Below are 67639 nucleotides of genomic sequence, written 5' to 3'. Positions count from 1 at the left end.
TGCCTTCGGCTCAGGTCATGATCCCGGGGTCCTGGTCCTGGAATAGAGACCTGCATCGGGCTCCCTGCTCAGTGGGGAGCCTGCTTCTCCCTCTGCCTGCCACGCCCCCTGCTTGTGCTCGCTCTCTCTCTCTCTCTCTCTATATATATCGTCTCTCTCTGACAAATAAGTATATATGACAGAAAAATGGTTACTATACCTAATATAAAAAGAGTTTCTGCAAATCAATAAAAGAGGATGATAACCCAATAGAATAATTGGCAAAGGAGAAGAAGCAATTATAAAAAGAATGATTATGTTAATAAACATATGAAAAGATGCATAATTTCCCTGTTAAACAGTATTTCTCCAAATTCTCTAAATTAAACAGATTGGCAAACTTCAAAGAATAATTGTGTCATCAAGGGCCTGACAGGAAGCAGGATTTGTTAGACTGTACTGGTGGGACTATGTACAGAGAGGCATGCATGGAGTTAGGGGATTCAGTAAAGGATATTGAGGTATCAAGAAACTAACAAACCAGGAGCTGGGAGACACAAACCGCTCAGCATCTCCCTCTTCTCACCCTCAGAAGGCAAGAATGATACAGTCTGTAAAAGTCAGACTCCAAGAGGCACAGAGAAGACCAGAGAAGGGAATTGGGAACAATTGATGATACCCCATCTGAGAGAACGGAATAATAGCTAATAATTTTTAAGCACAAGGGTTGACGGAATGGTGGTAGTACCATCATCATCTCCATTTTATAGATAGGAAAACGGAGGCGCAGAAGTGTTACACTGTCCGAAGTTCACACAGGGGATCTGGGCTTTGAACCCAGGCAGTCTGGCCCGCTAGAACCCAGGCTGCATGCCCTGTCTCTCATTTGCCCTCTCCCCGGGTGGGGAAGTATATATTGATACAAGTGTTAAAGGGCAATTTGATCATTAAAAAAACAAAATAAAATAAAATAAAGTAAAATGTCTCTTATAAATATAAAGATATAAATATACTCTGAGACCCAGCAATTCCACTTCCAGACTTTCTTCTGAAACACAGAGGATGTGAGCATATGCGACAGCGGTTTTATGCAACCACAGGCTAAGGGGAGTAGACCCCACCCCCAGCCCTGGGGATAATTCCCAATTAGACTAAACCAATCACGGTGGTTGATCTCATTCACTTCTCGGTGATTGGTTTACAGTGGGCATGTGACAGTTGCAGCCAATGAGACAGGAGGGAAGGTCTCCTGGGAGGGGAGGGGAGGGGGGAGGGGAGGGACAGCAGGGATAGACTTCAACATTTTCTAATAAAAGAGCACCCTGACTTTCCTTGGACAATGTCCTGGCAGGTGATGCCATCTGGAATTCCATGGCCAACTTGAACCTCAGAGAGAATGAGCTGGAGGATGAGGCCAATGATGAGGACATCAGTCTGGAGAGGTGGAACCTGGAGCTCTGGAGTAACTGTCTGTTCCCTGGGTCCTCACCCTCCTTAGATCTCAGGTTGTGGGAGATGCAGCTTTTCTTATTGCTTAAGCCAGTTTGACTTGGGGTTTCCAGCCAAAGATGTCCTAACCAGTACAACTGGGCTGCCGTTTAAAAAAAAAAAAAAAAAATCAAGTACAATGTCTCTTGTGAAGTAGTCTTGCAGAAAAATAAACAAATCAAATCTGAATCCGATCAATTTTCTAGATCCACTACCAATTTACAGGACTTGCAAAGGGGGGAGGAACGAAGGAACACAGTAACACAGAATATAGTCAGCAAAACAGCAACTGGGTTCTTCAATGACCAAAAAAAATACATTTCTTTTTCAAGGAAAAAAATATGTAGGGGAATCTATAGATCAAAAGAGACTTAAAAGATACATCAACCAATCACAGTTGTGGCTATTCATCGGTTCCTGATTCAAACTCTTAAAGTTGAAGGCATTTATAAGATAGTTCGACATTGGAACGGTGAGTAGATAATCGATAATCTTAAGGAATTATGACTTCTTAAAGTGTGTAAATGATATGGTGGTTTTATGCTTAAAAAATAAACAAAAAAGCCCTTAGCCTTTAGAGAAACGTACTGAAATATTTACAGATGCAATGACATGATGAATGAGATTTACTTCAAAATCACGTGCAGAAGACACACATGGGAGAAGACATACTTGGGTTGTAGATGAAACAAGATTGATCTTGAGTTGATCACTGTTGAAGCTGGGTAATAGGTATAGGGGGTCCCCATTTTATCCCCCTTCACATGTTTAAAATGTTAAAAGGTGTTTAAAAAAAAAAAAAAGGTAGGGGCACCTGGGTGGCTCAGTTGTCAAGCAACAGCCTTCGGCTCAGGGCGTGATCCCCGCGTTATGGGATCGAGCCCCACACCGGGCTCCTCCGCTATGAGCCTGCTTCTTCCTCTCCCACTCCCCCTGCTTGTGTTCCCTCTCTCGCTGGCTGTCTCTATCTCTGTCAAATAAATAAATAAAATCTAAAAAAAAAAAAAAAAAGAAAAGGTAGCTCTGCACCGACGCCCGGCAGCGTCCAAGCTTTGTGATGGTGGGCAGTTAATTAACCTCTCTGTGGCTCAATGCGCTTAGCTCTAAAGAAGGATCAATAAATAATACAGCTTTTATGAGGATGAAATCAGTAAATAGATATAAAGCACTTAGAATGGTGTTTAGCACGTGTTAAGCACTCAACAAATGTTGACTATTATGATATCTCATGGGCAACTCGACCTTAACGTGCGTCAGGCAGAACTCTAGATTGTGGGACGCCTGGGTGGCCCCGTCGGTTAAGCATCTGCCTTCTGCCTGGGTCAGAGTCCTGGGGTTCTGGGATCCCAGGGTCCTGGGATCAAGTCCTGCATGGGGCTCCTTGCTCAGTGGGGAGCCTGCTTCTCCCCCTACCTGCAGCTGCCTCTCCCCCTGCGTGCTCTCTCTCTCTGACAAATAAATAAATAAAACCTTAAAAAAAATTTTAAAAAAAGAACTCTAGATTGTCCCTCCCTACTAGTACCTTGTGGGGGGGGAGTTCCTCGCCAGCTTTGCCCGCCTCAGTAAACAGCACAACTACCCGCCCAGCTGGTCTGTTCAGAAACCTAGGAATTGCCCTTGACTCCTTCCTTTCCCTCCCCATCTTCCTCTCTACCCATCCAATTCTTCATCAAATCCTGCTGATTCTAATTCCAAAACGTATCTGATATCTACCTTTCTCTACCGCCATGGCCACCTCCCAGCCAGAAGCTGATATCATGTCCTACCTGCACAACCACAGTAGTGTCCAAGCCGATTTTCCTTCCTCTCCTCCATGTGCCCCTCAGTCTGTCCCTCCATCTTCCCCTGTGCAGCCAAACAGTCCTATAAAATGCATGTCTAGGGGGTGCCTGGGGGGCTCAGTCGTTAAGCATCTGCCTTCGGCCCAGGGCGTGATCCCAGAGTCCTGGGATCAAGCCCCGCATCGGGCCCCATGCTCCGCTGGGAGCCTGCTTCTTCCTCTCCCACTACCCTTGCTTGTGTTCCCCTCTCGCTGGCTGTCTCTCTCTCTGTCAAATAAATAAATAAATAAAATCTTTAAAAAAAAAATGCATGTCTATCCCTCCTTAAACCCTTCACTGGCTCTCATTTTTCTTAGAATAAAGACCAAATCCCCTACCAGGCCCTGCTTGGACCAACCCCAGCCTACCTACCTCATGCCTTTCTCCCCTTGCTTCCTCTGTGCACCTCAGGGCCTTTGCATACACTATCACCTCTGCCTGGGACACTTTTCCCCTGGTGTTCATATGACTGCCTCCTTCTTATCCTTCACACGTCACCTTACTTGAAGTCTTTCCTTACCACCCTACTTAATATTGCCCACCCCAATTACTAGCAAGCACAACACCCTGCTCACTAAACTCATCACAGTTTATACTTACATATTTATTTCTTTGTTTATTTGTTTGCAGCCTGTCTCCCCCACTGGAGAATAGAAAACAGGGGATTTGGGGTTCTGGTTTTTTGTGTTGCTTGAGGAACAGGGCCATGTAATTGCCATATCCCTAGCTTTAAAATTCATATTTGGGGGTGCCTGAGTGGCACAGCGGTTAAGCGTCTGCCTTCGGCTCAGGGCATGATCCCAGCGTTGTGGGATCGAGCCCCACGTCAGGCTCCTCTGCTATGAGCCTGCTTCTTCCTCTCTCACTCCCCCTACTTGTGTTCCCTCTCTCGCTGGCTGTCTCTGTCTCTGTCAAATAAATAAATAAAATCTTTTTTAAAAAAATAAATAAATAATAAATAAATAAAAAATAAAATAAAATTCATATTTGGCATTAAAAAAAAATTCAGTGTGCCTGGGTGGCTCAGTCGGTTAAGCGTCTGATTCTTTTTTTTTTTTTAAAGATTTTATTTATTCATTCGACAGGATAGAGACAGCCAGCAAGAGAGGGAACACAAGCAGGGGGAGTGGGAGAGGAAGAAGCAGGCTCATAGCGGAGGAGCCTGATGTGGGGCTCGATCCCATAACGCCAGGATCACGCCCTGAGCCCAAGGCAGACGCTTAACCGCTGTGCCACCCAGGCGCCCCAAGCGTCTGATTCTTGATCAGGTCGTGATCTGGGGGGCGTGGGGTCGAGCCCCAAGTTGGGCTCTGCCCTCCCCCCTGCTCGCATTCTCTCTCTAAATAAATAAATAAATAAATCTTTTTAAAAAAAGATTCATACTTGGCATTAGCACGTGCTCAGTAAACATTTGTTGAATGAATTATTGGATTATTGATTGAAAAAGAAAGTCAGCTGTGGACGGATGTGCATGGCATTATGGCAGTTATGAAAGTCAGTCTCTAAACTTAGACACACAACGCCATGATTTCTGCGATGTTCTGGTCTGCCCCAGCAGTGGGAGATGAGTTGGATTTCAATCCCCCTGGGTGTGGGCCACCATTCCGGGATATTAGCAGGGCCAAATTTGCTTGGGGTGGGGGGGGGTGGGGGTGGTGGCTGAGAGAGGGACAGGTTGGATCATATCCAGCCCTCAGGCAACCATGGTCACTGCTGAGACATTGTCATCTTGATTCAATGGCCCCTTTGATCCTGGTATTGTGTCTGTTTTGGGCTTGGGATCAGGGAAAATATTCCAAGCTGCCTGTGGTCCTGCCTGCCTAGTAAACCCTGAGCTGTTTCCTCTTTGGGGAGCCTGCCGAGAAGCTGGTGGTAGATTCCCCTCCCGTTCTGGGCCAAGCTCTCGTCTCTGCGGAAGAATTCCCTTCCCCTAAGGGCTTCAGCTCTTGAAACACACAAACCAGCTTTTCTACTCTTGGGTCAGCCATATGCATCCCCAGGGGCAATGCGCACAGAAAAGTAGGAAAACGTAGGAAGGAACCAAGTAGATTCACCTAGAAATACTTTATATGCTTGGAAAAGATCATGGTGACCACCATGTGGGGAAGTGACTAGAAGGGCCAAAGTAGACAAGTCCACTGAGGAGTTGGCCACCCTGGGGAGGGATAGGATCATGGATTTGGACAGGAGAGAATGGATATCAGAGTTATTTGGAAGCTAAAAATCAATAGGAACTGGGTGAGGGATTGGGTGGGGGTGGGGGAGGTAAGGAAGAAGCATCTAGAACAACTCCTAAGATTCTGCCTCGGGAGAGGGGATGGCTCTGCCATTCTGCCATTGCACACGGTGTTCCCACTTCTGGAACACCTTTCTCCACTGTAAGCCCTTCACCTGCCCCCACTCCTACTCTTTCCAACCTCCATTCAAGCATCACTCCTGCGCAGCGGCCCCTACCGGACCCCAGGCCCAGCTGGATGCCCCCTTTCCATGTCCACCTTCCTTTGCATATTTACTGGGCCTGCGATTTACTGGGTGTCCTCCCCACCAGACTGTCAGGTCTGTGAGTGGGTCTAGGCTCATCCTTGGATCCCTAGTGCCTCGCACATAGTAGGTTCTCGATAAATAAAGGCTCTAAAATGCAGGCAGGATTATACACAACTAATGAATCATCGAGCCTTACATCGGAAACCGGGGATGTACTGTATGGTAACTAACATAATATAATAAAAAATCATTAAAAAAAAATAAATAAATAAAAATAAAAAAATAAAAATAAAATGCAGGCAGGGGAGGCTGGAGTGTATCCTGCAGGCTGGTGTTTTTTCCAGGGGAATGGAGCTGGCTGGGTTTCAGAATACATAGACCCCCTCCGCCACCTCGACTCCTCCCCCCCCACTTTAAGATCTGTGCTTGTGAGGAGACTGTGACTGGGGGTACAGTGTGCTCATGGGTCTGGGGGGTAGGAAAAATGTCGACAAGGTTGCAGCCAGCAGGACTTGTGGGCGTTTCTGGAGCCGAGGAGTGAGTGCAGCAAAGCAGGACATGAAGGTGTGTGGTCTGGTGGGAAGCTCAGAGGGGAGGGAATGTGGGGAGGGGGCCTGGAGGTGGCAGAGAGGGGCCCCAGGGGTGTTCTGGACACCAGAGCTACAAGATGATCCTGTGCACTCCCCGCCTTCTATTGAGCCCCAGGGGCCTCCCTGACCTGCTCAGAAGAAAATAAATATTCCACACAATACACTGTTGCGTGGTTCCTGAGTTTCTCGTTCTGTTCATGGCTGTGTCTAGAAAGGTATCTGTGTCTAGAAAGGTCCACAGGAGAGGCTCCGAAGTATCTGTTATTTTTGAAGGAATGAAGGACGGAGTGAATGTTCTGGAAGTGCTTGGTGAGTCTGGGGGAGGCACCGGGATTACCATGCCCCTGTGGGAAAGGCTGCAGTGGGGATTAAACAAGATAATTCATATAAAAGTCCTGGCAGCTTAAAAAACACTGGATCCAAATCTGAGAAGACTGAGTGGCCAGGACAGGGGGAGGACAGGCAGGGAATCACCTAGTGGCCCCCCTCGGGAAACCTCCAGGGGTCTCCTGGGAGCCCCGCCCAGGCACGACTGACACCCCGGCCCCACCCGGCCAGCAGGCAGGAATTTGCCCTGCTGACCTCCCCTGGCACACTCCTGTCACTATGGCGACCAACCTGGAAACAAGCGGCCCAATTGTCCCTGCTCAGCGGGGCAGGTGAAACCCTGGCCACGTGACCGATACTGAGCCAGGTGCGGTGACGGGACACCCGCCGCCTCCCCACCTTAACCCCTTCCGCGCCACCGCCCTCAGGGCGCAGTGTCCCTGCCGCTGCGGGCCGCACCCCTGCGGGGCCCCAGGTTCCCAGCAGAAGGGCGGTGACTACAGGGAGCACTGCACTAGGAGTCACATTCCCAGGAAGGAATTCGGGTTGGGCCACGCATGTGCTGAGTGACTGAAGCTGGGTTATTCGGGTCCTGCGTCTCCCTTTTCCCAGCAGTAAAATGAGGATGACAACAGCCTCCCACTTCACAGGGACTTGGGGACTGCTGGGAACAGGGATGCTGGGAACCAAGACTCCCAATGCGGTCTCATTCTGCACCCCTTTGCTCCCCCCTCCAACATGACCTCAGTATATCAAGGGCTCCAGAAGGCCTCCCCTCCCAATGGCTGGACACCCTCCCAAGAGGGAGACCCTCACCAACCAACCAGATAGGAGTTGGCCAGTTCCTAACAAGCTGGGGAAGGGTGGGCAGCCCCCAGGTTGACTCCTCCCCAACACACCAGCACCAGAGTCCTTCCCAGGTGGCAAAAATTCCTCTCGAGGCCCCACCGCTTGCTCTGGAGTGCTCAAGTGGAAACCTCAAGCCAACTGGTTTTTCCGCTTGCTCCCAGGCCCTAACCAGCCACGTGATGGGGCTTTGGCCCAGGTCTCAGGAATGTCTCCAGACTGCTTCTGCCACAGACCCAGAGCTCTGAGCAGATGGTCCAGGGTCGTGGGCCAGGCTCAGGTTCCCTGGCTAGACCGTAGGCTGGGATGGAGGTAGGGGGTGGTTTGAAAACACGTTTGAAATATTACCCTTCCAAATCACCAACATTATGTCCACCCCCTACCCCTTCATTGGCCAATTCTAGAAAAACACCCTGCTTGATGTCTTCTTCAAGGACCCCTCCCATGCCTTGGACCAGCCCCCATCCAGGGCTCAAATATCCTCATCACTCCCCTAATGACTGTGCTGGCAGCAAATCATCACACCACCTGGTGTGCTTAGCGTCCCCAGTGACCTCAAAGCCCTCCTCGCATTAGAACAAAACAACTGTCAGTCCCCAGGCTGACTCAAGGTGGGAGCCATTTCATTGGGCAAGGTATTTATTATACCTTGGAGTTCAGATGCACCCTACCGGTCTTGACTCCATCAGGCCTGCCCTGAAGAGGGAGAGGCCTGGCTGGTCCAGATGTCATCTCCCAGAAGGGTGACCCTTCACCTAAGCCTCAGCTAGTGCCTTGAATCTCTTCATGATCACTCAGTAAAATGATTACTATTGCACTTTGCACCAGATGAACAAAACATGTCTCCAGTCCGCCAGGAGCTCCCAGACTATGGTGGACACAGAGACAGCCAGCTGTATAATACTATACAGTAGACTCCTAACAAATGCTTTGAGAACATGGGGTAGAAGAGATCAGTTTCAACTGGGGAAATGTGGGAAGTCTTTTGAGGGGGTGGCAGTTACCCTGGACCTTTGAAGTTGTACAGGAGTTGGGCCACTGGCTATCTGGAAGGCAGCCACAGCAGCCAGCAGAGGGAGTCCTGGGGGTAAAAAAACCAAAAAGGGGGGCGCCTGGGTGGCACAGCGGTTAAGCGTCTGCCTTCGGCTCAGGGCGTGATCCCGGCGTTATGGGATCGAGCCCCACATCAGGCTCCTCCGCTAGGAGCCTGCTTCTTCCTCTCCCACTCCCCCTGCTTGTGTTCCCTCTCTCGCTGGCTGTCTCTATCTCTGTCAAATAAATAAATAAAATCTTAAAAAAAAAATTATAAAAAAAAAAAACAAACAAACAAAAAGGAGCTGTGCAAAGTAGTTCTCCGGTTGGGGAGTAAGAGTATAGGAAGCATGCGTGGAAAAGCAGGTAGGATGGCCAGGGGAGGGGGAAACACGGACCACGGAGGCAACTCCCAACTTTAGAGATGGGGAATCCCTTAAGGTCTCTGAGCAGAATGCTGTAAAAGGACCAGCTACTCCTGTAACCGCTAAAGGATGGACTGTGGTGGAAGCGGGTGGAGACCTGAGACAATGCCACCACTAACCCAGACTGGGGACAGAAATTGGCAGCCGGTCAGACTTCCAAACGGCGGCTAATTCTCGGCAGGAGGTGCTGAGTTCTGAGGGTGGGAGAATCCTTTATTTCTCTGCTCGTAAAGAGGAGTGAGCACATCTGATCCATTTTAGCTCAAAGCGGCAAAAAGCTTCTAGTACAAACATCTGGTCTCCCATCTTGACTCGAATCAAGAATGGCAGATTAAAAAAAAAAAAAAAAGGCAGATCAGACAGCGATTCTGGTTTTACCTCTTGTACAAGTCATGTGCCTCAGTTTCCCCACCTGTAAATGGCGGGCGTGGAGGGTGGTTGGAGATGAGCTCTCTAGAGTCGAGGACTTCGGGATGGGTAAGAGGGGCACCACCCGGCCTGCCTGGGCCCCCGGCTGTGGAGCACGGCGCCTCCAAGCTGGCGCCCTGACGACGGGAGCCACTCCTGGCGCCTCTCGGCGCCCGCCTGCGGCACTGAAAGTATGACACGCACCCAAGGCGGTACGTGAGGGCAGAGTGGAGCAGGCCAGGTGCGGGGACCTTGCCAAGGACCTGCCCCGCGGCCGCCCAAAGCTCGCGCCCCAAATCCAGGACGTTCCGAACGGCAGGGCTAGGGCTCCCACACCACATCACCCTAACTACCCAAGAGGATTCGACGCCGGAAGAGGCTGGGCAGAGCTTAGCGAGGGGCGTAACCAGGGACAGTCGGTGGCTCCGCCCGGGGCGTGGCCAGGGGCGGTACTACATCCTGCCGGTGCGGAGGCTGAGGGGATTTCGTAATGACGCAAGGGGCGGAGCTGGGGAGAACAGACTGTACTCTGGGATTACGTAAGGAAACGATGGAGAGGGCGGGGAATTCCGCACTAGTGGGCAGTGCAGAGGGCGGAGCTGCAATCGGAACTGGGCGGAGTCCTGAGCGAAGGCGGGAGGCGGAGCGAGGGGACAGGACGAGGTGAACGCCAGGTAGCTGCTACAGGGCATGCTTCGCTGGACCCGCGCCTGGAGGCTCCCCCTTAGGGGGCTCGGCCCCTACAGTCTCAGCTTCTCGAGGGTGCCCGTCGCACCCAGCAGCAGTGGCCGAAGCGGTGCCGAGCCGAGGTCAGTCAAGGGCGCCATGTGGGAAGCTGTCCATCGCTCTTCCCCGTTCAGTCGGGCCGCGACGGCCCCGCCTCCTCCGCTTGCGCCCACCCCCGCCCAGGCCCCTCCCCTAAACCCCTTCCCCAGCCACCTTAGGCCCCTCCTCCATCCTTGCTCCTCCCTCCAGGTCGGTGCTACTTTCCTATAAGCTTCTGGACGGAGAGGCGACCCGTCCGGCCCTAGTGTTTCTGCACGGGCTCTTCGGCTCCAAAACCAACTTCAACTCCATCGCCAAGGCCCTGGCCCAGCAGACTGGCCGAAGGGTGAGCTTCCGGGAGAGGCGGGGTCCTGCGGGAGGCGGGGCCTGGCTGGGCGGGGATAGGAGGAGGCCGAGGCGGGGCCCGCTTTCTCCGCCCTCAGTACGGGACACCTGCCGGGGAGTGGCCGGTCTCTCTAAGCAGAAATGAGGAAGAGATTGAGCCTCTAAGGATGGAGGCCACATGGCACACCGTGGCGCTAAGTGGACCCCGTTCATTCTCTCGTGCTTGCATCCGTCCAGTCCTTCATTCTTGTTATAGATGCCCATGTGTGTACTCCACACTGGCTGTCCAATGCCTAAGCGCCAACACCCTCCCCGTTAAGGGGGCCAGCTCCTGTTCGTTCACTAGGGATGACCACCATTTATAGTAGCCCATCCTTCTGTCCTCCAGCTGTTGGAAATTCTTGGCACCTGCTTTCTCTGGCTGGTCACCCAGCCAGGCCAAACCTTTAGAGACAGGGTCACTCTCCTTGGGCCTTCTCTTCTCTGGTAAGCGGCCCTAGGTTCTTCTTCTGGCCTCCTAGGTCTGAGAACTGGGCCCTGTCACCATCGAGGCCCTTTTTCCACTTCAGGATCTTTCTCTAGGCTCTCTACCCCCGTCAGCCTGCAGGAATGCCATGCCTTAGGCTGTCTATGCCCTGAATGTGGATGCCAGCTCTGCCCGCCCTCTCTCCACTCTGCAGGTGCTTACTGTGGATGCTCGGAATCATGGTGACAGCCCCCACAACCCAGACATGAGCTATGAGGCCATGAGCCAGGACCTGCAGGACCTCCTGCCCCAGCTGGGCCTCGTGCCCTGTGTCCTCATTGGCCACAGCATGGGAGGCAAGACAGCCATGCTGCTGGCACTCCAGAGGGTGAGCCGTCCTTATATGGGGCTTCCTCCCATCCATTGTGGACCCTGGGACTCATTCAAGCCTTGGATGGCCAAATTCAGGATCTGGGAACTCTGCCTGAGACCCAGTATGCCTGCCAAAAGGTCGGTCCCAAGCCTGGTTCTCTCACACAGCCAGAGCTGGTGGAACGCCTGATTGCTGTGGACATCAGCCCAGTGGAGACCACATCCAGCTCGAACTTCGCGTCCTACATGGCAGCCATGAGGGCTGTAGACATCCCAGATGAGATGCCCCGCTCCTCTGCCCGAAAACTGGCCGATGAGCAGCTCAGCACTGTTATCCAAGTAACACACCCGTGCTCGGATGGTGTTATGGGCTGGGACCTGTGAAGGGAAGAGGCAACCCCAGACCTCACATGGAGGCTCCCCTCCCCTAACGACTGGACCTCCCCCTCCCCACAGGACATGGCCGAGCGTCAGTTCCTGCTCACCAACCTGGTGGAGGTGGATGGGCGCCTCGTGTGGAGGGTGAACTTGGAAGCATTGGCCCAGCATGTGGACAAGATCTTGGCTTTCCCACCACGACAAGAATCTTACCCTGGGCCAACACTCTTCCTCCTGGGCGGAAATTCTCAATACGTGCGGTAAGCCAGTTTTACTGGTGGTGGTGGGAGGGGCCCCAGCCTGGGGATCCTGCCCTGGGGAGGGCTTGGGTGTGGGCGAGGGTGGGGGGGTGCCTGAGAATTCAGAAACACCACTGGGCATGTGGGCTTATGTAGCTCTCTTCTCCCTGCTCTGCTTCCACTTCTCTCTCTCCACATCCTCCCACTTTGACCCCTTCTGCGTGGCCTTCTCCTCGACGGACAGCCCCAGCCACCACGTGGAGATCAGGCGGCTCTTCCCTCGAGCCCAGATGCAGACTGTGCCCAATGCTGGCCACTGGATTCATGCTGACTGCCCCCAGGACTTTGTGGCTGCCATCCGAGGCTTTCTGGCCTAAGAGTTACTGGCATCAGGGGGCAGGAAACCCCAGGCTTCCAGGCCCTGGGGCCCGCTCCATGTTTCTGCACGAAAGGACTCAGGCGGGCACTGAGAGAGCATGAGGGTGCGGAGGTGGTCAGACCTCAAGCTTTAATGAATAAAGACACTGCTCCCAAGGTCCTGGGCTGAGCGCTTGTCACCACCAGCGTCCCCACCGACCCAGGGGGAATCGGACCCAGGGGGCCCTGGCACTTCCGGGGTCCATGGGGGCACCCAGAGTGCCCCTGGACTCTCTCTGCCGCTGACTCTCGACCCGCTGCCTCACCAGCTCCTGCATATCCTCCTGGGGGCAGGAGAGCAGGGTCAGGACCAACCCTGTGCCCTTCTCCTTCTCCCCATGCCTCCCCGGCCCAACTGGCATTCCCACGCTACCTCCCAGGCCTCCACCTCCTGCCTCAGCCTCAGTTTCTCCTCCAGGACCTCCAGCAGCTGGGCCTCCACAGCACGCAACTTGGCTTTGCATGTGTCCAGCTCGGCCTCCATTGCCTGCTTCCTGCAGGTGGCGGGGAGAGTAGCGCGAGGCTTGGACCCCGCACCTCTGCCGTGTGGCCACAGCCCTCCACCTTGTGACAGGGTGAGTGCTTATGTGGCTTTCCTTGCAGGAATACCTGACTTCTCACCTCCTCTCCTCTAGCAGGACAGAGCCCTGAGGGTCAGCCACCCACAGTCCTCCCAACCCCCGCAAGCATCTGCCTCTCACTTGGCAATGGCTTCATCCCGCTCCTGGAGGACTTGGTCCAGCGAGGGCTCTCTCTGGGCGTCCCCCAGTGCTCCAGCCACTTGGGATTCTGGGCTCTGTTGTAGGGTGACAGAGAAGGGAGGAGGGATCTAGAGCTGGTCTAGATGAGGTGTCCCACATCTGGGCCCTTCTGCTCTTCCCTTGGCTCTGATGCTAATGTCAGCAGGGGAGGGGTCTGGAAAGTTCTTTTCCTGCCCCCTCCACCCGTACCCATTTCCTGGACCTCTGAGAGTAAACCAGGGGGACTGTGCCATGCTGAGGGGTGGCAAGTGTGGCCTCTGCGTGGCACAAAGGTAAACAGAGGGGACAAGGCGTTTGGACCCTCAAGGAGAAAAGAAGTTCTCACCTAAGCCGCAGGAAAGAGACAAGGTGGGTTTCAGAAGGACACTTACCCCTCTAGGGCCCCGGACAGAGAGGGTGGCCTGGTGACTGGGACTCTTGTCAGTGGGGTGGGGCAGGCAGACAACATACAGAGCCCTTTGCCCTCCCTTCCGGCCTAGGCACTCCCTGTCAGGCTCCGCCCCCCACTGGCTGGCCAGGCCCCTGCCTCCCCTCCTGGATCCTGGAACCCTCCTACCCGGGCCCAGAGCTTCCCCAGCCCCTTCCTGCACCGTCACACATGTCCTTCACCCCGAGGGGGCGCTCTACCCACATCAGTAGATGAGAAGGGAGGCACAGAGCTGGGAGCGCTTGAGTGCTGACAGGCATAGGTACCCCAGCCCCCCATCCTGAAAAGTTGGCAACTTGGTAGCTTGAGTGGCATCATCCACGCATATGACCAATCTTAGCTCAGCAGAAAACAGAAGGAAAAAAGTTCAACCCTTCCTGACAGACTCTTAACATTTTGGGTGTCCATTCTTCCTAGCCATATTGCTCATTATTCCTCCAATATCCCCAGTGTTCTGATCCTTGAGCCTGGCGGGGTCCACTGTGCTGGGGGTGGGGGAGGGGTCGTCTAGGTAGCCCATGCCCCCCCCCCCACGTGCTCATTGAATCTTCCCCATTGAGAAGCCTCTTCAGCAAGGTCATGTCTAGGGGATTAGATCCTCAACCCTAAATCATAAATATTACTCCCAGAAAACTGGCAGACATGACTCCTGGTTGCCTGTAGGTGCCACTGAGACACGTACCTCCAACAGCCAGACTAATGATGTCTTTGGTGGAGCCCCAGGTGAAGAGGTGGGGTTGAACTGTACCCCGAAATGCACCCTTTTTTTGAAGAGATTGAGTCAGTGTGTTTTGAGAGGCTGATCTGTGCCATGATCAAGACAGGGCCCAGGGACCTGGTCTCAGGGACCTCTGAGGCCAGCAGGAATGAAGCATAGATATAAGCAGAAAAAAAGTGTCTGGGGGTCCAGGAACAGTGGGAGCACAAAGGAGGTCACAGGAGGTCACACCCAGTGACCGGCCCAGGAAGTTTCCTCAGAGCTTGTCCAAAATGAACCCTGTAGGCCAGCGGGAGTCAGTCAGGAGAAAGGCATTTCTTTTAACTTTTTATTTCGAAACAATTTCAAAACTGCTCTTCGGTGTCCAAAAAAATATCCTTTTAGGGTAAAAAAAAAAAAAAATCTAATATGGTATCAAAGATTGTACCCAGCCGTCACATCTCTCTGGTCCCCCTTGGTCTAGAACAATTTGCAGCCTTTCTTTGAATTCCATGGCCTTGACATTTTGAAGATTACAGGGAAGTTATTTTGTAGACCATCCTCCAATTTGGGCTTGTCCATGCCTTCCTTAGGATTAGACCACTGTTACCCATTTTGTGCAGAGACATCACAGAAAGGATGCTGTGTTCTCCTAGCCAATATCATTTGGAACCATCACAGGTGGGATCAATGCTGATCACTTGACCATGATTAATAAGCACTGGGGAAGGGAGGTATTTTGAGACTATGACACATCCTTTCCTTTACCCCACTTTCACCCATAGGATTCAGCATCCACTGATATGTCTTGCCCAGATTAATTATTACTACAGTGATTCGCAAATGGGGGCACCTGGGTGGCCCAGTTGGTTAAGCGTCTGACTCTTGATTTCAGTTCAGGTCATGATCTCAGGGTGCCGGCATTGAGCCCCATGTTGGGCTTGGGCTGAGTATGGAGCCTGCTTAAGATTCTCTCTCTCCCTCTCCCTCTCCCCCTCCTCCCCCACCCCATTCTCACTCGCTCTCTCTCAAAAAACTAAATAAAATATAAATCCTGTAAAATAAAAAAGACCTGTGTGTTAGGCATGTACATTGCAATTAATCTCTACTAGGCCCACTTTGTAGACACAGGTCTACACACACACACAAACATACACATTTATATTATGTTTATTTCTCTAACTGTGTGATGGTTAAATTTGTGACAACTGGGCCATGGGATGCTAAGCTATCTGGTTTAACATTTCTCAGTGTGTCTGTGCGGGTGTTTCTGGAGAGGTTAGCATTTGACTCCGCGGACAGAGTAAAGCAGATAGCACTCCCTGATGTGGGTGGGCATCGTCCGATTCATGGAGGGCTTGAATAAAACGAAAGGCAGAAGAAAGGTTGAATTCTGTCTCTCTTCCTGACTGCTCAAGCTGGGATATGGGTCTTCTCCTGCCCTCGAACTGGTGCTGACACCATCGGTGCTCCTGGGTCTCAGGCCTTCAGACTGGGACTGGGACCACACTATCAGCTTTCTGACCCTCCAGCTTGCAGACAGGATATTGTGGGGCTGCTCGGCCTCCATAATCACCCGAGTCAATTCTTGGTAATCAACCTCTTTCCCAGGGGGCGCCTGGGTGGCTTGGTCGGTTAAGCCACCCTCTCTTGCTTTCCGCTCAGGTCCTGATCTCATGAGTTGTGGGATTGAGGCCTGAAGTTGTCAGGCTCTGTGCTCAGTGGGGAATCTGCTTGAAAGACTCTCCCTCTACCCTTCCTCCCTTCCCTCCCCCCATCATGCTCTCTCTAAAAATTAAAATAATTAAAAATAAAAAAACCTCTTTCCCGGTGTTCATCCTAGTGGTTCTGGTTTTCTGGAGAACCCTAACTAATAAAATTTACACATATTAAGAAAAAGTTCACCATTAGACCTAAATTCCAGTCCACCATCACAGGCTCATCCCAGCTCTTCCCTGTTCCGTGTTTTACCTCCTTTCTCCAACTACCTTCAGTGCATTTCATAATTAGTTCAGTCTGCCTGGGTGCAGCGAACACCCTGAAACAACGGGGCTCCCCCTGACACGGATCCCTTTCTATGGGGGCTTGGCTCCTGCGGGGACTGCCTTCCCCCACCCTCAACTCCAATGCCGTCCTCGTGCGTGGCCCCGGCTGCCACTGGGTGTCAAATGTCTAAGAACTTTGCAGTCATTAAGCGATTCGTTCATTCCACAACTGTTTACTGAGCACCTACTATGTTCTAGGCATGTTTCCAGATGGTGGACATAAAACAGGAAGACACAATTCCCTGACATTCTAATGAAGGCAGATAGACCATAAACAAAGGAATGAGTATACCACGCGGTAAGAAATGCTGGAGAGAAAAAGAAAGCCGGAAAAGACAAGGAGGAGGACCGGGAGATTGCTATTTGATATTATTCTGTGCTACCTTACAGAGATCACAAATGTTAACCTACCACGTAGATGAAACACAACCCCTCTCTCATGACTTGGAATGATGTTTTCAGTGACAGCAAGTTCTGTAATTCCCAGCACAGTGGAGATGATGTGTTCGAGAAAACCCTGTTAGGGAACTCAAAGGGAGACGCTCAGGGTGACACCCGACGAAGAAAGTCAGAGATGCAAGTGAGGGGTTGAATGAATGTTCACAAGCCCCGTGAGTAGCAAATAATTGTTTTGAAATAAGCTTATTCTTAAAAACATGTGATTTAAGATAATGTAACTTAGATATTTTTAACTAAGTATAACCAGGAAGTCACTCATTTCACCTGCATCCCTAAATGTTTAAACTGGAATATTGGGCCAAATTTCTTTTAAATTTTCTCATTGGGAAAAGGAGGGAATAACCTTATATTCATATCCTCAGTGCTTTTCCCTACAGCCAATACCATTGCAAAGCCCTACCTCCAGCGCCACACACTGAGCGGTGAGGCTCACGCCCCAGCTGCCCACCGTCCAGTCTACCTCCTCCCCTGCTGCCCTAGGATGGCTGAGCTCAGGCCTCAGGGCTGAGCTGGAAGATGGACAACGTTGGTGGTGCACTGGGGTGGTGGAGCCTGGAAGTGGGAAGGAGAGCTGCCGGCTGGGCAGGGGGTGGGTTTTGTGGTCAAAACAGCTGGGATTTGCAGGGCTGGGGGCTTACAAACTATGTGACCTTGTTTGTGCTTACCTCCCTGAGCCTTATCGTCCTCATCTGTGAAATGGAACTAATGGGGAACCTCCCCAGTAGGGTCACAGGAAGGGTTAAGTAAGGTACCTCATGCAATGACCAGTGCTTTGCATAGTAATGGACTGGGCCAGACATCCCAGGAAAGGAGAGAAAGCCTGCCACAAAGCAACAGAAAAGAAAAATGGGAGAAGGTCAACAACAACGACAACACACACACACACTCCCTTTATGTCAGCTGCCCCTTTCTACTCTGCACCCCCCACGCACACTGCCCCAGGGGCACTTCTGTTCCTAAATTCTGCACGAGCTGCCTCATCCTCCTCCTCCAGACCCCTATGGCCCCTCCACTTCCCCATCATTGTCTTGTCACTTCAAGGTGTCTCTCCCACCAGCCTGAGGGCTTCTGGAGGACAGGTGGTGACCGTCATCGTTCCAACCTGGGCATGCAGGTGCTCAGCGGCCACGGTGCCAGCGAAGAAGCACCGGCCATGTCCAGCAGGTGGCAGCAGTTCCCAACCTCAAGGATCCTGTGGGCAAAGGGCCCACACCCCACCCTCCCAGCGGGTGGGATGGAAAACCCCAAACTCTCCCCAGGGGCTTTGGGAGCTCCCAAACACCCAGCTTTTCCCTCAGTGCTCCTTTATAGGAACACTGCTTATGCAAATGTGCAAAGATTTACCACTCATTCCACAAACCCACTTTCTGTGCCAGCCTTGGGAAATACACAAGAACGTGACCTGGTTCCTTCCCTTCAGATGTCCCCATCTAATGCGGGGACAGACACCTAACACAGACCATAGCCACACAGGACAATAAGTGTTACAACTGGGATAAATACAGATCTTTGTGGGAGCAGACAGGAGCCCGGCCCTCGTTGCTGGACAGTCAGGGATGAATTCTTGGACGAGGTGATGTCTACTAGGGAAGGAGGGAAAGTGAAGGGCCAGGTGCCTGGGGAGGAGGAAGGAAACAGGGAGGAGAAGATCCCAGGCCTGGGGAAATAAAGCAAAGGCAGTGTCCTAGAGGAGCGTGCAGAGTGCACATCGGGCATCACGGCTGCATCAAGGGGAGGTGGCCTCAAGAGGTGACACAGGGCTGGACCACAAAGGAAATAGAACTCTCTATTGGGGTATCAGGATTCTTCCCCCTGGGGCAATAGGGGAAACCTCACTGCCCTGAACAAGTAGATTGCAGAATGTCACAGAGATGTCCCTTTGACTAAAGTGGGGACGGGGCTTTACACGGCATTGGTCTGGACAGAATATCCATCAGTTATCCACATTAAAGAATGGGGTGGGGGAGCACCTGGGTAGCGCAGTCGTTAAGTGTCTGCCTTCGGCTCAGGGAGCGATCCCAGTGTTCCGGGATCGAGTCCCACGCACGGCTCCTCCGTTGGGAGCCTGCTTCTTCCTCTCCCACTCCCCCTGCTGTGTTCCCTCTCTCGCTGTGTCTCTCTCTGTCAAATAAATCAATAAAATATTAAAAAAAACAAAAGAATGGGGTGGAGCACCTGGGGGGCTCATTCAGTTAAGTGTCCGACTCTTGATCTCAGTTCAGGTCTTGATCTCAGGGTCATGAGTTCAAGCCCTGCATTGGGCTCCACGCCCAAGAATGGGGTAGGAGTGATGTGTATTATGGGGACAGCCTTGTTCCCACGGGGAATAAGCCCTACTCTGTCACTGTCCCTGTCCTTAGTCACACCCTTGGCCCAGAATGCCTTTCCCCCAATCTCCACCTGGCCACCTCCTACTCATCCCTTAAGCCCTGATTCAAATGCCCTGCCTCTGGGAAGTGGTCCCTGATCCCAAGGAGTTGGCTACTCTGGGGACCCGTAGCACCTTGTGCAGCGGTTTCTATTTTAGGCTCCTCTCACCTGCCCATCCCTCACCTCTCAGGGAGCATTCCATTCCAACTTCAACCCTTGTTTCTTAATCATAGCGTGTGCGCTCCCGGGACTGTGCCCACAACTTCATCTCCACCCCAGGCCAGACTGTTCCTGCCTCCTTAGTCTCCAGCTGGTGTAGTGCATGAACTCCCCACTGACCATCTGCATGTCTCCCCAGATATCCAGGCAGGCACTTTAAATGCTCACAGGTGTCTGGTCTGAACTCCTCCCCTGCCCCCCAGATCTGCTCCTCCTCCAGGAGCCAGCGCTGCTCTTATCTGCGCATGCTCAGTCATCAGCACCTGTTGCTTCTAGTTCATAATATTTCTCATTGTTTTAATGTCTTTTTACACCTTTTATTTTTTTAAGTCACCTCGACATCCAATGTGGGGCTTGAACTCAGAGAGCAAGATCAAGAGTCACATGCCCAGGGTGCCTGGGTGGCTCAGTACTTTAAGCATCCGACTCCTGATTTCGGCTCAGGTTGTGAGATCAAGCCCCACGTCAGGCTCTGGACTTAGCGGAGAGTCGGGTTAAGGATTCTCTCCCTCTCCCTCTGCTCCTCCCTCAGCTCTCTCTCTCTTCAAATAAATAAATCTTTAAAAAAAAGTCACATGCTCTGCCGACTGAACCAGCCAGCCTCCCCTAATTGTTTTAACGTTTTACAACAAACATTCTTTTTATAATTGAAACACAGTATAGTAATATGAAATAAGTCTCTTGAATATGACCATGTCACCACCATCACTGCTGTCACCTTTGTCCCAGCCACCGACACAACTGTGATCGCTTCCTAAATGGCATCCCGGCTTCCTCCCCAAAGCCCTTCACAGTCTACAGACACAGACTTGGGACGATGGTTCAGTTTATGATTTTTTTTGACATTACAATGGTGCGAAAGGGATATGCATTCAGTAGAAAGCATACTCTGAATTCTGAATTTGGATCTCTTCCCAGGCTAGCGGTATGAGGTGCAATCCTCTCTCGTGATGCTGGGTCACGGTACCAGCAACAGTCACGAGAGTGAGGGGCCCCTGTGCTGACAGCCCTCCCGTGCCCAGGAAGCCATTCTGCTTCTCACTTTCTGGCCAGCATTCAGTACATCCCAGGAGAGAGTCAACACCTTGTTACAACATAGGCTCCGTGTTCGATCATTTTGCCCAAGCGCAGGTTAACGTGAGTGTTCTGAGCACGTTTCGGACAGCTGGGCTAAGCTATGATGTTCGGGAGGTAAGGTGTATGACATGCATTTTCCACTTAGGATATTTTCAGTTTACAGTGGGTTTATCGGGACGTTACCCCCACTGTCCAGGAAGATCTGTATTCTCCACCCAGCAAACAGAGCAGTTCTGTGAAAGCCCAAGACGGATCTCGGCTCTCCTCGAGTCCCTCATCTGCGTCTGCGGCTTGCATCCCAGTCGGAGTAAAAGCCAAAGGAAGCGGTCACTTACAAGGCTCCTCCCCTCAACTCCTCCCCTTCTCTGACCTCACCTCCTTTAAGGTCTTCCTTACCCACTAGGCTCCAGGCATCCACGCCTCCTTGCTGTTTCTCTAAGTGCTAGGCATGCTCCCTGCTCATGGTCTCGTACTTGATGTTCCCTCTTCCCAGAATGCTCTCCCCCCAGAGACCTACATGACTCACTCTCTCCCCTCCTTCAGATATTCGCTCAAATGCCACCTTCTCGTGACGCCTGGCTGGCCTAGTCGGTGGGGTGTGCGGCTCTTGATCTCCAGGTTGTGGATTTGAGCCCCACGTTGGGTATAGAGATTAGTTGAAAAAAAAAATCTTAAAAAGAATGCCACCTTTTCAGCAACGCCCTCTTTGACCATCAAATTTAAAATTGGAAACCTATGGGTGCCTGGGTGGCTCAGGCGGTTTCATGCCAACTCTTGATTTCGGCTCAGGTCATGATCTCAGGGTCCTGGGACGGAGCCCCGGGTCGGGCTCCCTGTTCAGTGGGCAGTCTGCTTGAGGATTCTCTCTCTCCCTCTCTCTCTGCCCCTCCCCCTGCTCACACATGCTCACTTTCTCTCTCTAATAAATAAATAAATCTTTAAAAATAAAATTGGAAACCCACCTCAAACCCAGCACCCCCCACCCCTACTTCCCTACTTTGTCTTCTCCATATCATATTATCATCAGCATGGTTATTAGTTGTTTGTTTATCGTCTCTCTCCCCTCCTAGACATAGACTCCATGAAGGCAAGGACTTTTGTCTCTCTTGTTTGCTGCCACGTCTCCAAGATCTAGAAAGTCAGGGCACAGAAGATGACCAGTTAACTTTTTTTTTTTTTTAAGTAGGCTCTGTGCCTGGCATGGAGCCCAATGTGGGGTTTGAACTCACCAACCTGAGATTAAGACCTGAGCTGAGATTAAGAGTTGGACACTTAGGGGCGCCTGGGTGGCACAGCGGTTAAGCGTCTGCCTTCGGCTCAGGGCGTGATCCCGGCGTTGTGGGATCGAGCCCCACATCAGGCTCCTCTGCTATGAGCCTGCTTCTTCCTCTCCCACTCCCCCTGTTTGTGTTCCCCCTCTCGCTGGCTGTCTCTATCTCTGTCAAATAAATAAAATCTTTAAAAAAAAAAAAAAGAGTTGGACACTTAAACAACCGAGCCACTCAGGTGCCCCAGCTCAGTTAATTTTTGATTCTTGGAATGAAAGTCTGATCCTTGATTCCCTCCCCCTTGTCTGCACAGTAAAGTTCAACATTCAAGAGGGGCCTCCCTCTATGGCTTCATATCTTATCCATGCACACCTGCATGCCACCGCAAGCTCCGAGGTTCTCCAAACACCCAGCCTCACCCCACTGTCTGGCTATAGCTCCACCACTCCCTGCTGCAATCCCATCCTCTGGGAAGCCACCCAGAATCCCTCCCCTACTGAAACCATGTCTGTCTCTCCCACTACATCACATCTTAAGTGCAAAACACTGGCTCGAGCACGGTTTCCTAGGTTTCAATGTTTGATAATTGAATGAATGATCGAATGAGGGGAAGACCTCTAACAGAAAAGCAGAATATAAGGTGAAAGGCACACATCCATTCTTTATTCATTCTTCATGCTACCATTTAATATGTACGTTAATAAGTGATGCTTGGTGTGTGTGTCTCCCCCTCCTGCCCTCTTTCCACAGGGCCAGACACTGGGCTCTGGGGGGTGCACCCATGACCCACCCCACCATTCACCCTGCACACAGGAAAGCACTTTGGACCAAGAGTCAGGCAGCACCTTGCTGCCATCTGTTCCCTGTAACCCTGGGCAAGTCCCTCTAGCAGGTGATTCCTGGTTTTGCATCTGTCAAATAGGGGACACCACCAAAGCTTACTTTGTGGGATGCTCAAGGTTGAGGTCTGGACAGCTGGAAAGGGTGTGGCTGCCTCTGATGCCAGGCCACATCTAAGCTAGTCAGTCTCTGGCCAGATTTCCAAGGAAAGAGAGATGGCTGGAACAGTGTCTCTAGCCCGTCTGCCAGCCAGCGAACCTGTGCCCACAGTCTGGGAGAAGTGCCAAGCTCAGACACTCTGGGCAGCAGGGGGGTGGCCCAGCTCCAGAACAACACCTTGGCAGCCCTGGGGAAAGGAAGAGGGAGTGCTTGGCTTGAGGTCAAGAGGGTCTGGGCCAGGGCACAGAGGGGACAGCTGGGGGGTGGGGGGTTATGTGGCTGCTGTCTCAACAAGATGCTGGCAGGGATTAGAAAAGGAGCATCTGCTACTGACTAGCCCCTACCTACCACCCCTCTACATACCGTTAAGATCTTTCCATTAGTGCCACAGTGAGCTGGGCCCCAGGCTTAGCTGACCCCTGTATAGAGAAATATAGGATCTCAGGCCTGGGGCTGGGACTCGGTTGGGTTTGTAGAGAAAGGGGCAGGAGAGCAGCAGGCTTTAGCTTAGACTGCCCTTCCTCAAAGAGAGAAGGGTTCCTGCAGTCCGCTGGGAGTGGAAACTAAAGGAAAAGGGGTGGTCACCCAGCATCAGACCAGTGAACTGAGAAATCCCCGGGAAAGAGGGGCCAGAGTGTGAGTCTGGATGAGGTATTGGGGGAAAGTGGGAAGGGTAGGGGCTCAGAGGCTGGAACTCTGGAGGAGGTTTTTGGCTGGAGGAGGTTTTTGGAGGGGAGTGCCAGAGGTTCCAAGGCCATACAATCTAGGGGTTTCTGACCTGCAGCAAATCCCCAGGGACGTGAGGAGCTCTGGGGGTGAATAAAGGTCCAGGGTCCAGAACGAGGGCGGGGCTGCTGGGCGGCTGAAGGCAGGGAGGGAGCGGGGGCTCTGGGGCCCCATCCCAGGCAGGGATCACGCGGCGTGGGGCACGCGGGGGCACGGGGTCCCAAGGCTCCGACCCCACTCCGTCGGCCCCGGGCCGGCGGGGCGGGCGCGGGGGTCGGGGCGGGGCCGGGCTGGGGGCTGGGCCGGGGTCCCGGGGGCCGGGGCGGGGCCGGGCTGGCGCTGCGCAGCCGCGGGGCGGCCGCCGCGCATGCGGGGCTCACACGGCTGCAGCCGGCGCCGCTGCCACTCCCGGGAGCATGAAGGACCGAACCCAGGAGCTCCGTACGGTGAGTCCGGTCCCCGCGCGCCGCCGCTCGCCGCTCGCCGCCCGCCCCCCGCGCGCCGGCCGCTGCCCGCCCGGCCTCGGCGGTCACCCGGCAACAGCTCCTGCGTCCCCGGCCGGGCGGCAGGGAGAGGTGCGGAGCCCGGGACCCCGACCCGCCTCCGGGTCCCGCCCCTCGGACCTGCTCGGGGTCACGGGCTCGCGTGAGCTCGGCTGATGAGCTGGCGGGCTGGCACGCCCGGTCCTGGATAACTTTGCGCCCTTTGTTTGGGGGGTCGGAGGGCTATTATCGGATACCGGTGGCGGGACGGAAGGCTGACCTCTCCCGCGGCCCGGAGCAGGTCCCGTCTCTGTCCCCCCACTGTGCCTCATCACTGACCCTCCTGGCCCCCCCGCACGGGTGTGACAGACGGCGGGACCGCAGTGGGAAGGGGCCGGGGGCGGTCCCCTGCCCAGAGCCCAGCTGCGGGGCGCGTTGCGGAAACCGGGCCGCCGGGTGGGGCCGGGCTCCTCGGGCGGGCGCTGTCCCGTGGGGCACCCCGCCGCCTCCGTCACCTGTGGCTCCCATCACCTGTGGCTCCGCACCCCCGGCGCGCTCGGGGTCTGCTGCCCGCCCCGGTCCCAGAGGGGTCAGATTCGCCCCCAGTCCACCTTCCTGGCTTCCGGGCAGCCCCGGCCGGCGGCATTTTCAGACCCTTCCGGGTTCCTGCTCCGATTCCAACCTGAACCTATTTTTCCACCTGTGTCTTGGAGGTCCCCGGGGTGTGGCTCCTGGGGCGGGGTTTTGGGGGGAGTAAGAGGATGCGCAAAGGGTCTGACCACAGCCCACCCTCTCCTAGCCCTGACTGAGACCCCTGCCTCCTGCTCCTCATTTACCCCAACCCCCCCCCCACGCCGTCTCCCCTGGACTCTGACATTGACCAGGACATTCTCACCTCTGCCCTTGGAGATGGCAAACCTGGGGGCATGTGGAGGTAGTGAAGGAAATGAAGCCTGCCTGTGGGGAGGGGGCATCAGGGCTCTAGACGAGGATGACTCTTGTCCAGTCCCCTAGCTGACCACCTTGCTGTCTGGCAGGTGCCCTGCCCACAGTGCTGATCTGCCAGCTCACTGGCTCCTCAGAGCCCTCCCCTTGCTACCCCACTTGGAGCCAGAGACCGAGGTCCTCTTATATGGAAAGTTTCAAGTGTAGTTTGGCCTTTTGACCCCCTGGTTTGACCTGTCTGTCCAGAGGCTCCCTGCGTTTGTGCCCCGTCTCCCCCATTATACCAGTCTTGTCTCCTGGGCAGTCCGGAGCTGGGACCTGTACTCTCCTGTCTCCATCTCCCCCCTTCCTCTGGCTACCAGCCCCCACCTTCCCAACAGACCTTTTATTCCTGGCCAAATGCCCAGCCCCCAGGGTAAACCTCAGGAGGTTTCAGAGGAAGAAGATGGTCCCTCATGTCATATATGATGTCTAAACACTTCCCCCGCCAGCCTTTGCGGTTGCCCTCAAGCTTCCTGTGCTATGTTGAGTCAGAAAGAATGTTATCTCGGCATGAATGGCCGTGTGGTGCATTTACTGATGTTTGGGTGCCTGGTGGGTCAGACGAGAGTGTATAAGGGAACCAAGTGGTCAGGGGAACACAGTCCTTTACATGTGACAGGGTTTCTGGCACATCAGGCTTCATCCCCTCTGTTAAAGGGGAAACTGAGGCACAAGAGAGCAAATGGCATGCCTGGTAGCTCAAAAGGGATGGTAGAAAGGGGCTTTGTTCCAAAGACAGTCAGGCTGAGGCCTGGCTGGGACTGGGGGACCAAGTGGAGGGCTTGGGTTGTAGGGAGCTTGAACCCAAGTCTTTTGCTCTGTTGTGTGTCTCTGTGACCCCTCACCCCCACCCCCCCACACACATAACCACTAGCCATGGTGGTCCCTTAGATGGTGAGGCCTGGCTTCTCTGTGGATTCGCTGAGGCCTTCTCTCTAGACCCCACCCCGCAGGCATTCAGAACCCACAGAGGCTGCTGTGCTCATTGCTGGATGGCCCTGCCCACTGGGGGTTTCTTGCAGCCTGCAGGAGCCCACAGTGTTGGGGGGGGACAGATAGTCTTGCGGGGGGGCTGTCATTCCCACAACTCTCCCTCTGGGCCTTGGGTTCCCACCTATAAAAGTAGAGATAAGAAAACCTAGAGCCCAGTTTCTCAGGTCAAGGGGTGGTCACCTGAGTCTGACTCCATATTTAGGGGAGACCTTGAACCTCAGGAGTCAGAATTCTCAGAGATCAGAATCCCCAGGGACCAAGAGGCCAGTACTGGCTGGGCTGGACAGAGGTGGTGCTTGGGGCAGTGCCTTGCACCTCCCCCCTCCTTCCTCCCCCCTCCCCCCTCCCCCCTCCTTCCATTTCCACCCAGCGCCACCACATTTGGAAGGAAGGCAAAGGGAGCTTATTTATAAAAGTCACACTTGGGGAAGGAGCTGGCGCGTTTCCTCAGCGCTCTGCAGGCCAGGCTCGGCCCTCCAGCCTTCCCCAGCTCCCACTCCTCACGCCGCTGAGCCTCCAGGTGCACAGATGGAGTGAAGGGATCGTCCGGGGCCCTCGGAGCTCAGAAGCGCAACCCAGGGGCCTCAGAGGGGCGAAAACTGGCCCAGGGTCACAGAACCAGAGAGACTTAGGGCAAGGTGCCCCTGGGCAGCCCCACCTGGCATGTCACTGCCTCCTTCCCCCACCATTCAGAGGCCTCCCTGGTTTTCTTTCTGAGAACTTCTTGGAGCTGAACCTCCCTTCCCTGGGCCCAGGAGGGTGTTTATCTCTGTGCTGAGCCACAGGCAGGACAGGGGCCTGCTGCGGGAGCCAGAAAACAGAGAGGAGGGAGCGTTCAGGCCGCCGAACCCTGGAAGAAGGGAACCTGGGGTGGCCCAGAAGGGGTTGGATAGAAATGGGAGGAGGGAAGGTGGTCCAAAAGGAGGGACCCGCGTGAGTAAAGGCAGAGAGGTTGGAATGCCTAGCCAGGAGAGAATGGTGGGTGGTCTGATGGCTGCTCATTGGAGCAGCCGGGGCAGGTCTTGGTGGGGAAGCCCAGTGCGCCCCTGTGCCCCCCCATTCCCCTTTTCACTCCATTGCTGGGAAGAGGCTGGGTTCTTGCCTTAACCTCTCTGTGCCCATTTCATCCATACAGTGCAGCTGGCTGGATCCGCCTTACAGAGTAGAAGAATGGGGATATAAGAGTAGGCCTCCTTCCCTCCCCTTACCTCCTTGGGGTTTCCCAGAAGAAACAGTGGGTTTGGACACATTGTCACCTGGGGTGCAGCCGGAATGACCTTTAGGTACGATCTAGTCCAACCTCCTCTTTCACAAGTTGGAAAACTGAGGTCTGGAAAGGGCCAGGGGTTTATCTAAGGTCACGTGGTGTGTTGGGGTGGGGGAGTGCTGGGGCTGAAGCCTGCTGCTCTCCACAGGCTGAGGCTGCCTCCTGGAGCTGCCCTGGGGCTCTGGTCAGGGGCAGGGATCTGGAGGTGAAGGGCATACATCGGATGGGAAGAAGGTGAAGGGGTCAGATGAGGGTGGAGGGGAGGCCCTCTTTCCTGGAGACCCAGTTTGGCCTCACATACCCCTGACTCAGCTCTGGGTCTCTCTGCTCTAGTGGTATTGACTTTGATTCGTCATTAAAAACAAGAAGGGGGAAAAAATAGCCCTTGAGGCAGACAGCAGCCAATTCCTGCTCAGGAGGAATGAATCAACCCTGCTGGCTGGCCTCCTGCCATCCATCCCCAGGGGCCCGGCCTGGAGGCTGCCCGGCCTCCGAGCCTCTTGGAGGAATCACACTTCTGTTTCCAGGAAGATATCCTGGAATCCTGGAGCCTCTGCCAGGAGAGACCACCAGGGCTCTCTGGCCTCTTCTGGAAGCTTAGGGCTTCTGGCCAGGGCAGCCTTCATTCCGGATGGCTTGGGCCAGAGGCCTAATGAGGCCAGAGCCTGTAAGAGGAGTAAGATCAGACCACTGGTTCTCAACTGTGGGGTGGGAGCTTTGTATAAACTTAGCCTTACCAGCCCCAAACCCCTAAATTCGGATTTGGTCTCTCTGGGTTAGAACCCTGGAAGCGGGTTTTTGGGTTTTTTTTTTTTAAGCCTTCCAAGGGATCACAGTGCTGAAACAGGGCTAAAAACCACCGAAAGATGAGCAAGAAACACCACAAGTCAAATGTTGGATGGATGTGAGAGGAAGAGGAGGAAAGTAGATGCACCCTGGTTTCTGATTTGGGGGGCTTTTGGGAATGAGGGGTTTCAGAGGAGGGACTCAGGAGGACGAGGCAGAACCTAGTTTGGGCCAGGTGGCAGGTCAGGTGCTCACATGAGGCCTGAGTGGGCTTATCCTGAGGATGTTTGCCGCTTCCAGCTTGCAACCACCGCAGACTCTAGCTGCCACCTCAGGTCCCCAGACCAGTCCAGCCCTCTTTCTGGAGCTGCGATTCTCACTCTCAGAGTGACAGGTTGGCAGGTTTCCAAGGGAGCTGGGGCCCTCGTGATTCTAAACTATCTGGGTGCTCCCTTTGTGCATGTCGGTGATGCCCACCCTGACCATCCCGGGACACGAGGAGACACCAGCCTAGTTCCTACTTCCTTTTGGGTCAGGAGTGTGTCTGGGTTTGGGGCTTGTCATTTATTTAGTGTCCAGTGAAACCTGATTGGGGTCGTAGTTAACCTGGAGGATGTCTCTAGAAAGGTGCCACAGGGTTCTGGCCTAGATATGGATGAGGTTGCAGGGGGCCTCAGAGTCATGAGCAACCAGATTCCCACAAAGTGGAACAAGGATCAGAACAAACGAAGAAATTAGGCAAAAAAAAGTCCTTCACTTGAGCCTAAAATCCGATCAAGTAGACAGTGGTGGGGAAGGGCTTGGGGCTTTTCTGGGCAGGAAGTGCTATATGATCACTTATACTGATATCTGGTTGCATTAACAAAGGTAGACCACGTGAAAGGAGGGAGGGGATGGGTCAGCTCTTTGGTACCACTTAGACCACAATCAATAGCAGATTCAGTTTGTATCATGTGCCGCAGAAGAAGATAGAGGCTGAACCAGACAAGTCTGGGGCAGGGGTTGCATCTTAGAGCTCTGGGAGGGATCTGAGGGAAAGGGAATGGTCAACTTGAGGAGAAAAACCCAGGGAAGGTGTGGACGCTGCCTTCAGCTCTCTGGCAAGGCCAGCCCAGGGAAAGGGCACCAACAGGTTCTTTATGGCTTAGGGCCACAGGAAAGGGACAAGTGGGGGAGAGCTGCCTGTGAAAGCTAGTGAGCTCTCCATCACAGGAGATATGCAAGCTGAGGCTGGCAGCTGAGGCCAAGGTGACTTTTCGGGTCCCTTAGGGCCTGAGAGCGTGTGGCTGTGGTTCCAGTAGAGATGTGAATAGTGTGTGGGGGACCAAGGGGCAAGATACTGACGGGGGGGAAGGCTTCTGAAAGGAGGTAGCATCTGAGGATGAGGGGGATGTCCGCTTCGTGGAATCAGCATTCCAGGCTGAGGGCACTGCATGGGGCAAGGGAAGACAGCAGGTGGGTCGTGGAGGCAGGGAGGTGGCTTAGGTGGGGTGTGCCAGGGTCCAGTTTCAGGCTGCGGCAGTGAAGTGACAAGGGGCAGTGGGTGGAATGTCATGAGGAGGAAGAAGAGCCAGGACTCGGTAAGGAAGGGGTCCCCACGGAGAACGTCCTCAGGATTTTGCTTGGAATGACCCCTGATGTCACCGAGGCTGTGAAGTCAGGCCCTTAGCCCTCCAGTTGGCTTTGGGGCCAATCCGAGTGCCACCTTCGGGGTGGACCCCAGCCTGGGAGCCCCAGTCCGGCCCTGGCCCCAGGTGTCGCCTTCCTCAGCTCTGCCCTCATGGCCGGAGGGCCGGGAGGAGAGCGTGGACATCCTTCCCGCCAACCTTGTGTTGGAGAAACTCCCTGACTGCAGCCGTCAGTTTTCTGGGGAGGCTGTGGAGGGAGCAGGTCGGAGCTGCTGGACGCTGGAGAAGATACGTCCTTGTTTTACAGATGGGCAAGCTGAGGCCCAGGGAGAGCAGCAGCCCAGATCCCAGGGGTCTCTGGCAACAGCTTTTGTCTCTGGAAACTCTGATGCCCTTGACTTTGGCCCTAGCCGGTCATTACTCTTCCTTGGAGGGGAGCTGGAAAATTCTCCTTCCGTCCTTTCCTGTCCATCCCTCTCTTTCTCTAGATGCCAAAAAGTCAGATAGGCAGGCCGCTGAAGGGCAGGAGCTCCTGGGGCCACCTCCCAACCTGGCAGGCTGTCCTGGAGGGGGACCTAGGCTCCTCCAGACTGCACGCTGCCTCAGTTTCCCTAAGGAGTGCTCCTCTAGCTTAGCTCCTGTGCCTGGCAAGGTTCACCAGTATGGAAATGGCTCCTAGATTCTCTTTGTCTATAGGTGGGCTTGGCTGGGGGGAGGGGGCCACCTGGTAGCAGCCACAGGCACTTGTGGGAGCGAGGATTTATTTTAGCTGCTGGGGGAGGAGGTGTGATCTCTTGATGAGAGGGGCCTGTCAGAGCCGCCTCCATAAAGCTCCCAACCAACCCCCTCTGCTGTCTGGTCCCACTCTGGTAGGGCAGTGGGACCCCGAGAGCCCCAGGGGCACAGCCCCTTACAGAACACGCTGTGCCTTCCCACCCTTTCTCAGCCTTCTGTCCCTGTAGCCAGGCGTCACCGTCCCCACTGCACACAGGAGCAAACAGACCCAGAGGGCACGTCCCTCAGCCAGCCTGTGTCTGTGCTGGGCACAGAACCTGGGTCCCTCTCCAGCAGGCTAGCTGGGCCCAGCCTGCTGGGTCCCCTAGCTTCACCATCCCTTGACCTCCACCTGCCCCTGTCCTCAGCTCTGACCCTGATGTAAGAGAGATGAAGGTGAAGGCCGGTGCCGAGCCTGCCCACGCCTCCTCCCCGTGGGGTGCTGAGACCTGAAGGGGTGTCACCAAGCCTGATAACCCCAGTCTGAGGGGCCGGTCGCAGCCTCGGTGTCCTGGCCTTGGCCGTGGAGAGGGACTTGCCCTTGCCCTTGCCCTCAGCGTGGGCTGCCCCTGGCGCCTCGAAGTGTATGAGGCAGACAGTGATGAGTGCGGGCAGCACACTGGCAAGTCCGAGGCATAATTACTGCACCCTGTGATGGGGGTGGCTTTTGTCCAGCTGCTCCAGGGTGGCGGGGTGGGGCCTAGGGCGGGCCCCGGGCCAAGTGACATGACTGGCCTCTCAGGCTGGTTGGCCCAGCTCTGGGCCTGGAGGGAGAGAGGACCGAGGTCTGATGACGCGGGGAGAGCTGAATTTGCAGGGCTCCGCACTGGCAGCATCTCAGGCCTGCTGGAGGCGCTGGGGGACGGCTTGTGTCTGAGCCAGCCTACCTTTCCGGAGGCAGGTGTGGGTGGCGCCCAGGTCTCCCACTCCCGGACCCCTCTGCCCCCAGAAAGGGAGCTTGGGAACTTTGGGCCCCATCCTAATTAAAACCATAGGGATCAGAAAGTAGAGAATGCTGGCTTCCAGGCAGCCTGTCCCAGGCAAGGTCCGTGAGTTGGGGCCACTGGCCAGGGAACCAAGGCTTTCCAGCTGCTTCCTAGGGTGAGGGGAATGCTGGGCGGACCCTGGTCCTGTGGGGAAGTGGCAGGCAGCTGGGCAGGGGAAGGAGTACATGGCCTAGGGGTAGAGAGTTCGCCCTGTCCCCAACTCGACAGGCAAGGCCTCTCATCTTATGCTGGGTCCCCAGGGGTCCTCCAGGTCTGACTGTGGCTGGGAGCTGAGGGCACAGCCAGACCTCGTGTCTGCCAAGAGGAGAGAGGGCAGTGGTCAGGGCCCCGGAGCTGAGCCCACGAGCCTGCTGTATATGGATGCTGGGCAGTGGGCCTACCACAGGTCTGCTCACATGTACATACCCTTGCGCAGGCCAAGGACAGCGACGATGATGATGATGTCACTGTCACCGTGGACCGGGACGGCTTCATGGATGAGTTCTTTGAACAGGTGGGAGCCAGCGAACCCCACGTCCCCGAATACACGGGCAGACCTTAGGGGGGGACCCACATCACACCCCCACCCTCACCCCCACCCCCATCCGAAGCCTGGTCCAGCCTGTCCCTGAGCCTGACCGCCAGCCCCAGTCTGACCCAGCCCCGGGCCCATGAGCGCCCTCCCCGGTCCGCTCCCGACCGCCCGGCCTCGGTGCGCAGGTGGAGGAGATCCGCGGCTTCATTGACAAGATCTCGGAGAACGTGGAGGAGGTGAAACGGAAGCACAGCGCCATCCTGGCCTCCCCCAACCCTGACGAGAGTGAGTGTGTGCGCGATGGAGGGGCGGCCTCCAGGCCTCCTGGAAGGCGCTGCTGCCGAGGCGGGGCTCCTGGATCCCCAGCACCCTCACTGTGGGTCAGCTGAGGGGTGCCTGGGCCTGGCCAGGGTGGGAAGGGCTCCGTGGAAAGCTTTGGGGAACACAGCTGGCCCAGGCCTGGGTGGGGGTCAGTGCACCCGGCTCTCACGCAGGCTCGCGTGGAGTGGGGCACCGTCCTGGGCCCAGCCCCGCCCCCTCCAGGTAAGCTGGGTGGGTGGGTGCTGCCCGACTCCAAAGGAAGCCTCTCCGCCCAGCCCCTCCCTTTCCCGAGCCTCCCGGGGGAGCAGATGGCAGCGCTGAGCCTCAGCGCTGTGGGAGGGCAAGCCGGCCAAGCAGGAGGAGCTTCCGGAAAGAGCGAGCAGCCCTGGCACCTGGCCACTGGTACCCCGGAGCCGGGCCTTCTCAGGGCTCCAGGAAGTCACCCTCTCCCTCCGCGCAGGGAGCCTCTGTGTGTCTGCATTTCACTCCGTCTGCAGACAAGCCCCCCTGACCCTTCTGTCACCATTCCTGGCAAGGTGTTGATGACTGCCCTGCCCTGTGCCAGGCTGACAGCACACTGGCCTGAGATTCCTTCCCCTCAGCCCCGGGGAGTCAGTGCCAGCACGGGGGCCTGGGCCTGTGACCTGGGCATGCGCACACCGCTCCTGCTGGCTCACCTCCTTGCCCGCCTCTCCAGCCCCTTCGAAAGGCATCAGCCCAGGGGACCCCAAGATCGCATGGGTTTGCGTGTGGCCTCCAGCTGTGCCTCCCCGGCCCCCGGGCCCCGTCCACAGGCATCCTCAAGCCCCCAGAAGAAATCTCTCCACAGCCCCTACAGTGCGCTGGAACCCGAGGCCAGGGCCAGGCCGAACGAGCCCAGGGCCGGGCCCTTGGAACGCAAAACAAGTCTGCTGGGAGCCGGGAGACTGTCCCAGGAATGGGTGGGAAGGAGAGAGGGCTACCCAAGGCAGGGCCCACGTTCAGTGTGGCCACAGTGTGTGCCCCTCTCCCTAGAGATTGGTCTCGGGTAGCAGCATGTGACATCATAGGTCTTCACGCGCATGGGTGTCTGAGTCCATGTGTCTGCATGTGTGTCCCTCCTGCTGACGGTCAGAGGGGGCCGACTGGGCGAACAGTACTGGAAAGAGCTGAGGCACTCCCCTGCTGCCAGACGGGGCAAGCGTGGAGCAGCGGAGACACCAGTTCCTTTCTCTCGGCTCCGTTGTCCCACCTTCCACTCGAGGTCTCCCCATGTCGTAGAGTCAGTAGCGACCCATTCCGAATTGCCGAGAGCCAAGCAGTCAGGACCGGCCGGCGGTCACTGATGTGGGGAGGGAGCTCCTCAGTAAGGGTTCTAGAGCAGAGGGAGCAGTTTCCGAGGAGTCACTGGGAAAGATGGCAGCGAGCGGAGGGCTTTCCTGGGCCGAGGCCTCCTCTGCCTCCCCTGGGGGCTGCCATCCGGGCTGGGCTATTTTGGGTCTGAGCAAAAGAGGCAGAGACGTCAGAGCAGCTGGTAACCAAGTTTCCTTTGTTCGTATGAATGAGGCGCCCTCCTCCGCTCCTCGAAGCCCCCCACCTCACGATCCACTTAGTAGCCCCCCCCCACCATCAGCTGCTGGAAATGCCCCTCCCAGCCCCCTCTAGGAGAGGCCCAGCCCCAGAGGAAAGCAGACAGTGGGTAAGAAAGGCTCAGCCAGGAGCTCAGTCCTGGTTTCTGTAGGAAGTAGAGTCCGGGGGTTGCCCTGAGGCTGGGGCGCTGTCAGGAGCCACCGCTCCAACCAGTACCCTGCGGGAAGCGGCCACCATGCCCCACTTGGCCAGTCAACCCCTCGATGGGGGCGGAGCGAGCTGGGTACCCCCGTGGCCTCTGCTGGCATTAGAGAGATGGTTCCAGTTGGAACAAGGGCCAGAAACACTAGGCTGTGGCCTTCCCCCAGCCTCACCGTCACAGCACCAATCACCTGCTGGTCCGAGGCCAACTGTGTGCCGGGGGCACACCTCTCTGAACCTCTTCTCCATCAGCTCCCTTCCAGGCCAGGTGTCTCATGCCCCTGTGCACCCACGGGGCACGCAGCGGCTGGCCTCCGCGGAGCTCAGTACCTGGGAAGGGGGGCCTCCAGAGCACAAGGTCTCCCCCACCCATGGTGCTCTGTGGAGGGGGGCTGGCTTCAGCCTCCCTGGCCCCCGGCTCTGCCACCCCGTTGGCTGGATGTCTGTCCCCCCCAGGGCTACCAGGTGACTCTAGGTGAGCCCGCACCCCCCACATTCGACTCAGGCAAGCACCGAGTAAATGCTCCCTGGGGCCAAGTCCAGCGTTGCCGGCTGCTCGCAGCAATTTCTGCCTTAAATTTAGACCCATCTGTTATCTGCAGGGGGTGGGAGAGCCAGCGAGCAGGAAGGGAGGCTCCTTGCAAAGCAGCACCAGAGGGGGTGAGGCTGCAGCTGCTGTGGCCTGGCCCAGGACTGCGGGGGCAGGCCGAGCCTTAGCCAGGGGCAGGGGGAGCACTGGGGACCCCGCGACTGGGCCCTCTGGCACCAGAGGCTGACCCTGACTGTCAGGCAGTGGGCAGAGCCCTGGGTGTCTACCCTCTACCCCTTCTGCTTCACCAGAGACGAAGGAGGAGCTGGAGGAGCTCATGTCTGACATAAAGAAGACCGCAAACAAAGTTCGCTCCAAGTTGAAGAGTGAGTCTGGGCGCCATCCGGGCCTTGTCTGGGAGGTGGGGGGCACTTGGGCCCACTTCCTCCGCCTACCGTGGCTCTCACCAACGCTGAGGGGAACACTGGGTCTTGCTTTCCTCTATGAGGGTGCCGTCATGTGCCCGTTCTCTCAGCCACTAGCTGGCAAGGCTTGTTCGGGCCAGGCGTGGGGCTGGGCCTTGGGACAGCCGCCTGAGGCTTCGGTGAGGGGGTGCTCCACCCTGGGAATTGTCCCCTGCTTCAGCTAACGAGGGTTCAGGGGCTGGCCAGCACCACCTGCTCCCACACACAAAGCCCGGTGTGTCTGCGTGAGTGCAGGGGTGCACGGGCCTGGGCGCTATGGGCCCTCCTCCCCGGGGCATGGCCCCTTGTTGGGTGCACGGGCTTCCTGAGCAGAAGGCAGGGGGGGCCTGAGCCGCTAGGCCTAGTACACAGTAGGTGCTCACACACACACAGCTTGGTGTGTGCCTGAGGCCTCGCAGGTGGGTGTGCGTCTGTGCGCACGCCGACCCGCATGGTGCCCGGATGGGCCCCTGTCGGCCCCTCTGTCAGTGCCTGGAGCACCTTCTTCCTCGGCTTCGTGTGTGACCGCCCCCCACAGTCCGCACTAGACCCTCCCGGGGGAGCTCCAGAGCCAGCTCCTGGGTGTGTGGGTCCAAGAGGGAGGGGACAGTGGTGAGGAGAACAGGTGGTGGCTCAGCAGCTCTCCGTTCCCCCAGGCATCGAGCAGAGCATTGAGCAGGAGGAAGGCCTCAACCGCTCCTCCGCGGACCTAAGGATCCGAAAGACACAGGTGCTGCTGACGGGCCTCTGGGGTGGGCTGGCGGGCGCTGGAGCCCTGGGGCTCTGGAGCTGGGCCTGACACCTGCACCCCGTCTCGCACCCCCAGCACTCCACGCTGTCCCGCAAGTTTGTGGAGGTCATGTCCGAGTACAATGCCACACAGACGGACTACCGTGAGCGCTGCAAGGGCCGCATCCAAAGGCAGCTGGAGATCAGTGAGCTGGGGGGGCCAGGGTGAGGGGTGGGAGTGGGGCTGAACCCCGCGCGAGGTGTGCAGGGCTCAGTGTGACCCCTGCTCGCAGCTGGCCGGACCACGACCAGTGAGGAGCTAGAGGACATGCTGGAGAGTGGAAACCCGGCCATCTTTGCTTCTGGGGTGAGTGTGAACCACTCCCCCAACCCCCACAGGGACCCCTGGTGTGTGTGCAAAGTGCTGGGGCCGGTCAGTCTTTGGACACAGCCACCTTGCGAGGCTGGTTTCAGAGAAAGCTGAGTCCCAGAGAGGAAAAGAGACCAGACTGTGGCCACATAAATGTTAGTGGCACAGGTATTAAGACCCCTGTCTCCTGGTTCCTCTCAACTGGGTCCACTTCCTTGCTTCTCCTGTCCATTTGCCATTGGCCTCCTACCACCATCCTCAGGGCCTTGTTCCTCTCCTGGGAGACACGGTGCCCTTGGCCGTCTCTACATTCAAGCGATGCTTGAGCAGGGGGCTTCCTGAAGGCGGCGGCCCACAGTGTGGAAGGCAGCTAGGGGCTGTGGGTTTCAGGAGAGAAGAGAGGGGTAGTTGCCCTCTCTGGGAGGCTGACCGGAAGGAGAGGAGAAGGGAGAAAGGCCATTCAAGGCCTGGGTCCTTGGGGGCCGTCAGTTTGGCCTCTGTACCATGCTGGCGAGCAGTGATTACGTGGTAGGCACAGGCGGCCCCACATGAACGCTGAGAAGTCCGTCCCCGAGAAACCTGGTAACAGCTAGTAAGAACCAAGCAGCAAGTGGGGGGAGTGCTATGGCTGAGGAGGGGGCCACCGCCCATCCCAGCTCCCTTCGCCCTTGGCCTGCCACCCTGGCCCAGGCCCCCCTCCCTGCCCCCTGCAGCAGGCTCGTGTCCCAGCCCACTGCTCCCGCCCCCTAGATCATCATGGACTCCAGCATCTCGAAGCAGGCTCTGAGCGAGATCGAGACGCGGCACAGCGAGATCATCAAGCTGGAGAACAGCATCCGCGAGCTGCACGACATGTTCATGGACATGGCCATGCTTGTGGAGAGCCAGGTAAGAGTCCAGGGCCCCACTGCCCTCCGCCCGCCCGGCCCACAGCAGCACCCAGGCCTGCACTAACCCCTACCCTCTTTGCCTGACACGCTGCCCTGCCCGGGAGGGACCGAGTCTCCAGGTAACTAACCACCTGCCGTCGAAACTGCCTCCAGGGCCAGGCCCACCTGAAGGACCCCGTCCTCTGCATGGCTCTGCTACCAGGCTCCAGGCGCTGCATGACTCTGCTAGGCCCTCCAGAACCCCAGGCCCTGCATGGCCCTCCACCCAGCCTTGTCCTGTGTAGTCACCAGCCGTTTGTCATGCGGGCACTGTGGACGGCCACTTTCTAGGCGCTGGAAGTATAGCAGTGACCAGGACAGCGGAGGGCCTGCTTCCTGGAGCTAATGTTGGGGGGGGGGGGCAGAAGAGCAGCAGAAGGAAATGACAAATGGAATGTTCTCCAGTTGTGCCGGGTGCTCAGGAGACATTAGGAGGAGGCAGTGAGATAGAGCAGCGGTTCTACAACTTGAAAGGGGCCCAGGAATCACTTGGCGGGGGGCTTGGAGGTTTCCTGGTCCCCGTTCCCAGATATTGGTAGGTTGGAGTGGGTGTCTGTGAATTTGCATTTCTGACAGGTTCGAGGGGGAAGCTGATGCTGCTAGTCCCAAGCCAACACTTGGGGTAACACCGTAATAGCATCCCTGCAGTGGCCACTTTGGACAGGGGTGGTCAGGGAAGGCTTCCCTGAGGAGGTGCCATTTGAGCTCAGGAGACTTCCCAGAATGACTGAAGAGCAGGGCCAGCAGAGCCCGGCCCTGAGACTGGCAAGAGCCCAGCTCGCTCATAGAGGAGGTCGTGCAGCTGGAGCTCAGCGGGGGTGGTGAAGGTGATGCCGGGCTTCTGGATTCTTTTCTAGATCGGAGGGTCTGAAGCGTGGGTATGGTGTGAGCCGAGTTAGGAAGGTGGGAGGCCACGAGGAGGCTGCTGCCGTCATGGGCAGAGAGACCGTGGCGATCTGGACACCAGCAGGAGCAGGGACTTGGAGAGAGTGGTCATTTGTCACGGCACCACTGCTGGGGGGGGTGGTCTTGGGCAGTGTCCGAGCGGCCTCTGGGGGCTGCTGGGACCAGGTTACAGGGTCTAGAAGGGCTACAGGAGTAGGCAGGGATTCTTATATGTCAAAGACTGAAGACAGTCGGAGCTGGGTAGCACCACCATGCCCCCGAGGATGGAGCGGGACCCTGTCCAGAGCACCCACTCCTGCCCCTGCCTCCCTGCACCTCCTTCCCGGCCGGCTGCGTGCTCTGCATGGTCCCCACCCCTGTGGCTGAGACTGCATGGCCAGGTTCCTCCCCAGGACGGCCGCTCAGTGGGGACAGGAGGGAGCTGCCCCTGGGACCTGGCCTGAGGGGCACAGGTGAGAGGCTGTACCCCATCTCCTCACGCCCCCACTTTTCTTTCTCTGACCTCAGGGTGCTTTCCCAGAATCCTGTCCCGAGGGGGGCCCCCTGGAGCTCACGGGTGCTGGCCCTGCAGGGGGAGATGATTGACAGGATTGAGTACAACGTGGAACATTCGGTGGACTACGTGGAGAGGGCCGTGTCTGACACCAAGAAGGCCGTCAAGTACCAGAGCAAGGCGCGCCGGGTCAGTAGCCGCCCTCTGCCCATTAGAGCCCTGGGGACCACCGCATATCCCTCCCCACTCTGCCTTGACCCCTTCTCCGGGCTCTGACTGGGCCCTCACCCCGAGGCCTTCAGCTCCCCGCTGTCACTGCCTCCCTGGGTGCCTTCCAGGCTGTCCCCTCCCCAGTGCTGATGCTGGTTCTGTCCCCCAGACCCCCAGCCCCGCTTAGGGGCCCCTCTGCTTGTGTGCCCCGCCCCTCCGAGCCCTGCCCCAGCCCGCAGCCTCCTGCCCCGTCTGAGGCCGCTCCTCCTTGCCTCCCTGCCTCCCCTGCAGAAGAAGATCATGATCATCGTCTGCTGTGTGGTCCTGGGCGTTGTCATCGCCTCCACGTTTGGAGGCATCTTCGGATAGAAGCCACCCCAGCCGCCACTCCACTCGGGACGGTCTGCCCTCAGGAGGCCCCCTGGCTGCTGCTGCCTTCCGGCTCGGAGCCCCTCCCTTCCCACGCGGTACCGCTCCTTTCTCCGCCGTAGGGCCCTCCACACCCACCCTGCCCTGAGCCGTCGTGTGCATGATCTCTGTGACCGTGTGTGTCTGTACCGAGGAGCCAGCGGGGTGGGGCAGGTCAGCAAGGAACAGACTCAGGCCCTGGCCCTTCCCAGGTAGCGCTGCCCAGGGTAGCCACGCTCCCCTCCCCCCACCTCCCATAATTCCACTCCAGCCTGGGGTCTGCCCTCTCCCGGGACCAGAGCTCTCTCTGGACCCCAACCTTGCCTCCTCCTGACTGGCCCATCCGCCCTGACCTCTGTCCTCTCCAGCTGTCCCCCTAAGCCGAGCCCCTGAAGGGGTGGGGACCAGCTGGCCACATGGTGCTGCTTTTCAGGTTAGGGGAGGGGTGGCCCTGAGAGACAGCCCAGCTCTAAGCCTCTAACAGCTGATCACTGCCAGGGAGGCTCAGGGTGCCGTGGCCAGGTGGCTTCTGGCTGTGTCAAGACCAGGCTCCCTCCCCTGCCTAGGGGCAGAGTCCAGCAGGTCTTGGCTGCCTCATCCTCCCTTCCCACACATTCCTACAGCCCCAGGAGCAACTTCTCTGGGTTATGCCTGACCCCAGGTAACATTCTACAAGAGGCCGTCTGGCACCTGCTTTCCAGCCACCCTGCGAGCTAGGGGGGCCGTCGGGCCTCGGCCATAGCCGAAGCCCACACCCTGGGCCTGTCACCCTCCCTGGCAGGCCTCAGGTTCTCAAGCCATCGCGTGTTGCATGTTTGGGACAGTGGTCCCTGCTCTCTTGTGCTCTGGGAAGTCAGACACCACTTCAGGCCTGCAATCGCGTCCTGCCCTTGCTGTTCCCCCACTGACGTGCCACGTGGGTGTCTGGTGTCTGGGATGCAGTATTCAGCAGCCAGCCAGGGAGGAGTCCCTCCCTCCTTCCCATCTCGGGGCTTCTCAAGTCAGAAACGTGCCCCCACCCAAGACCCCTCTTCCTCGTTGACAGGCTAGGAGTGTGCATGCGAGTGCATGCAGTAGGGGATGGGGCCACGTCTGTGCCCCGCCTTCCCTCAGCTCTGCTCCTGCCCAGTGACCGTGACCACTGTCCGTGTTGCCTTCTTAACAGCGACTTCCCTCCCCCCACTTCACCAAAGGTCTTGGTACAGCCAGCTGCCCATTTTGTGAAATTTTTATGTAGAATAAACATTTGTATCTGTACCATGCCTCTGCTCTAGATTTCTTACTGTCACTCTGTCACAGGCTTAGAACTTGGGGGTCAGTGTGCATATAGCACGACAGGAAGGAGAGACTGCCTCAGCCTTCAAGCTCCAGGCCCCCTGGCCCCTCCACCCCAGCCTGAATGTCTCTCCCCTCCTTACTTGAAGCCTGATGCCTGTTCTGTACTGTGGCCCATAGCTGTCCCCTCCTCCCACTATTCTCAGAAGTCACGAGGGACCCCCAGATCCCCCTCCTCTTGGCATGCTCCAGTCCCCCACCCCCACCCCAGGGCAGGACTTGCCTTGCCCTTCTGACCACTAGAAATTGGGACAGGAGACAGGCCCAGAAGGCAACCAAGTGCTGGGCCGATCAGCAGTTGGTGCAGCTCAAGGTCAAAGGTCAGCCCAGGCCACAAGCCGCTCTTCACCAGAGGGCAACTGGAGACTGGGCAGTGGCCTCAGGTCAGTGGGTCCCACGGATACGTTTCATCCTGCCCATCCTTCCCAAAGTGGCCTCATGCTGGAGTAGGTAAGCAGCCTGAAATGAAATCTGCCTGTGTTCCCTGTACGTTAAAAAGGTACTTTTCACACACTTAAGTTCTTCAAGCCTCATCTGGACCTGGGGAATCAGGTAGTGGCCCCCACCAGTAGAGGAACTCCAGAAATGTGTTCAGGATCAGAGCTGGAAAATGCCAGAGCCACATTTCCACAGAAAGTGGTTTATTGCTTTTAAAACAAGAACTTTTGTTAGTGAAGAGAAACAAAACTTGAGAACTTTTCTAAAATGGTATTTTGTCAGCTGATGGAAGTAGGCACTTCAACAGAGAACTCCCGGCGTGCAACAAGGCGAGCACCAACGGGTGCAACACGCAGCCGGGCTGTCCCAACGCCTCCGGCTCGCCGCTCAGAAGCGGGGCTTGCGCTTGCGGCCAGTGTACGGGGTGTCCGGTCTGACCTCCCTGTGGCAAAGAAGTCACGGGCCAGGCTCAGAAAAAAGAAAAAGAACCCCCGGGACCCCTTCACACGAGGGGAGCCCCGAGCGGCCCCAGACCCTGTCCGCCCCAGCAGCCTGGTCCCGGCACTCACTTGCCCTGCCGCCTGCGGCGCGCCTTCTTCTCCAGCACCCACTCGCGGCTCTTCCGCACAATCCCGCGCCGCGCCATCCTGTACGGGACCCTGTGCGGGAGACTCCGCGCTGAGGGGACGGACGGGCGCGGCCCGGCCAGCACCCAGGCTCATCCACACGGGGCAGAATGGTGATCCTCCCCCAGCTGGGAGGTCGGATGCCCCTTCTACCACAGAAGTCCCCACTTTCAGACACCCTCTCCTCCCCCGGTGATCTCCCCCGGGGCCAAAGCGGTTGTTCAGGAGAGCAGGAGGGGGGAGGCGCCCACTCCCTCCCAGGCGTCTTCGTGGTAGAGGACTACTTGCTTCGGTGTGTTTACTTCTCAGGTGCTGCCCACGGGGCAGGCAGAGAGCCCCACTACTTTTGGGGCAATACAGGCCCAGACGAGCTCAGGAGCGCCTGGCACCATCTGAGGAGAGCCGGAGGCCCCGCGCCCAGTGCTGCCACTTCAGCCCCTTGTCTGACTGTGGGGTCGGCACACCTGGGATAGACCAAGTAGGGTCTCCCAGCACCTACAGATGTCTGAGGCAGGAAAACAAGGCTGCCAGCTCACGGCAGCCCCGACAATGATCCTCAAGGGCTGATCTTGGCCTCCAGCCCTGGCTGAGGAGAAAAGGGACCCCTCACACAGCCCCGTGGGAAAGAGGCCCTGAAAACAGAGAGAGCCTTTGGCCCCCAAACCACATCCCCACCTGGCAGCTGGGATCAAACGGCTTCCAGCATAATTCCTGCCACGGAAGGCTGCTCGCTATTTGAGTAAAACCATTTCCTGAGCACCGGAGTGCACGACCCATGGATGTCCCACGGTGGATATGAACCAGACTTGGCCTTGAGCCCAGGACCAGGCCATGGCAGGGACCAGCCACACCAGGCAAAGCAAGTGCACCAAGGCCCAGCAGCTGCTAAAGGAGACGGAAAAGAAACGCAGTCTGGGAAAAACAAGAGGGCTGCTGAGATAAGCGGGTACTTCTGCAGGCAGAGGACGGGCAGCATCAAGACCAGAGCACCACATGGGTGAGGCACTGAAAGGACCAAGCGGAAGGTTAGGGGACGGAAGAGTCCTGTGTGTCTGGGACGAGAATGGGAGGGGGCCCAGTGGGATCCTGAGGGTCCGAAGCACACGTTCCCTCCTTGCCTGAGGGCCAGTCCATCACAGACCCTGTTTGCTACTACTTCTTGTCTGTTCTGACCTAATAACAAAAGTCAGAATTAAAAAAAAAAAAAATCCTCAGGGCACCTGGATGGCTCAGTCAGTTGAGTATCGGACTTTTCATTTTGGTTCAGGTCATGATCTCGGGGTCCTGACATTAAGCCCGACTTCAGGCTCCACACTCAGTGTAGAGTCTGCTTGGGATTCTCTCTCTGCCCCTCCCCCCCACCCCTGCTCTCTAGATAAATCAATAAAATCTTTAAAAAAACAAAAATGAATTTCAGAATTTCACTTGGCTTACAGGCAAGGAGTGAGCATGTTGTCCCTTAGGTAAGCAGGGGACACTCGGAGACATTTCCTGGCAAAGGAGTGACACAATGTGATCTAGACCCTTCGGCAGGTACAGGCAGGGGTGCATGAAAGAAATGGGAGCGTGAGCACAACCAGGGGGCAGAAGTCTGAGGCACCAAGTTCAAAACAGGATGGAGCTGCCAACGGGGGGGCTGCGAGTGCAGCACCAATCAGCAAGAGTCTATGCGGAAGGACAAGCTGGGGGGCCAGCTGTGAGCCACAGAAGGAATGGGGGGGGCTTCAGGGCAGATGCAGGGAGCAGGTGGAGGCGGTGTGTGCCCCAGACCAAAGGTGCCAAGAGGGAAGTTGGTCAGAAGTGGCAACTGCCACAGGTGGACTGAGTCATCAAGAGAGAGAGAGACAGAGGAGACAGAGAGAATGATTAGAAATGACGAGAACGGGAGAAGCCCCGATTATCCTTCCAGTGGACAGCCGCCTCCTGCCCCCCGCCAGGCCGAGGACCTGCAGAACGGGGAGACAGGCCCGTGCCGGATACCGCGCCGAGCCTGTGCACACGCGCTCTACTCCTCAGCATGATGCCCGAGTGCGGGCTGTACCCCCTCCTGAAGCAGATGAGAAATGGCTGCTTACCTAAGTTTACAGTTAGCGCGTGTCGTCTGCAGACACCAGAGTGAGGACAAGAGGGACTGGGCGGTGGGTGGAGGGGGCTGAATCACGTGCAGATCCTCTGTGAGGTGGGAGAAGGCGCCCCTCGCTGAGAGCAAGTGGTGGGCAGCTTAGGGCAGAACACATCTAGAAGGGCCCCCCCAAATCCCCATGGGAAATGGGCTGAGGAAGCGGACCACGGTGGGGGGGGGGGTTTCAGGACTTTCAGAGGGCTCCAATCTGTGGAGGAACACACTCGTGATCTTCACTGCTTCATGGTCCTCCAAACTCATTCATTCTCTGCCCATTTTTCCTCTTAAATGTCTTAAAATTATCTTTGGGCTTTTTCACTCCCATCAACCAGAATGAAGAAATAGCCTCCCTCTCCCGCCTTACCAGCAATTACCCAGTAGCAAACACCAGATACCGTTCCCTGACGGGACCCTACTCTGACATCAGGGACACATCTGCGCTGCCCGAGTTCTCCTTCTGGCCAGGGAGACACCTGACCACCCGGAAAACAGACGTGTGGGCTTCAGAGCAGTGGAAGATGGAGGGAAATAAGGGTAAAGAGAACTCAACCAAGGACACTGGAAAAGAAAAATGGCAAGACAGAATCGCCCAATTTAAGAAATTAAGGGAAAAGAAAAGGACCCATTCTGCTGCCATGTGGAAGAGCAATTCAAAGGGGCAAAGACCGAAAGTGGAGGGAGGCCAGCACAGCAGTGTCCACACCAGGCAAGGGCAGCAGTGGGGGCTCAGGCTGGGGAGGGGAGGGACAGACATGGGCACCAGGGGCAGCAGGACATGAAGGACTGCCTGGAGAGGAGGTCAGAAAGACAGGAATGAGGCAGCGAAAGTGGAGAGAGGGGGTCTCAGGTGAAGAGCAAGAGCTTGGCTTGGTCCCACACACCTGTGGGAAGTCTGGTACAGATACATAGGGGGGCAATTCGGAAGCTGGAGATGGGATTGAAGCCACAGGCCTAAATTCGGAGCAACAGACCTAGGGTTGGCGGCTAAAGCAGCAGAGAGAGAAGGGGTCCAGGCTAGGCCCCAGGGTGCTTGGAGAAGGAACAGCCAAACAGCTGAGGAGCAAACGGGGATGGCAGGTGGGAGGCCGGGCAAGCAAAGCATCAAGGGAGTGATCGGCTGCGTCCGCACCGATGGGAGCAGGCAGGTTAAGAGGAGGACAGAAGAGAAAGCAGACTGAGAAGTGGCCATGGATTTCGCAGGACAGAGGCTGCTGTGGCCTTGACAAGAGTGACCTGTGAGGAGACAGAGGCAGGAGCAGAGAGCAGGAGTGAGAGAACGGTGCAGCGGAGCAAAAGGTGGGGTGAGATCTGATCCAGGGGGGAGCCCATGTGCAGTTGTTGTTAGGGGTTATAGGAGAGAACAGGAGACAGTGCAGCGCATCTGGGAGCGGATGGAATGAGCCCACAGAGTAGACAGGAGCACTCAGGAGAGCAGGGGGAGAGCTGGAGGGGATAGGGGGTCCAGGACGCAGGTGCAAAGAGAAGGCAGAGGAAGAAAAGATGGCTGCGTGGCTGTCCAGAGTTATCCAGAAGAGCCCCAGCTGCCCAGCCCGAGGCAGGGGCAGGCACAAGCCCCCAGGGCTCCTGCTCTGTCACCACCGTGGTGCCACTGCTGCACCTGGACCCAAGACACCTCGTGAAAGCAGAGAGCCTCCGCCTTCCTTCTGCCCATCTGCCAGCCCTGGCAGCAGCGAGCCCCTGCACCCAAGACAGCCCAAGCAACTGCTTTACCTCTCACTCGTGAACTCGGACTCCCTGGCCTCCTCTTCATCATTATTTTCGTTCAGGGCCTGTGGGGACCAGCGTACTCTTAGATCGTCCTGGTGGTCTCCCCCACCCGCCTGCCCCACCCCAGAAGGCTGGGCCACCCAGGCCTGAGCCCTTCCAACCGGTACAAGTCTCAGCCCCATAGCAGGGAATCCAAAGGCCACAAGCCTGCAAACTCTGGGTCCCTCACCTTTGGCAGAAAGGTTGATGGCCCAGAAAACAAGCAGAGGTAGAACCTGAAACCAGAAAGGAGAGTGAGGGCTGGGCTCATAAAGTCCTGTTGGGGGTGGGGCTAAGTCCTCACACACGCTCCCTGCCACACACAGGTGCAGAACGTGAGGACCCCGGGACCCAGCCCCGCACGCCTCTGACCTGCTCCTCACCCCAGCACCCTCTCTGCTCATCACGGGCAGCACCCTAGCCCCCAGCACTCACTTCTTGGCCTTGGCGCTGTTGGGGAAGTCCACCACCACGCCACCGGTGAAGCCGGCCTTGGTGGCCTGGGTCGTGATGAGCTCCAACTGAGGAGAGAACCGCGGCGAGTCAGGCAGGGAGGCTGGGGGAGCAGATAGCTTCCTCTCTGATCCCTTCCAGAAGCCAGTCTGCCCCCAGGATGGACCCTGCCCAGGAGAACTGAGGTCTTCCATTAGACTGTTCCCCATTCTGAGTCCCCAAAAGCCACACAGGAAAATGCAGGCTGGAACCAGCAATTCTCCCCAGTTCTCTTTCTAGCCCAGGGACCCATCTTCCCACTCCCATCTCGGGAATGAATGGCCACCAATCAGGAGGCAAACTCCTTACGTGAGTGGCTGGAGACAGCTCCCCACTTGTCTTTCAGGATCTGTACCTCTATTCCTCATACCCATGGCTGACATTCCACAGGACAGGCAGCTTTGCCATTCTCTCAAAACCTCCCCAACTTCTACTTGTTTGATTATGGAAATCAGAATTATCCTATTAACTACACCACCACACGTCTGTCAGGAGAAGACCAATGCCCTTATCCTAACCCCTCAGACACCACTACTCTTCCCAAGGACGACAGGTCATAAAACCTGCCATCAGGAGTCACAGGGACCACTCTCGGAGGCTCACTCCCTACTTTTCCCACAAGTCAGCAACAAGCTCCTCGTTCTGCCCCCTCCCAACAGCGGGAGGGCAGGTGAGTGAGGAGCAGGACAGCTTCTGGGTCCCTCCCCCTTCCCTGCACCTCCGGGAGCTGAGGGGGCTCACCTGCTCCGAGTTCTCAGGGTACAGCTGCAAGACGGCCCGGGCTCCATGGACCTGAAAGCAACAGAAACATCACTCTCCTACAAATACACCATGGGCTCAGGGCTCAATGTTTCTCTGCTCCTTGCTCACTCAGTATCTGAAACCCCACCAGCTACGTGACACTGTTCATAGGGCTTAGGATACAGCCATGAACAGAGCACGCCCCGGAACTTTCAGAGCACACGTTTTAGTGAGGAAGGCTGCTAACTTACAGTACTGATTTAGTGCCAAGAAGAAAAACATATTGGGACAAAGGAATGGTGAGTGACAAAAGACTGTTGGGTTTACTTTTGGTTTCAAGAAGGCCTCTTTGAGGGACACTTGAGCAGAGTCCCAAATGTAGTGGGGAGCTGGCTAAACATAGGAGGGAAAACCACTTCAGCAGAGAAAGGCAAACACAAAGGCCATCAGAACCTCAGATTAACTTCAGTTCATGTGTGTGCCGGAAACCACATGACACACGAGACCAGCCAGCCATCTGCAAAAACCACCCATCCTAGGAAAACCAGGGATGAGGTGGGGAGATTAAGACGACCAAGAAATACCTGGATCCGTTCAAAAAAGTAAATGAGCTCATTTTTAGGACTTAAAATCTCAAGCTATCCTCTAATCCTACCACACAACTGAAATCAACACCATCAGTTATGAAGACAAGATAAAGCTAATCAAGGCTCTGTGATAAATAACCATCCAGCTCCCCGTCTGAACATCGGCAGTAGGGGAGAGAGGGGTGGGAGTCAGAGGATATGGGGACTCTGTGAGCCTTGGACATGTCTCTGTCCTCACTCTGTGGAGTCCATGCCCCCCAAACCCGCTTTAATAATTCAGTGCAGTGGGGCACAGGAATTGTGATCGGTCTTAGATTCTGACATCAACATCTTCTGCACTTCATTAGGGATGTCAGACCACGGAGGTTTCTCTTTAGACTAAAGACCTGGACAGAAGTAACCACAGTAAGGTCCTGCCACCCCTTTTGGGAACCATGGCTCCCATTTGAATGGCTTTCCCGTGGGACGCTTCCTACTCCATCACTACCTGCAGGAGGGATAAGCAGCGAGCTCAGACTGGGAGGAGATCTCATACTCACCAGCACAGAGTACAGAGAAGAAAAGAAGCAGTACAGGCGCTTGGCAGGGATGTCAGACTTCTTGTTTGCATTACAGAGCCACTGTATAGCAGAAATGCTGAGAAAAGAACGGACCCAGTCAGGAGAGGAACCAACACGCATTGCTCCCCCCAGCCTCTTCAAGACTCTTAACACCATGCACATCCCTGAGCCCCGGGCGAAACCCTCCTGCACATAATTCTCTTTCTGGCACATGCAGATACACTCCAGCTCATCATTCTACAACTGGACAGAAAAGGGTAAACAGAAGGTCAGCATTAACTTCCTTGCAGCCAGTCCAAACAAGTATTTTCTCAACCTTGTTTCTTCATGCATCTCGAATTTAAAATTACACAGCATGTCAAGGCTCTCTGCCACCTACGCCTTCATTCCCTTCCTCTAATCAAGGGATCACCCCTTTATAGTACTTAACACAAACACACCCATTCATTCACTCTTCTCCTCAATCAATCCTTTAACTGTACTTATTCAGTGTCTTCACTATTCTCAGATTTAAAACCCTCAAGCAGCTATTATATACTCTCAGGTATGTCCCCCCTTCATGCTGTGCACACGTGTCCACAGAACCCCAAACCCCGCTGGTCTGTCCAAATGCCTCTCCCAGCTTTTACTTCCCTCTACCACTCTCCTGGGTCAGTGCTCCTCACTGCCTCCATTGCTTCAACAATCTTGCTTCTTTTCTCTTAAATAATCTTCCCAAAATACAGCTCTGATCTTGTCACTCCCTAGCTTCCCACTGACTACTCAATAAAGCCCAAAATTCTTAGCATGGAGTTTAAAAATCCCTTATTCCTCCCCCCGCCCCCATCTATCAGGCTCCTTTCCCTGTGCCTTTGTTCACACTGTTCCTTCACTTAGAAACCCTCCCCATGACTATCCAAACCTTCAAGGCCCAACCCCAGCCCCTCCTCCTCTTCAAGGCTTCCTGGTGCTCTCTGGCTTCTCTTCACTGCTGTGGTGGGCCCCACGACTCCCCAGTCACACTCCACACTCAACTTCGTATTTAGTTGTGGCCCATCTCTTCCAGCACCTAGTACACCATGGAGAGTCTTAAAAGCACGGATTATGTTGTATTTCCACAAACTCCACAACACCTAGAACCGTGTCCTACATATAAGGAATGCTAAAATAAATAAGTTTGCCATACCATCTCTCTTAAAAAACAAAAAACCGACGACTTACTTTTAAAATATACAAACCATATCGCTGGCCTCCAGTTTTCTGCAGCTTAGAACATATCACCCAATCATTACTAAAAAGCAATTGCTATTTTTGCAATGCGGTTTCCCCCCAATCTTGTTCCCAGATGTAAACTAATCCCTTACCCTAGAAAAAATCTTCACATCTAAATTTTACTGCTCATCCAGCTCCCCACTGCTCAGGCCACAGTCACAGGAGGCAACCCCCCAGGTAAGGATTAAAGTTTTGACTTCTTGCCTATTCCCTACTTCCACCCCATCAACAACACACTACACCAAATATTCAACAGAACTTTACCACAGAAGACAGACAACAATTTCATGTTTCAAACACTCATTTCAATGCTCTGAAATCTGTTATCAAAATACTATGTAAATGACCCTGACAACCCAGAAAGGGCCGAGCCACTGAGGAGACTGGAAAATTCTGGGCCACTCTCCACTGCAGAGCTATTCAAAAAGAAGGCAACAAGATGGCTGCTAGAGCCAACAAGATGGCTGCTGGGGCCAACAAGATGGCTGCTGGGGCCAACAAGATGGCTGCTGGCATCCACAAAATGGCTCCTGGAGGTGTGGGAAGACCACCCCCTCCCCCCTCCTCCTACCTCCCCCACTTTTCCCCCACAGAACAGAGAATCCATACCAGCAGTACCTGAACCTGGCAGCGCAAGATGATCAAAGGAGTGGACAATTTCAAAATACAAAAAAAATCCACATAATTGGGGGCATTGCTCTAACCTGGGGATGTGTATTTTTAAGAATCCTGTGTAACTCTGCTACACAGCCACCTTGGGAAGCACTGACCTGCAGGACTAAAAGCAGGAAGGGAAGACTTCTCACCTGATACAACCATCAAAGGAGCCTGGTTTGAAAGGGATGCCCTGGCCCATGTCCCCCAGAAGCAGGTCTCCTTCAGTGTCTCGGTCCAAGGCCGCATCTACGTCAGAGAAGAGTACATCAGGGAAACAGAAGATGCATACTGCTCCACACTCATGAAGAATAGTCCGCTCCAGTGCTAAGCAGGACACACTTACCCAGCATGGCAGGGCTGATGTCAAGGCCCACCCAATAGTGCCCTTCATCCGAGAGATAATCTCCACTTAGCCCAGAACCACAGCTGGAAGACACAATCAAACAGGAACTCAACACTGTGAGCAGCAAAGACACTCCACCACCACCTGGACAACCTGAACTGGGCCTCGGGATCTCACCCAATATCCAACAGGTAACAGGGCTGACCCTCAGGCAGATAAAGGAGCTCCAAAGCTCGTCCAGCCATCTTGGTCTGGACATCAATCATCCGTGAGCTGGGAAGGCAAAAAACACAAGCAAGTGATAAAAGAATTCTGAGTTAAAACATCGCCCAGAGCAAAAAAAAAAAAAAAAAAGAGGAAAAGGAACAATCACCCTGAGGTACTCTCCTAGTCACCATACTCAACTATTTAAAAGTGACCCTAAAAGTCCATATAATACAGCAACAAGTTACTTTGGTATACAAATTATAACTCTACCAATTGCAATGCTAATGTGAAGGGAACAAAGCACTTAGTGAAATGACTAGTCATTGGGGATTTTGAACTCAGTAAAGCTCTGATGTGGTTGTTACTTAAAAACACATTTTCTGGAAGAATTACCCACCACAGTCACTCTCGTGTATAAGGCTCAACAATGCTTAAAAAAATCCATAGCAGTATTGTCCGTGAGAAATAAAATGCAAGCCACGTAAGACTTACTTAGTACTGTGATTAAAAGGAAATACGTAAAAATTTAACCGTAATAGTAATTTACCCAATCCAATATACCTGACAACCTATCTTAACCCAATATGCCCTAAATATCATTTCAACACATCACCAACATAAAAAAAGCTTAATAAAATACTAACATTTTCTTCATATTAAGCAATTCGAACTAAATATTATTTCATTCGAGGACTACAATTAATAAAAACAGGTCTCTAGTAAATCTATCCCAAGACCAAAAGAAAAAAATCCCAGAGCTCTGCAGCTGGAGAAAAGTTTTATGTTGCTACATAATGAAAACTGGGCCAGAGATTTGGACTCTAATTTGAATGGAAAGGAAAAGAACAGTTATCGCCAGACTAGTGTATCAGAAAGAGAAGGCTCGGAAGCCGGTTCTAACCTTCAACTGTTAAGGGACTTTATAGTCAGTTACACAATCACCCTCCAAAACGCAGATCCTACACGATCAATTCTCTTGAGAACTTGAAGACATAACAGCATTCTGTGAATACGTTTTCCTTTCCCTCAACAGCACTGACCCCTTACATGTATCCACGGCTCCTTGCCGATTTTACCACATGCTTCAAACTGTCACTTAAATCTTTGAAAACCACCTGGACAGAATAGGTATGACCCACCCCCATTTTAATGCAGGTTTACGAAGGCCCGGAATGTTCCGAGGTTTACTTAACGCTGACTTTCCCACTTTAAGAACTAGAATCCGTCCCTATCCCTTCCTTCCCCCCGACCCCCAAATTCTGCGTGCTTTCCCAGCAACGCCCGCTGTTGGGTCAACCTGCGGGTTCCCGACCCCCGACAACATGTAAGCTCCCCTTACTTGCGCACGTATTTCCGGGCTTCATTCTTGTCGTAAAACTGCGGGAAAGAAAAAGAGAAGAGCAGTAAAGGAGGTATCAACACGCGGGAGCCCCACAGGCGGAGAGAGGGGTGAGCGCGGGGCAAATGCTTCTCACCAGCTCCGGAGGCCCGCCGTGCTCCGGTCTCTTGCTGCAGAACGCCATCTCCACGCCTCAGCCTCGAGACTGGTGGCGGCGTTCCGGAAACCCGGCTTTTATGTCATCGGCCCCACGCCCACCTCTTAATACGCATGCTCCGCCCCTCTCCCCGCCTCCTGTTTTACTCGATTGGCTACAGGGCCGACGCGCTGCGACCAACGCACGCCTCCCATTGGCCAGTTCGTCTCGCACCGCCCGCATGGTCCAAGCAAGATGGCAGCCAAGCGCGATCTGAGGTGGTCGCGGCGGTTACTGTGGAGGTTGTGGCTGGTCCGGAACGCTCCACAGAACCTGGGATCCGGCCTGGGCCTGGAAGCGAGGACTTATTCCCAGGGCGACGGCTCATACTCGCGCACCGCGCTCTATGAGCTGCTCGGCGTCCCCCCCACGGCCACGCAGGCGCAAATCAAGGCGGCCTACTACCGGCAGAGCTTCCTCTATCACCCGGACCGCAACTCGGGGAGCGCCGAGGCTGCCGAGCGCTTCACGCGCATCTCCCAGGCCTACTTGGTGCTGGGCAGTGCCACCTTGCGTCGCAAGTATGACCGCGGCCTGCTCAGCGACGAGGACCTGCGCGGACCTGGTGTCCGGCCTTCCAAGGGGCCCGCCGGCGATGCCGGCTCGCCCCGCACCCCGCCACCTGCCTCTCGGGCCCACGGCCGTGGTCAGACCGCGGCGGGAGCCAACCGCACCATGTTCGACTTCGACGCTTTCTACCAGGCGCACTACGGAGAACAGCTGGAGCGCGAACAGCGCCAGAGGGCCCGGCGAGAGGCCCTGCGCAAGCAGCAGGAGGACCGGGCCAAGAAGGGCTTCCGCTGGGATGAGACCCGAGACACTTTTGTGTTCCTTCTCCTCACAGCCTTCGTCATCATGGGCTTTCGTTTTTAATAGGAGAGAGGAGGAAAGGGGAGCAGCCCCCAGCCAGCCCCAAGAAAACGGCCTTTCCTGTCTTGAACCCTTTGCCTTCCATAGCCTGCCTCTGCTGGGGTGCGAAGGAACTGCTCTCCCCCTCCTCTTCCCCAGCTGCCCAGCTTAGCCATCCACCTGCACGTCCTCAGAAAGGAAGGCTTTTCGATGCCCAAGAAAGAGGCCCCAAGAAGAAGAGTCCCGAAAGCCTGAGAGTGAAGGGTTTTCTTGAGTCTCTTGGGGGCCTGCCTCCAGAGGTTGCCTTCCTGATATTGTCAACTTCTGGAACACTTGCTCTGGCTTTATTGTAAAGCTCCGAGCAAGCATTGTCTGCTCCTGCCCCACGTTTGTACCGTGGGGCTCCTGTGTAACCTTGAACCATGCAATGTGACCAATTGTTGACTGCCAAAAGAAAAATTCTGGGGTTGTATGAACTTTGTCTTTCTGTGAGTTCCCCAGCCACAAGTGAGACCTGATGTAGGGTAAGAATGGGATCTTTGGAAACCTTGTCATTCTTGTATGATCAGCCCCAGACCCACTCCCCCTTCTGTTGGTGGCATGTGGGAGTGGGAAAGCAAGGTCACGGAGCATAAGGAAGTGAGTGTTCTCTGCCCGTACTTATCTACTGTATGACCTCAGAGAAATTATTCTGGCGTGACAGCAGAGGAACAAATCATTTGTTCTCTTGAGGTCTGTCACACTTTATTATCCACAGTTCTGATGGGCTCAGTGATTAAAACATGATGTTAGTAGAATCAGGTTTATCCTTGGGACAGTATGCCTGTCTCCTGGTCATTCCTTGGCCGGCCAGCCCCATCACTAACTGCACAGCCCATCCCCTCCCAGAAATAGAGCAATAAACTGGGAGTTTGAGTCCAGCAAACTGGGAATGTGGCCTGTCCTCGTGTTTAGCCCCACAAGTCAAGTCCTTGAAACCTGCCTGCTAGTGTGGAGTAGATGGTACTTCTAAGGGAGAGGAGGCATGTGGTGGAAACTTGGTTCTTTATTCAGAGCTGGCTGAGGCTTATTTTCTTTCTTGGTTTCTAAGTCGAGCTAAGTAATTGGTCATCGCTTGGCTGGAGCTGTAGTAGTCAGGCTCTCGAGTCCGTGTCCCTGCACGTAGTGTATGTGTGGGCCGTGAGATTTCAGCTGCTCAGGTATTTATGCGCTGGGGCTAAGTGTAAAGCTGTGGGATGGGAAAACCTTTGCAAGAGATCTACCGCAAGAGTGAGGACAGAAGGTTCTAAAAGCCAGAGGTGCTTTGGTATATTAGTAAGAACTCCTGCTCTTGTGAAATCCTTGTAATTAGGATAAGACCACAGCTAGTTCAAATTGGTGTCTCGGAAACGATTTGGATTCTAGCGTTGGAGGTCAGAGGCAAGTTCTTAGGATTTTGCAGTGACGGTAGGATTCAGTGGTAAAGATTTGAGCCCGCTTTGAATTCAGACTTGGTAGGTTCAGCTAGCCTTGGTTTGGGGGGAGGGGCCCATGTACTTTGAGAAAGAACATTTAATGTTACTATGTTTCATATTTGGAAAACAAGTCCTTTTTGAAATACAAACAACAGGAAGTGTTCGGCTTAGTAAAATGTGCCAGAAACTAGTGGTTCTCGGACATATAACGGAGTGTCCTTGGGGCGAGATTCTACCAGAGTTTATATCAAAAAGAATTGGGGTTCTTTGGGGGTTTGTTTGTAAAAGCACTAGTGGTATGTAATAGCTGGGACCTTTCTCATGGGCTCCTTGATATAGACCCCCCCCCAAGTTTGTTTTCTGTCAGTGAATATCAAAGCCAGGAACATTCCCTGGGGCCCCAGAACACGGAGGTATATAGAAAGTTCCAGAAGGCTGGGGGAGGGGGCAGACCCTGTGAAACTTTTGGAACATTCCACACAACTCCGAGCAGGATAGTCAATAAAGTTTATTAATCATCCAACTGTAAGCCTCTCCTTAGGCCTTAGAACTAGGCTCACGCTATTCTTACAGTGCCATCCTGCGTGCCTCAGGTTTTTGTTTTGTTTTGTTTTGTTTTTTAGCCCAGAGCTGAACTCACTACTCTCCCTAAAACGGAGTCTGGACCCTTTATGGAAGGGGAGATGTGTGGGAGGCTTTTTGAAGGACCCTCAAACTGGTTCCCATGGTATTTCTCCCTTCCCAGCTATCCCCCACCCCCAAGATTGCCCTGATTCGTTCCTTTCTCAGTTTCTTACCTGCCCTGGGGAGGAGAGGCTGAACCAGGCCAAGGACATTATTCCCTGCCTTCTAGGGGCTGCTGCCCAATCCCTGATAGTGGAGGAAGGCTTAGACATGTTCAACTCTAGTCCCTTTTCTCCTTTTGATCACAAACTAAAAAAAAAACCTCCCTGGAAAGCTGGAGAAGGATAAGAGCAGCCCAGCCTGCCTCAGGCTGTGTTCATTGGGGTAGGAATGGGGTTGCAAGTACAGTATGAGGGTGAGGGAGCAGCACGCACAAGTCCTGAATGGGGAGACACGGACAGCAAGACAGTAGTCAAAGGTGTACTTGTATAGGCAATTGTGATACTATCCTTGGACTTGATCAGGACTTTATTTCTCCTGAGCCAAATTTTGCCCTTTGTTGCCTTTTGTTTATTACTGGGTGAAGTGATCCTTTACAGATCCCAGCACTGAGGGAGTAGGATTTCTTGCTTCCCTTCTGAGGTTCTGGCATTTTGTTCACTCGGTGCACTTTGCCTTCCATAATGATCCTAGCATGACCCAGGATGAATAAGAATAGACCAATGAGTTGTCCATTTGGTCATTATATATATAATATAATGCGTGTGCACACACACACACGCACACACACAGTCTTTATGGTCAGAGGCCTAGGCACCAAGGATGGGACCCAAGTAAGTGGCCACCATCCTCCTTTTTGGGGAAATGGCAGCAGGGTGGGGGTGGCAAATCTCAGACCTTCCTGGAAGGTCACCAGATCCCAGGAAGAGAGGCTAGTAAATGGTTCCTTCAGTCCACTGTCTTGAATTCAGTGCACTAGAAAAGTGGGCTCCGTCCTGGTCTTTGCCTCCTCTCAGTTCCTCAGCCTTGTAATGGGATCACACACTGCCACCTGCCTATGGTCAGGATCACAGGAGAAGGCCTGCCGTGCCTACCCTCGGTACCTGGTTCTCAGGCCCAGCTTGTGGGCCTGGTGGCCACAGGGTTTGTGCAAAGCAGCTGAGGGTCCCTCTGTTACTGTGTGAGGATGACCATGAGACCCGAGTCTAGGTCCTCGTGGTGAACTTGCGTATACTGAGAACGCACAGGGCTGCCATCCCCAAGAGGGAGGTGCAGAGAGCTCCTCTTCACCACTTGCTAGGAGGTCAGAGTGTCACCCTTAATCTATCTCTTAAGGCTGGGGTCCTCTGACTGGACTTGAAGTGTGTTTGCCCTCCCGTCCTGCTTTTGCCCCTTCAGCGTTCCCGCCCTCAGTTCTGGCAGGGCACTGCTGGTAAACAAGAGAAGGCCTGTTGCACGAGGACCAAGAATGGGCTAAGATTTGTGGTCCTACAGGCCACACGGCCAACCTGCACACCGTGTTTGGCTGTGGCTGGCACAGTGTCTTCAGAAACTTCAGCCAACTTTCAAAACTTGGGAGACTGTATAAAAATCTAGATTTCTGACTTCTCTCAAAAAATGAGAAAACGTGTTGCCATTGCATTCACTCACACACTCCCAGTAGCACCTGGGAAGAGCTGTACCATCTGCATTTTAGAGAGGATGTGGCTGCCTGGTTCGCTGTGCTCGCACCAACAGCGGGGAAGTATAAAAGACCTTGATCTTGGCCATTTTGCTCGTAATAGAGAAATGTCTCTCTGTGTTCCGTGTCTATCAAGAAGGGAAAAAAAGGGACCATGCATTTTCCAAAAAATGGGAGAGGGTGTATTTCTTTGTGGAAATGGACAGCTTTGCACCTCTGTGAACTTCCTAGCCCCTGCAGATGTTTGAGTTCACAGACCCCTTAGGCTACATCTTAATGAGAGCTCCCACTTGAAGCAGGAAGGCGGAGTGTAAACCTTATTTTCATTGTGGGACAAGAAGGAGCCTTTGAGAAGTCTACAGTGGTGGCAAGGTCCTGGACAAAGCCAGAGGTCCTTTGGTACATACAGTAACATTAATTCCTGTATTCAATCTTTTGTATAAAATCCGTGTATAAATTGGGAGAAACCAACAGCTAGTCCAACTTGGTCTCCTAAACCATTTGATTCTCTCTAGCCTTAGGTGGTCAGGGGCAAGTTGTTAGCCCTGGCTTTGCAGTGACCACACCACAATTCAGTACTCAAGATTTGAGCCCACTCTGGTTCAGGTCTGCATGGTTCACTAAGCCTTGATTGGCCCCCGCCAAAAAAATGACGTTTATGAGAAATGAGGGAAGCTTAGGAAAATACTCAAGCTAGTGATTCCTGAACAAGGAACATAACAGACTTTCTTAAAGGGCAGGAACTCTTTGTTTTTTTTATCAAAAGGGATAGAAGTTTTGTTATTTGAACAACTTTTTGGTTTGGGTTTGTAAAAGCCTTGGTGGTCTGTAATAGGTGGGAACTTTCTCAGGGTCCCTTTGATGTAGACTCTCAAGTTCTCTCTCACAGAGGATTGTAGTCAGGGACATTCCTTGGGGTCCTGGAACCTGGAAACAGAAAGTTCCAGAAGTTGGCATGTGGAAGAGAGAGAGCCCAGACTGCCTGGAACCTTCCAGAGCCTTCCAGAACATTCCATGTACCTTCAAGCTTGAGGGTTAATGAAGTTTATTAACCATCCAACTCAGAGACTTTCCCATGGCCCAGAACTGAGTCCACTCCACTCTGTTGGTATCTATACCACCTGCCTCAAGTCTTTTTTATGCCAGAGCTGAACACTAAAGGGTCTTATTCCCTACCCCTTCCAAAACTGTGTTTGAGCTCTTTAAGGAAGGTGAGTGGTATGTAAGACCCACGGAAGGATATCATCTGGTTCCCCCTGGTAACACTTTTCTCCCCTCCCAGTCCCTCCCTTGGGGTCGGTCATTCCTTTTTCTTCTTACCTGCCCTGGGGAGGGGAGGCTGAACTAGGCTGTGGACATTAGCCTCTCCCTTCCAGAGGCTGCTCCCCAATTCACAATAGTGGAGGAACTATTCTAAACTCCTTTTCCCCAATCTCAACTCCTTTTCTCCTTTTGGTTACAAACCCACGATCCTGAAAGCAGGGACCAGGAATGGAAAGCCAGGACAAGAGGGGCCTAGCCTGTCCTAGGCCATGCTGAGAATGTGGGAGGTCTTCCAAAGCTCTTCAGTCTTCTCTCATCTCAGGCAAGTACCCTGTGGTTCTGGTGTCCCTCAGCCTCCAGCTGCTCAAGTGCGAGCAGCAGGGACAGTGGGAGAACCAAGGCCAGTGTGGGGTAGCGCTGCTCGAGTGGGCACTCTCCACGCATGCTTTGATTGCGCCCCTAGCAGGGGTACATCTGGCTGTAGACTTGAAGGGCTCTGGAAAGCTCAAATGGGCCAGTCCTTCCAACCACTGCTGAAATCTCTACAGCTCCATCAAGCAGTCACTCGGGCACTGCTCACACATCTTTGTGGACAGACCCCATCCTTCCTATGGTTTCTACCCAGTGGTCTTGACTCTGACCTAGGGCTCTACGTCTCTAGCCCTTGCAGGTTCAGAGGCTAACCATCACACATATCTCAGATCCCTCAACTATCCATCATGGGATTTAGTCCCAGTCCCCTTCCTCATCGTGCACATAAGGGACATGCTAAGGAGACCAAAGGTGGTGGTTTGCAGGGGGTGGGGGGTCCCTCTTACAGTAAAAAACTTAAGAGTAGAGCCAACCCAATACTTTCCTCTTTCTAGATGGTTCTGTGCCTATTAACATGGACCAAGATCGCATTTGCTTCTACAGCACTCTGCCTGCCCCCTCCTGTTTGCAGGACCTTCCAGGCCTCCCTGCCAAACTGCATCTCATTAGACTTGACCTAAGCTGACCCCGGGCCTGTTCCAGCTTTCCCCACTTCTTGTCCCACCCTCATCAGCCAAGCTGGCTACCTAGTATTCACCCTAGTTGCAGACATGACCTTCAGCCTTACAGAAGACCTTCCATCCCTCAGGGGAGGTGGTCATTTGGCAGGCCAGAGCAGGAGCGGGTACCATCCCGACTGGGCTTACAGGCAACCCAGGAAGAGAAGAAGGTGCGTACAGGTGAGGCAGCTGGAGAACAGTGGTGGAAGAGGGTGCTTCTGGCCGCAAGTTAAGAGTTAGGAAAGACTCCCACGGGTTGGTAATCAGAGAAGGCTTCATGGAAGAGGCAGCAGCAGTGCGGGACCTGAAGGACAGCTGGGCTTTGGATGGGCAGAGAGGAAGGGAGGGCATCTCAGGAGGAAGACGCACAGGTGCTCAGGTGTGGAGGCTGCGACAGCAGAGTGGCTGGTTGAGGGAGCAGAGATGAGTCGGGCAGCATCGTCATCCTCATCATCACATTTATTGACGGCCCCTGGGAGGTGGGGCTGGGGACAGAACATACAAAGACAAGGACCTGCCCTCAAAAAGTTTCCATTCTAAGGAGACGGGGACAGAAAAATACAGAATGGTCTTTCCTGGGGATGGCCCACTCGCATCTGTGCAGGTCAGGAGCCCCTGGCCTACCTTGCCCCAGGGTCTGGAGCGTGAGTGGGGCACGGAGTAGCCCCAGGGCCATGGTGTCCCTGGCCCCGCAGCTGGGGCCTGACCACCTGGCTCCTAGGCGGTAGGCCCCAGAACTGGGGAAAGGTAGGAGCAGGATGTGATAGAAAGCGCTCCTGTCGGCCTTGGCATTGCGCTAGCCCCGTGGAGTGGTAGGGTGCGTCAGGGCCCCTGGGGGAAGCAGGCACCTTCCCAGGCCCCCAGGAGGAAAGTTCTTTCACTGGGGCTGGCCCATTACCAGGAGGCCCCAGCCGGGGAGGAAAAAAAGGCAGAGTTTCCTCAGCGCCAGAGGCACCCTGCCCACCCCACCTCCGGCCCTCTCTCTGGGCATCTTCCAGGTGACCCTCCTCCCCAGCTCAGCCTCCAGGGCCAGGGCCTGCCAGAGGCCAGGGGGAGGGGCCTGCCCCTCCCCCCACCCAGACAGTGGGGGAGGAGGAGGAGCCACAGATCAAGTTTGTCTGGGCCCCCCACTGGGGGGCCATACCCTGGATCCTACCGGTGGGGGGGCTCTGGCTGCGAGGGCCGAGGGCTCAGCAGCGGGGCCGGGCCAAGGGGGCACCCGGGGGAGCCCTTCAGAGGGGGCACTGGGCGGGAGTCCAAGGGAGGCAGGCTCCGGGGCACTGCTGGCGGCCCCCGGGCAGCCCCGGTGGGCAGGACGGCTGCGGCGGGGAAGGGTTTGGGGGGGTCTGCAGCAGCAGTGGGGGCCGCCGGCTGGACAGACCGCTCCCGGCGCCGCAGAAGCTCCTGCAGCTTCTCCGCCTGGGTCCGCCTCAGGTGGGCCAGGGCGCGGCCGCGCTGGAAGGCCGGCAGGAAGGCCTCCAGGCTCTGCTCCCCCAGCAGCAGCTGCTCCATCTGCTCCTGGGATGGGAGGGCAGACAGTTTCAGCGGAGCCCCACCAGAAACCCACCCCCTCCCCGAATCTCTTCTGGGGACGAGCAGCCCACGGCTGGGAGAGGAGCCCCTGAGTTCTAGCCTGGGCCTGCCTGTGACTTGCCGCGTGACTGGGGACAGATGTCCTCTGCTGGGTGAAGATGAGACAGACTCAGAGATGGGGACACACTTGGAGTAAACTTAGGTGTCTCCCATCAAGCTACCTCCTTGGACTCACTGAGCACTGTGCTCCCAGCCCAGCTCTGAGAAGTTCGTCCCAGCAACTCTGCCGACCCAGTCTACACTGTCCTACGCTGAGACATTCACACGTGGGAAGGATGAGCCTTGCTGTCCAATGAGGACAGCGGGACAGCAGTGTGGCGGGCTCTCCTGGGGCCAGGCACTCAGGGTGGGCTTCCTGGAGGAGGGGCTCTCCACCCTGCAGTGTAAGAATGAAGGGGGGGGGGTTGGGAGGGATGATAGGACGGGTCTCCCTCCCTGCTGTCCCAGGCCCCGCTGGCCCTCCCCTCACCTCAGCCTCCTGCTCAGCCTCTTCCAGCTCGGCCTGCAGCCAGCCCAGTGCGCAGTGGGGGCTCCAGCGATGCATGCTCTCCTCTGAAGGCCACAGAGGGACAGAGTAAATAGCTCCTGCCTTCCGGGCCTGTCGCCCAGGATGGACAGGCCAGAGCCCCAGGGCCCAATCCTGACTTTCACTGACCCCATGTGTGACTCTCTGCTTCTCTCTGGAGCCTCAGGGTCCTGCCCATGGGATCAGTTTGTGAACCTCACCCGCCCAGGGTTTTGTCCCAGTCCTAGTGCAAAAGAGGAAGCAGGGGCTTTGCCCCCTAGAACACCCCAGGCCACTTTTCTTCCCCTATTCAGAGCCCCCTTCTGGCCTTTCCAACCCAGTTCTACTCATTGACTGTGCACTTCCCCAACTCAGTTTTCTAGGAGCAGCACCCCTAACTAAGCCTTGCCCAGGGAAGAGGTCTGCCCAAGTCCTGCCCTTCAGAGCCTCGCACTTCCCAAGGCCCGCCAGCCAGAAGGCCAACTGTGCCCACCACAGGCAGTTCTCCCAGGTGTCTCTCACCCAGTCGCTGCAGCTTGTCTGCACAGCTCTCGGCCACCTCTCGAAGCTCCTGGTACTTGATGGCCAGGGCAGCCCGGCCCATCTCCAGGCGGGGCCGCAGTGCCAGGTTCTCCTTGGCTAGCGCGTAGTTGGAGGCCAGGCATGCCTCGCGCTCCAGCTGCAGGCCCTGGAACTGCCAACACAGAAGAGCCAAGAGGCCCACTCAGGGAATCTGCCCATGTCCACCTACTGCCCCCCCTGGGCCACAGGGCCCAAGGGCCAACCCCAAGGCACCCCTACCTTCAGGATGGCAGGCTAACAGGTGGAGGGCCTGCCAGAGGCCTGGACGGGGCTTTGCCTTGAGCTCCCCTCTCTGGGCCTCAGTTTCCTCTTATACAAAGTGAGCGAAAAACATCTACCTTACGGGGTTGTTGTGAGCCCAAGTGAGGAAAACGATGACCGCCTCCACGAATGTTAGTTAATTTTTAATTTTTCAATTAATATGTCTGCTCAGGTCCCTAAGGAGTCCCCCGCCCTCCTCTGTCCCATTTTCCATGCATGGGCAGCTTCCCTCTCGTTCCAGGCCTTTGTCTGCTTCCTCCTCAGGTGTGTGTGCCGAAAACACTCCCCCTTGCTCTTACTCTCCAGAGTGATGTCTTCACCCTGTCCCCGCATGGTACCCCCCTCAAGCCACCCTCTATTCCCTTCGCACCCCTCCTCCTGCCCTCCAGTGGAATCCCCACACCCCAGGGAATACACACCCCCTTCTCCTCCCTGATCCCCAGCACCTGCTCCCAGCTTTTCCTTCTCTTGCAGAAAGCAGACCCCCTTTCTCTCCTGGCCCTGGAGAATGCTTCTTCCTTCTGTTTGTCGGAGGGCCAAGCCCCCCTCCCTGCCCCTGGAGAACGCACTACCCTCCATCTGTCCCCTGTAGGATGCACATGCCCCTGCTGTCTGCCTCCCTCCAACAGACACTTTCCCTTTCTGCCCCCCACAGACAAGCAGCCCGGGCCTATCTCCGGTGAAATATACAACTTTCTCTTATGGTGGCCTACGGAATACACGCCTCAGCTTCCAGTACCCCTCCCCAACGGAAGCCACAGAGCCCCCTCCGGCACCCCTAGAATGCGGACGCCCCCCCAGAGGTCCCCCCAGGTGTCAAACAGGCCCCGAGTTCTCTCCTATGGAAGGCGCCTCCCCTTTCTGGCCCTACAGAACGTGGGTGTGCGAGACAGGGCCCCCCACAACACAGACACCCCCTGTCCCCGGAACACACCTCCCCGGAGCATCCGCTGGAGGACACGCCTCGCGGCCATCCCGGGGGTGCACGGGCGCCTCCCTGGGTCTCCGGCGCCCTACCCGCCCCAGGCCGGCTCCGGGCGCCCCCTCCCCCGGGGGCGGCTCCGCTGGGCCCACTCGGACGTGCCAGGTTCCCGCGGCCCCGCGGCCCGGCCCGCGCGGCCCTTCGGTCGGTCGGCAGGTCCGGCAGGCCGCGGCCCGTCCCCCGCGCCCCCCGCCCGCGCCCCCCGCGCTACCTTCCTGCTGAGCCGCACGATCCGGTCCAGCTTGGGCTCATCCTGAAGCAGGTCCCGGAGCTGCCCGGTGCTGAGGATCCCAAAGCGCCCCGGGCTGCCGGGCTCCGGCCCCGCCCGCGCCGCCCGGGCCCGGTACATGCCGCCCGCCCGCGCCCCCAGCTCGGCTGCTGGCTCGGCCCGCTCGGCCCGCTCCGCCCCGGCTCCGCTCCGCTCGGCTCCGGCTCCGGGATCCGGCTTTGGCTCCCGCCGCGCGCGGCGCTCCGCCGCCAGAGGGCGCCCCGCCGGCTCTTAAAGGGGCCGCGGTGCTGGGGCGGGGGGTGGGGCGGGAGGGGGCGGGCCGCACCCCTGGCCGCCGGGGCAGAGCCGCACATCCCGCACCCAAGAGCTCGCGGCAAAGCCATCCTCCCGCCGCCAGGCGGGTACCTGAGGCCGTCTCTCTCCGCACCCCTTCTCGGGCCGTCATTCACCACGCCCCCCCCCCGGGGGGCGGACGCTCCCACCCCAGGCGTTTACAGTTTGCAGGGCTATTTCACATTCCTCCCTTGGATTCGCACAACAATTTCCCGAGTTTGGCTGGGTGCCAGGAGCTTCTGCCCTGTTGCTAACTCGGACAAGCCATTCACCTTCCTAAGACTCAGTGTTCTCTTCTGTAAAATGGGGCGATAACACACAAGCTGAGGAGTTGAGCTAGTGCATCCTGAGTGATCTGTAGCAAGGGAATACCTAATGTGAGTGATTGTTATATAGAGATGGGGAAACAGATGCACACAGATGATGTCATCTCCCCAAAGTCACATTACAGGTAGATGATAGACAGTCTCAGTTCTTCCTGTCTGCGCAGTGTGCACAGAGCGCACGGTGCCTCTCTGTGCCGGGCACTGGGCTAGGCTTGGTGAAGGCATGGTCTCTGCTCCTGGATTAAGGCAGAGTCACATTCTCAGCTTCCTTTCGTACAAGAGAGAATGGCAGGTGTCACCACATGATGTCTTCCTTTGTGATTCCCACGTGATGCCGGAGGATGTCATGTACCTTATCTTCAAAAATAGGTTTGGCCAGTGCCGTTGTCAGGAAACAGACACTCAGAGATTAAGTCACTTGTCTCAAATCAAGAAGCCGTGAGTGCGTTTGTTTCACCTGCCTGCACTGAGAAAGCACAGAGGTGGGATCTGGATAATCAGAGAGCCTCACGGGGGCGGGCGGGGGGGGGGCAGGGGAGACACAGAAGAGGTGATATTTGAGCTGGGTTTTGAGGGCTGAATAGGAGTTCTGAAGGTGAAGAGAAAAATAATGAACCCAGAGAGAAGTTCATCAGCCCAGGGCTCTCCCAATCCAGCCAGAGCACACTGGGCATGGTAGAGAGAGGTGAGAAGGAGAGACGACATGGGCTCTCCGTTGAAGAGTTGCCCGATGGAGTTGAGCAGGACAAGCTTGTTGACAGACTGAGGCGACAATTTTCCTTCCCCTTCAAGACTTAGCTGGAAGACCACCACCTCCAGGAAGCCCTCTCTCCCTCCCCAGGCTGGGTTGTGCGCCCCTCTCTTCTGGGCTCCTACAGTCCCTGCTGTCCCTTCACCCTGGTCCTGACCATTATCAAGAGCACCTCTGCACTTCCCAATTTCCTGGCTACGATCTTCCTGGTTCTGCTGTGCCTCCTCAGGACCCACCATTTCCACTGAGCTTCCAGACTTCTCCTAGACACTTCCCCCTACCTGGCCCTCCTTTGGCCCCTTCCTACTCTGGGCTCCGGGACTTCTTCACTCTGGGAGTCGCTGGTTAGATCTGATGGGAGAGGCCTGCCTCAGCTCACCCGCGCTTTCTTGCCACTCCCCCCTTGTTCAGTGGACCCTCTGTTGAATGCCCCACAACAAGCCATCCCGTAAACCTTCCCCACACTCAGGCCTTCACACCCATTCCTGCCCCTCTCAGGAGAAAACTCTGCTGCCCATCCCATGGAGAAGCTTCTGCCAACTTTCTGCCTCACCTCTTTGGATTTTTTCTGCGTCTGCCCTAGCGCCCTTCCTTCCCCTCTGCGTCCAGCAAGAGCAGCCCCCTCGTTCCAAAGCCAACCCAACAGGTATCTTTGCTATGGGTCTCACCTTCACCGGCCTCCCCCCCCAGATGCCTTGGCCCAATCTAGCAGTTATGTCTCTCTTTCTCTCTCTGGCTCTTTCACCTTCAATCTCTTCCTTTAGACTGGCACCTTCCTTTCACCACCACCCCAATATTTTGAAGCAACTTGTGATGGGCTGAATACTTATGTCCCCCCTCCCAAATTCATATGTCAAAGCCCTACCCCACCCCCAGTGTGATGGTATTTGGAGATGGGCCTTTGGGGGGTGATTGGGTTTAGATGAGGTCATGAGATTGGGGCCCCCTGATGGGATTACTGTCCTTATAAGAAGGGAAGAAAGACTGGAGTTCTTTCTCTTTCCATCGTGTGAGGACACAACAAGAAAGTGGCTATCTGCAAGCCAGGAAGGGGGCTCTCACCAGAAGCCCCATCTGCGGCCACTTTGTTCCTGGACTTCCCAGCCTCCAGAATGATGAGAAAGAAAAGTCTCTTATTTAAGCCAATCGGTCTGTGGTATTTTGTTCCGGCAGCTTGAGCAGACTAAGACATCCCCTGTACCTTGCACTGCCCATTTCCTCACCCTCCTTATTCCTTGACTCAGTCTGACTTCACTCCCCTCTCACCACTTCGAGGGCACTCCTCAAAGCCAAGGTCATTGGCCACTTCTTACTGCCAAGGCTACTCTTTCTTATTCCCCACCATTGACCACCATCTCTTTCTTGACCACACTGCGGTTGGTGAAAATTTAAAAGTCAGATAACATCAAGTGTTGGTGACGATGGGAAGCAACAGGAACTCTTACGCCCTGCAGGCGGGAGAGAGAATCGATTCTTTGCTCCAGAGAGTGGTCTGACCAGCTGGCCATTCAAAGACACCCCGCCCCATCGCCATCACATCACCCAGCTCTTCTCCTCTGTCTACAGCCTAAACCCTAGAAAACTGTGAATATGTTACCTTACAAGGCAAAAGGGACTTTGCAGACATGATTAAATTAAGGGTCTTGAGATTTGGGGTGGGGGAGATGGTCCTAGATCATCCAGGTGGGCCAATTTAATCACAAAGGTCCTTATTAAAGGGAGGCAGAAGGGGCATCTGGGTGGCTCTGTGGGTTTAGTGCCTGCCTTTGGCTCAGGTCACAATCTCAGGGTCCTCAGATCGAGCCCTGCATCGGGGTCCCTGCTGAGTGGGGAGTCAGCTTCTCCCTGTGCCCTTCCCCCCACTCCCCCACCCCCGCTCATGCTCAAGCTCTCTCTCTCTCTTAAATAAATTTTAAAAATCTTAAAAAAAGGGGGGGATGGAATCAGGGAGGAGACCAAGGGAAGTTCAATAGCATTGAGAGATAGTTTGATTTCTAGTGGGGTACATGGTATTATTCTTTATATCTTTAGTAAGTCTAAAAACTTTCATAGAAAATTAATAATTTTTAGGGTCTATTTTTAGACTTGGAGTCAGACAGACATGGATCCCTTTCTGAACTCTGCCACTTCTTGTGTGACCAAGAGTAAATTCCTTAATTCCTTGAACCTCAATTACATTACCTATAAAATGGGTAGTTGAAGGATGTGACCTGATATGTGTCTTGCTTGATGCCTGACATCTAGTCAGTGCTCCAAAAACCACAGCTGCGATGTGTTTCTCTTTCTGGAAATGCTCCCTCGGTTTTAATTTATAGAGTACCTACTATCTGTCAGGAACTTCCAGGGGCTGATCATACGAAGGTGACCCTTCACCTCCAAGGTTCCACTCCCTGGTTCAGTTTTTAAATTCATTATTCTCCAAAAGCCCAATTGGTACCCTCTTTAAAACAAAAACAAACAAAACCCCCAGCTCTATTGAGATATCATTCACATGCCATACAATTCAACAATTTAAATTGCACAATTCAGTGATTTGGGGTACATCAGCACAGTCGATTTTAGAACATTCCCGTCATCCCAGAAAGAAACTCTACCCATTAGCAATCACTCCCCATTCTTGCCCTAATCGAGACCACAACCCAAGCCAAAATCAAGAGTCAGCCGCTCAACCAACTGGGCCACCCGGGCGCCCCTGGCTTCTTTCATTTAACATAATGTTTTCAAGATTCATTCACATTGGGGGTGCTTGGGTGGCTCAGACAGTTAAGCATCTGCCTTTGGCTCAGGTCATGATCCCGGGGTCCTGGGATAGAGCCTGCGTCTGGCTCCTGACTCATCAGTGGGGGGAGAGGGGGTCTGCTTCTCTCTTTCTAACCCTCACTTGTGCTCTCTCACATGCTTGCTCTCTCTCAAATGAATAAATAAAATCCTTTTTAAAAAAAATTATTACTACACAAGTCCTTCTGATATTTGGAGGGGGGTAAAACATACATAACATAAAATTTACCATTTTCATCATTTTTAAGTATACGCCTGGTAACGCTAAGCACATTCACGTTGCTCAGCGACCGTCACAACCCCATCTCCAGAACTGGCTGATCTTCCCAAATTGAAACTCTATATCCATGAAATACTAACTCCCTATTTCCCCCTCCTCCTAGCCCTTGACACCCACCATTTTACCCTCTTTCTCCGTGAATCTGACTCCTCTAGGGACCTCGTATAAGTGGAATCATACAATATTTGTCCCTTTGTGACTAGTTTATTTCCCTGAGCATAGTGTCTTCAAGATTCATCCATGTTGTAGCAGGTGACAGGATTTTCATCCTTCTTAAGGCTAAATAATATTCCGTCGTATGTGTATACCACTATTTGTTTTTCCATTCATTGTCGATGAACAGTGGGGCTGTTTGCACTTTTCGGCTATCATGAATAATGATCGAGCCCGATGTGGGACTCGATCCCGGAACGCCGGGATCACGCCCTGAGCCGAAGGCAGACGCTTCACCGCTGTGCCA

General features: G+C 55.1%; 5 protein-coding genes, 1 long non-coding RNA gene and 1 other non-coding gene across 8 annotated transcripts; 3 read left to right on the top strand and 4 right to left on the bottom strand.

The window, feature by feature from the left end:
- Nucleotides 1-10015: 10015 nt before the first annotated feature.
- On the top strand, nt 10016-12498 carry ABHD11 (abhydrolase domain containing 11). Its single transcript, XM_008698548.2, has 6 exons — nt 10016-10208; nt 10375-10510; nt 11190-11363; nt 11516-11686; nt 11804-11985; nt 12209-12498. The coding sequence occupies exons 1-6, from the start codon at nt 10090-10092 to the stop codon at nt 12339-12341; spliced, it is 915 nt and encodes a 304-aa protein (XP_008696770.1). The 5' UTR covers nt 10016-10089; the 3' UTR covers nt 12342-12498.
- On the bottom strand, nt 12437-15235 carry LOC103670158. Its single transcript, XR_005835979.1, has 2 exons — nt 12755-15235; nt 12437-12665 (listed from the first exon to the last, which is right to left on the bottom strand). It is a non-coding gene; the product is annotated as an uncharacterized LOC103670158 (long non-coding RNA).
- An 8541-nt stretch (nt 15236-23776) lies between these two features.
- On the top strand, nt 23777-40253 carry STX1A (syntaxin 1A). Of its 2 annotated transcripts, none has more exons than XR_005835978.1 (10): nt 23777-23875; nt 31769-31846; nt 32053-32152; nt 34799-34873; nt 35608-35681; nt 35778-35886; nt 35974-36047; nt 36801-36938; nt 38393-38567; nt 38880-38913. XR_005835978.1 is itself a non-coding variant. In XM_040634944.1 (10 exons), exons 1-10 carry the CDS (start codon nt 23846-23848, stop codon nt 38955-38957), a joined length of 867 nt encoding a protein of 288 aa, XP_040490878.1. In that variant the 5' UTR covers nt 23777-23845; the 3' UTR covers nt 38958-40253. The 2 variants fall into 2 exon arrangements, 1 of the variants encoding a protein (XP_040490878.1); XM_040634944.1 differs by having other exon boundaries at nt 38457-38567; nt 38880-40253.
- A 702-nt stretch (nt 40254-40955) lies between these two features.
- BUD23 (BUD23 rRNA methyltransferase and ribosome maturation factor) lies at nt 40956-51709 on the bottom strand. Its single transcript, XM_008698546.2, has 12 exons — nt 51598-51709; nt 51462-51499; nt 50093-50188; nt 49916-49998; nt 49722-49818; nt 47644-47740; nt 46518-46568; nt 45720-45805; nt 45475-45520; nt 45249-45307; nt 41339-41428; nt 40956-41211 (listed from the first exon to the last, which is right to left on the bottom strand). The coding sequence occupies exons 1-12, from the start codon at nt 51643-51645 to the stop codon at nt 41157-41159; spliced, it is 846 nt and encodes a 281-aa protein (XP_008696768.1). The 5' UTR covers nt 51646-51709; the 3' UTR covers nt 40956-41156.
- Nucleotides 41895-42027, bottom strand: LOC121104101. The gene has a single exon (XR_005836478.1).
- A 119-nt stretch (nt 51710-51828) lies between the features above and the next one.
- Nucleotides 51829-52978, top strand: DNAJC30 (DnaJ heat shock protein family (Hsp40) member C30). The gene has a single exon (XM_040634943.1). It carries the CDS (start codon nt 51853-51855, stop codon nt 52528-52530), a length of 678 nt encoding a protein of 225 aa, XP_040490877.1. The 5' UTR covers nt 51829-51852; the 3' UTR covers nt 52531-52978.
- A 6025-nt stretch (nt 52979-59003) lies between these two features.
- Nucleotides 59004-62831, bottom strand: VPS37D (VPS37D subunit of ESCRT-I). The gene is made up of 4 exons (XM_040634941.1): nt 62694-62831; nt 61180-61351; nt 60622-60704; nt 59004-60077 (listed from the first exon to the last, which is right to left on the bottom strand). The coding sequence occupies exons 1-4, from the start codon at nt 62829-62831 to the stop codon at nt 59712-59714; spliced, it is 759 nt and encodes a 252-aa protein (XP_040490875.1). The 3' UTR covers nt 59004-59711.
- Between the last annotated feature and the right edge of the window lie 4808 nt (nt 62832-67639).

Source organism: Ursus maritimus, unplaced genomic scaffold, assembly GCF_017311325.1.
Source record: "Ursus maritimus isolate PB19 unplaced genomic scaffold, ASM1731132v1 scaffold_2, whole genome shotgun sequence".
Lineage (NCBI taxonomy): Eukaryota > Metazoa > Chordata > Mammalia > Carnivora > Ursidae > Ursus > Ursus maritimus.
The sequence above is the reverse complement of the archived record's forward strand: the minus strand, read 5'-3'. Positions and strand labels throughout refer to the sequence as shown.

Bases quoted from the DNA above. Each gene is read 5' to 3' on its own strand.
- ABHD11 (XM_008698548.2), top strand. From the start codon at position 10,090: ATGCTTCGCTGGACCCGCGCCTGGAGGCTCCCCCTTAGGGGGCTCGGC. The intron at 10,209-10,374 runs GTCAGTCAAGGG...TCCTCCCTCCAG, and splicing joins CGAAGCGGTGCCGAGCCGAG to GTCGGTGCTACTTTCCTATA. The intron at 10,511-11,189 runs GTGAGCTTCCGG...TCCACTCTGCAG, and splicing joins CCCAGCAGACTGGCCGAAGG to GTGCTTACTGTGGATGCTCG.
- BUD23 (XM_008698546.2), bottom strand. From the start codon at position 51,645: ATGGCGTTCTGCAGCAAGAGACCGGAGCACGGCGGGCCTCCGGAGCTG. The intron at 45,806-46,517 runs GTGAGCCCCCTC...TTCTCTCCTCAG, and splicing joins ACCCTGAGAACTCGGAGCAG to TTGGAGCTCATCACGACCCA. The intron at 45,308-45,474 runs GTGAGGGACCCA...TGGTCCCCACAG, and splicing joins CATCAACCTTTCTGCCAAAG to GCCCTGAACGAAAATAATGA.
- VPS37D (XM_040634941.1), bottom strand. From the start codon at position 62,831: ATGTACCGGGCCCGGGCGGCGCGGGCGGGGCCGGAGCCCGGCAGCCCG. The intron at 61,352-62,693 runs GTAGCGCGGGGG...CTGTGTTGGCAG, and splicing joins TCGTGCGGCTCAGCAGGAAG to TTCCAGGGCCTGCAGCTGGA. The intron at 60,705-61,179 runs GTGAGAGACACC...TGTGGCCTTCAG, and splicing joins AGACAAGCTGCAGCGACTGG to AGGAGAGCATGCATCGCTGG.
- STX1A (XM_040634944.1), top strand. From the start codon at position 23,846: ATGAAGGACCGAACCCAGGAGCTCCGTACG. The intron at 32,153-34,798 runs GTGAGTGTGTGC...CTGCTTCACCAG, and splicing joins CTCCCCCAACCCTGACGAGA to AGACGAAGGAGGAGCTGGAG. The intron at 35,887-35,973 runs GTGAGCTGGGGG...CCCTGCTCGCAG, and splicing joins CCAAAGGCAGCTGGAGATCA to CTGGCCGGACCACGACCAGT.
- DNAJC30 (XM_040634943.1), top strand. From the start codon at position 51,853: ATGGCAGCCAAGCGCGATCTGAGGTGGTCGCGGCGGTTACTGTGGAGG.